Source organism: Styela clava, chromosome 8 (assembly GCF_964204865.1).
Source record: "Styela clava chromosome 8, kaStyClav1.hap1.2, whole genome shotgun sequence".
Lineage (NCBI taxonomy): Eukaryota > Metazoa > Chordata > Ascidiacea > Stolidobranchia > Styelidae > Styela > Styela clava.
Window position 1 is genome coordinate 19,209,780 of NC_135257.1, and position 72,089 is coordinate 19,281,868.

At 36.2% G+C, this 72,089-nt stretch overlaps 3 protein-coding genes across 3 annotated transcripts; 1 reads left to right on the forward strand and 2 right to left on the reverse strand.

Moving 5' to 3' along the window:
- The first annotated feature begins 2,405 nt into the window (after positions 1-2,405).
- On the forward strand, positions 2,406-6,351 carry LOC144425737 (cytochrome c oxidase subunit 6C-like). Its single transcript, XM_078115298.1, has 3 exons — positions 2,406-2,618; positions 3,976-4,123; positions 6,274-6,351. Exons 1-2 carry the CDS (start codon positions 2,457-2,459, stop codon positions 4,102-4,104), a joined length of 291 nt encoding a protein of 96 aa, XP_077971424.1. The 5' UTR covers positions 2,406-2,456; the 3' UTR covers positions 4,105-4,123; positions 6,274-6,351.
- A 1,550-nt stretch (positions 6,352-7,901) lies between these two features.
- LOC120346739 (uncharacterized) lies at positions 7,902-44,896 on the reverse strand. The gene is made up of 17 exons (XM_039416551.2): positions 44,829-44,896; positions 43,994-44,276; positions 43,466-43,585; positions 37,951-38,056; positions 36,616-36,789; positions 25,286-25,462; positions 24,278-24,355; positions 23,394-23,513; positions 21,902-22,150; positions 19,851-19,942; positions 16,204-16,294; positions 14,926-15,089; positions 14,347-14,497; positions 13,239-13,318; positions 12,582-12,650; positions 11,591-11,666; positions 7,902-11,453 (listed from the first exon to the last, which is right to left on the reverse strand). Exons 1-17 carry the CDS (start codon positions 44,894-44,896, stop codon positions 11,395-11,397), a joined length of 2,157 nt encoding a protein of 718 aa, XP_039272485.2. The 3' UTR covers positions 7,902-11,394.
- A 21,521-nt stretch (positions 44,897-66,417) lies between these two features.
- LOC120346176 (uncharacterized) lies at positions 66,418-69,546 on the reverse strand. The gene is made up of 4 exons (XM_078115646.1): positions 69,492-69,546; positions 69,219-69,384; positions 68,626-68,720; positions 66,418-68,276 (listed from the first exon to the last, which is right to left on the reverse strand). The coding sequence occupies exons 1-4, from the start codon at positions 69,544-69,546 to the stop codon at positions 67,483-67,485; spliced, it is 1,110 nt and encodes a 369-aa protein (XP_077971772.1). The 3' UTR covers positions 66,418-67,482.
- Positions 69,547-72,089: the final 2,543 nt, after the last annotated feature.

Sequence of the window (72,089 nt, forward strand, 5' to 3'; positions counted from 1 at the left end):
AAATTTGACTGTAATGACACAAATAAAACTAAACTTTTAAATAACCATAGTAATTTTTAATAGGCTTGTGGCCAACTTGAAAATGTCTCTATGGCCCAGCAGTGGGCCATGGCCCACTGGTTGAGAACCAGTGGATTAGAACCTAATGAACGAGTCATGTTTTTAGAATTAAACAATAAAAAACTACCGAATACCACGAAGTCGAATGGGTCCACAGAGCAGTTTACGGGGTGCCACATACTAAGCGCAAAACCAATTTTACTTCCTCCTATAAGAAAACCTATCATTCTTCCTAGTTTCATTGCTTGATAAGGTTCACATGGGGGCGTTTTCACTTTTTTAACCATGAATTGTTTTTTACACAAACGGATTTGTGATTTATCAATCAAAATCACACTATGATTACCACCGGAATGATGAACAGGCGGCCTATGAGCAATAAAAAAGGCCACGAGAAATTAAAGGTTAGGACCAGTTGTGGGATTCAGCCGGTTAGCGCCGGTTCTATAGAACCGTTTCACGAAATTTTATGAGATCAGCGAACCTGTTAGCATCACTTGTTAGTTGTTACTTACTTACTTACTTTTGTGATGGAACCGGCTGACAAAAAAATTGAATCCCACCACTAGTTAGGACCACTGCCCGTTGGGGCATAGGCTATGTTACGGCGTGATAATTTTTCTTGAGGTGATTCTGTTTTTGCATAAAGCATAAAAGCTTTTGCGTCGTGGTAATCTATTATTTGTAAGTTCTATATATAGGCTACAGCTATTACAAGTTTGCCGCTAACAAATAGAAAAAATGATCATTTGACGATTATCCTGTTAATTCCGGGCAAAGGCATGTCGCCAAATATTACGTGAGTGACTGTTCAATCATGGTCTTCATATAACTAGGCGGCCATGGATCCACTATTTTATTTGGACTGGTAACTGACAAGAGCCCCGTGCAAAAAACGGATAAATATGAATAGCTCTTGATTTCAGTTTATTGTTTTTTAACCCAATTTATTACAACCCCGGTAAGGTCGTGGGCATAGGATACAATTTAACCTGCGTCACACAACGTAAAAAATATTGTTGCGTCCACGTCGTTTCAGCTTAAACTAATGTTTTCCACAGTTTGCTGCAATGCACCAAGACCTACCATTCTAAATTCTGTCCTGATTGGTATTAAAGCTTATCATATAAGACTGGAAGTGATTGACAGAGTCGTCAGATTGGTTGACTATCTTGGAGTGGACCATTTTGCATGCGGGGTAGGCTACTTACAGGTGGAAAGATTGCTGGACTATTTGTATTCTTACGGTGGTTTACGAAATCGCAGGGTCGGTTACGGCATCCCCCATCATTCACCTATAAAACGAGTGACTGTTCAACCATGGCCGCTAAATAATTTAGAGGTCCTGGGCCAACTATTCTAATATGGATAGCTAACCGACATGCGTTTCCAAACGCCAAATGATTCAGCAACGGCCGCATTATCGGATTTTCTCTCTCACTCTCTCTTTCACAAACACACACACACACACAGATAACTATGAATACATATTGCCATGGAACAAAATGTTGGACTGTCTTAGTATTAAATAAAAGAATATTTAGCTAATACTGGACAGGATTTTTCATATTTATCTTAGATGAAAGACAACCCTATTACAGCGCGACAAGTAACGGAATAGGCTGGAACGTAATTGTCATATCCGAACCTGCGAATCCACGCATTGTAATCAAAAGTGCGATGGCAAGCGGATGTCCACCGATTAGCGCGATAGCCTACACCAGCTTTTAAACCAACGACTTTCAGTTGCAATCTCCCCTCCCCGTGGCGAAACGTACAGTATACTCATTTCGCCCGATCCGGGTTTACATGTTGAACTCCGTCAAGCACCTCTGTTTTGCGTTCGTGAAACACTGAAGGTACTCAAATTTCTGTGTAACGTTGACCTTGTCCCGGCGTTTGTCACGTAGTTATAATGGACCTGATGGAAGGTACAGTAACCGATATAGTCCAAGGCAATGCAGTGTTGTGCTAGAACATTAGTGCAGAGTACCATTTTAGGTTGTCGTTTTTGATAAGCTGTCGAAAGATTGTAGACTGATAGTTTTAATTATGGCTTTAGTACGGTACGGTACCGGTATAATATAAATATATTTTGATTTAGTCAGAGATAGGTTACATGGTCAGAGGGTCAAGGAATTTGAGAAGCCATTTTCAACTCTTGTCACTCCACAGGTAGACTAGAACCATCTTGTACTCTCACAGTCTCAAGCCAGCAAGCAGTAAAGCTTCAGACATTACAGCATCTGGGCTTGAGAGGAATCTTGTTTCTGAGGTTTTAAAATCAGGCCTTGTTTCAATAAATTTTCTATATTTTGCAGACCCATCTGCTTGTGGAGTTAATTTTGAATGACTTATTTTTCAGTTTGTGATTTAGATTAACTTATTTGACCAAAATGTCAGGATCGGTAACGCAAACCGCGGGAGCCATACCAAAAGCTCCGATGGCACAGGGACCAATTCCAAAGCCAGAGATGAGAGGCATGTGCATCAAATTTGTTCGCCGTTGGAGTTTCCCAGCCATAGCGATCACCGCTGCTTCCTATGTTGCTGGATATGTAAGTTGTGGTATTAGATATTTGCTGAAAATTGTTGTTTCTAAAATTGAGTAAAATAATGCTTCTTAAAAAAATTTTTTTTATTAAAATAGCTGTACACAATTTTTTTTCCTTTCTGCAAGATTTTCCATATACTAAATGAGCGTTCATTACAGCAGTGTAAAGCAGTGGTTCCCAAACGTTTTGTACCATCGCGCCCCTAAAGTCAGAAAGTAGTTTATACAACTTCATCGCCCCCCAGCACTACAAAAAAATGTGAAGTCAGAAACGAATATATTACAGACCAAATAAGAAGACAAATCATAGTTCATAGTGTTTTTTAATGAGATGGATGAGCTTGGTGTTCTTCAGCGAGTTTTATTTATTATTAGGTGACATTTTCGTCAGAAACAATCTTAAATCACCCCATTTACTGATGAAATAGTTGCACGGCTGAAAACCATTTTTTACCATATAAGAGGTCGGAAATGACAGAATCCAGGGTTCTACCTCCTCAAAAACCGCCGTGTGCCTACCTTATTGCATTTAACTCCCCAAATTCACCCCATTTCACATTAAAATAATGAAAACAAAGGTAATTTTCCTAAACCTTTAATAATGATTTTTGTACGTCTCATTCATCCCTACAGCCTGATGACCTGCACCAAAATACATGATATATAACGATCTTCGGTAAATTTCACCCTCGATTCCTCACCAATCCATAGAATTAATCAGCCATTTGTTTTAGATTCGTGGACTCGGATGTGGAAAAAGCCGTGACCGACTATCGGCTGCGGCCCAGTGATCGGCAAATTTTATGTCGTTCGCAGGACAAAATTAGGGGTTGCTAGTCTTTTGCTGATCGCATATACTTTCTGAAACTTAGAAACGGAACAGCGCGCGAAAACTGCGACAATCCATGAACTCAACGTCGTCGTCGTCCTGTTAAAAATTATTACAATGACATTTGATGTGACACTGCCTTGTTGCTGCATCACGCTTAATAGCTTTACGACGCCAAGGAACAGTTTCTAAATGGGCATCACTAATCCTGGTTCTTTGCTTGTTCTTTGTAATGTTCATTTTCAAAAATAATTGTTCGCACAAATATGTAGTTCCAAACATCGAAATGAATATTTTCGCATGGTTTGTGAAATTTTGATATAGATTTTCCTAAGAAGATACATTCTTACGAAGTGATGTTACCAGTCTAGGTGGGCAAAATTTTTAGCCCCCTTTCCAAAAACCTTGCCCAACCCTTATCTAACCGCTGGTCGATTATGCCTAAACAAAGAACTGAATAAAATCCTATCCCACTTTGAATAATATAAATTCACTGTTAATGCCATAGCTGATATTAAATATTTTTGTTCAGTTCCTCATGTATGAAAAGCACCGTAAACAATACGACACCTACATCAAGAATTTGGATCCAGATAAAATGTTTGAAGAAATCAAAGAATATGGAGGTTTCAAGTCTGTGAAAGCATCATGGCAGGAATAGTTCAGTTAAAGTTCAGATTGTAAGTTGAATATATTGCTAACTTATGTAAAATGTGAAATGGCAAAAGTGATTCATTACAGGCATGGCTTTGGATTTTTAGAATATTCGCTAATGACTCCCGACTTGGGTTGAGAAAAAACTTAGCTTCATTCACAGTTTGTAAAATATTCAGGCAAGACTGACATTGAACTTAAAATTTAAAAACTTAACCAAAACTCTGAAAAATGGGTTATGCGGTCAGCAATAAGTTTAGGACTAGGCAACTTGTTAATGTCAGCAGCCACACCAATCCTTATATAAAGCTGACAATATTGCTTGCTGATAGTTCCAAAATATTGTGGAGGGAAAAACAAAGTTCAAATTGCCGCTAATTGCCACTGCATTCCAATGGATATCAAGAGAATTTGTATCAAAATTAGGTCCAATAATTTTGCCAATACTGGATTAGTATTGGTTTCTAATCTGAATGAGCGTTAATGGTCTTATGAATGGCTAACCCTGACATGGGCGAACTACTCTCGCGGGCCAAATCTGACCCATTGCGTAATTCAATCTGGCCCGCGTGGTGTTGCCACAACCAAACTGACACCAAATTTTGATGTTTTGGTTAAAAAATAGTTTAAGGAATTTGTTGAGATTGTGAATAAATTTAGTTTTGGCACAAGACTTATTGTTTTTTGCTTATGTAACACTGTAACTATTGTTCATAAAAGATAGCTTTTTACGTCACACACATGGCCCGCCAGTCTAATGGGAAAAATTTAGGACCCCTGGTCCGAAAAACTTGCCCATCCTTGCGCTAACCGATTCGCTAACTGATGAATTAGTTGATGTCATGTTAAATCAAAAACTTGTGGGCGAGACTCTCCTTGTTACTTACCGATCTCGATGGGTAAGTATGTTGATAGGTGTTAGTCTGTTAGACACTTTCGTATGTTACGCGATATCTCATGTAAGCAAGGTTGCATGTGCATTCATCATATCATCAGACCAGAAGCCTATTGATTTTTGTTGGATTATATTCGTATAATTAGCGGGTTATTAATTAATTAGTGATGGGACACGCGATGTCGCTAATCGCTATTGAGTCGGAGGATCTAAACTGCAGTTTCTGTTTTGGGGGATCCCTTAACTTAAAACAGGCCTGCCCAACCTTTTTGGTCTCGCGGGCCACTTTTACGTGACAAAATTCGTTGCGTGCCGCAAACGTTTATACCAAACATTAATACCAGCTAATTTCTAATTTCGGTGTAGGTAATTTACATAATACATAAAAGGCAAGTTCATTAACATGAAATCAATCAAGTTAATAATTGCTTTCTGGTTACTGGGTAGGGTTGGCAAATTATTCGAATATCAAGTCGAATATTAGAATAGCAGTTTACTATTCGAATATTTGGTACTGCGGGGCGTGGACGTGACACTCGCGGGCCACCGAATCAAAGAATCAATCATTAGAAACATCGTAAACTCCAATACAAGTATTTAATAGGTACTTATGTTTAGCAATGCCATTAGGTCAATTTCATCAGAATTATTGACGGATACGCAGTTAGGACATTTTCGAAATCTTATTTAAAACAAACATAACATAAACATAAATAATAAAAATAAAATTGAAACTAAAAGGACAACGAGTCCCGGGAACAAAGAACAACCAAAGATATTGTTTTTTTTTTTGACGATCGAAGTCAACACGAAAGAAAGCAATCAGAATGAAATTAATTTGCAAATTTAGGCTCCAAGTTCATTCCTATAATTGCGCTCAGCGTTTGTCCCCAATGATCGCACAATATCCAAAAAGAAATTCCAGAAATAAAATAAAAACTGACGTCGATGTACACCAGGGTGCAAGACTTGACACATACATAATAATAAGAACCGGCAATTGAATGTGGATAGATGGCAGGAATAATCACACCAAAATCACCAAACATACTTTAGCCTATATATTGATATATAACATAGTGAGTATTTAAGTAGTCTTCTTACAAACTTTATAGGGCGGGCTGCAAAAAACAGTTCGGCGGGTCACTTGGGCAGCCTTGACTGAAAATATTGAATATGCGGAAGGTCGATAAGTCTGTGGTCTCCGATCGCTATCTAGTTTTTTATTTTTAATTGTAAATTTTAATTATATGATTTTAAGATTTCCTTTTTATTTTTCAGGTTTTCATCAAAAAGAAAAGATTTGTTTCATTTACAATATTTTAGGAGTTTGTGTGAATAATAAATTAATAGATAAAATTTGCCTGTTTCTTATCTAAGATTGGTTCTGTCAGACAGTGTTACAGTTTCTACGCAGATGCCCAGTAGAGAAGCCTCTGACACTTAACGGAGGTATCAGAAGGCCTATAAAATTAACCCCAAATCTGATATTAGTAAACAAAGCTAAGCAGTTAAGTTGAAGCAAAGTTAAGCAGTTGTGTCTGCAGATTATAAATTGGTTGATCTTATTGCTGTATACATGTAAACGCACTATATCAGTAGAGATACTTTAGTCATTTGTGAAATTGCTGTAGCCTAGTTTTATTAGGATGTTCGTGAACTAAGCAGAACATGTCGCAGATGCCTAGTGAATAAGCACCTACCACCCACTGACGCTTATGAAATTAACCCTAAATCTGGTACCCTCGTGGCAGTTGTGACTGCCGATTTAAAAATGGGTAAATAGGTGCGACCTTATTGCTGTATCCATGTTTGCACATTATATCAGACATACATGCCAAGAGTGGAATGAGAGTTGAATCTAACTTACCAGAGTGCAATTTAGTAAATGATTTGAGGCAGTGTGTAATCAGCTTTGAAATTGTTCCAGCTCGTGTGACATCTAGGAAAAACAATTTGTTATGCAATGACGATTCACTTGTTTAAATATGCAGAGAATTCGGGTCCTTTTATCAAGTAGTTTTAATCAGCCAATTCGCAGGTTTCAAGCTCCAAAGCTGCTTAACTCAGTAACTGAAAACACTAGAAGTGATATGAATTTCTAGCGACTCCTGTCTGAACCCTTGGTTGACTAATTTTTTTTCTCCAGCGTCTTGATCTTGAAAGTTTGATGATGACCCAATGCCACAATAGAACGCTACACAGCCCTAATAGGTTTACACCAGGAATTGCCTTTTGCTGAAACAGATTTATCATGGGACAGACAGAGGCACTCTGTGACTTGGTCTTAGGATACAACATTTTTAGGACTTCCCAGCCACACTCTGTTTCAATTCAGAATTTTTTATTGCTTTGGATACCCCAAATCCAAACTTTGATACAAATTCAGACTGTTCCCAACAACCGCATCTTTAAACTTACACTCCAACATCAGCTAAGATGTCAGACTTTGATATGTTAACAGGATTAAAAAAGATTAGTAATATAAATTCCTCATAAGTGGAAAATAAAGTAAATTATCTTCAGTATGGCTGACCGGCTTTTTTTGTAGGATTCCCAACGACCATTAATAATCTGAAGAGTTAGTATAGATTTTCTGTAAATGCCTGTGCACTTTTACCCACGGACTGATTGATAGATCCCTGAAGGAATAGACTCTGTCATTATCACCGTTTCACACAGTTTCCTAACCACTATAGATGGAATTATCAGTTGGTATTAAGCGAGAGGAAATGCTTTATGCCTTCACCCAAATGGACGCTTATGAGGATGTAGCAAAGACTAAGTAATATAAAAGTCTGTACTTATTTCGTCCACTCTTGAATCAAATGCAGGACAGATAACATTTGAATCTCAAATCATACTCCCACATTTCTACCTGTTCCCAAAGAGCCATTGACAAAAACAACTTTCGTTCCAACCAATTATATTTGTATGAAACTTATTTCAACCAAAGCAATTCGACAATAGCACCAAAGCAAAATATCTTTTCCACACAATTTTGCAAAATTTCTAGAGTTATTTCATCTTTTTTTAGATTTTGGAACACAAGAGATTGTTACAATAACATGTCAAGTTGTTTCATATATAGAGTGTCCATAAAGCCTTAAAATTACAAATGGAATTCATCGATAACCATATATTGTTTTAGCCCTCACAGATGTATTAAACGAATTAAAAATACTTAAACAATTACTGATTAACAACAAACCTGGTTAAGATATATTGAGAACTGATTTCACGACAAAATTGAAATTGTAAAATGACTTTATGAACACCCTGTACTGTATAATCCATTCAACTTGTATTTCCTACCTTCCAAAAATGAAAAATTTTACAAAAATTCATTCAATATTTTGCCCTGGGCTTCTACTTTCTGTGTAAATCGTTTGTAGAAAAATACATTACTCCAGTTTACATAATTATATGAAAAGAAAATTATTTATCAATAGATATTTAAGACTAGATTGTGAAGTGGTCATTCAGGAAGAATTAGAGAGCTTAGCAGTAATCTTCCGATTTTCGGTTGATATTTAAAGGATAGGTTGTCATGTTAGGATGGGATTTACATATTTATTCCGGAGAGAGGAAGAAGACCTAATCTTATGGTGAACCATGGTCTCTCGTCCGGTTACCAGTCTATGTCAGGTGTGGGATTCAGTTGCCAGTTATTTGTTTTCAAAAGCATGGACATGTTTTTTTGGATGTCAAAGTCTTATCTAAGAATTCCCCAGAGTCTAAATTTTACATTCATTGGGATTTCAGATTCTCAGGAACTCAAACTAAGTATGTTGACAGACAAATAAAAAGCATGCAAAGCCACAAAGCATTTTGGTTTTTAGAATTGTTTTTATCTGAGGTAGCGAATATCACAGATACAAAAGCAAGTGCTCCAGATTATGTTGCACACTAAGTACTCTCAAATATCTTGCCTTAAAGATATAATCATCTAATAACAACAACAGCCACAATAAGACCAATTGTGTAGACTCTTTGATTCTTGCTGAATGATCAAATCACAATATTTATAGAGATATATGCCAGAATACCAGAGGTAGCAAGTCATTGAAATGAACCACAATTCCACTAATTGAAAAAAAAATTTTGAGAGGAGAAAAATGTGTGTAATCGATAGTTAATTTTATATCCTATAGATAACAACACCAGGGAGGCTCAAAACATCATCATTAATGACTCCAGTCCAATTTATCCCAACCTTTTATATGTCGTGGCCTCCCTCCGGACGCTTTTAGCACTCATGTCCCCCCTGTTTATTATTCCAGTGGTATTTATAGTGTTATTTTGATTGATTCGATATGACCGTTATTGAGACTTGACTAGATTTGGACTAAAGTCTGACATTATTTATCAGAGACTTGAAGTAGTCCAGTCATCTAAACTGAATGACCTGGAACAACTCGTCATCAACTAATCACAATGACTGGACTCGATGATCGACTTGATTTTAAACTTAATTTGAGACTCAGTTAACTCGCAACACCCTGTTTGGGGATTCGATTAATTGAATTAACTAGAGTTGGACATAAAACATCATTTATCAAAGGGGCTTTGATTGGACATCAACTAATGCCAGTGAGACTTAACTCAGTGATTGCCTTCTCTTCAAACTAAACGGTTTCCAACCTTTGGTCACCATAAGCAGTTCGATGGGGGACACAATGCTAGGTGCTGATTTTACTTTTCCCTTTACGAGAAAACTCCCAGTTCTTCCTAGTTTCATTGCTTGATAAAGTTATCCCACAAGGTGTTTTCACTTTGTTGAGTATAATGGGATTTGAAATCTTCCAATCAAAGTAAATACCACTGGGGACCATGAGTGCTAAACTCCCTTCGGAAGGGGGTCATAATATATAAAAGGTTGAAAACCAATGACTACCTCATACTAATACAGACAAAACTTCAAAAATAATTTGCATCAGTGCAATTTGGTGATGCAGTTTGTCATTATGCAGAATTGTTTTGCTGCAGATTGATACATCGGAACTGTCGTTGTAGGATTTTGGAAACAGAGACATTACAATTTAATTTTTCAAAAATATAAACATACAAAAAATCGAATCTAACTGAATCGTGTAGTACTTCAAGAAAAATGCTACCTCTGGAATTCTGACTGGAAAGGGACATCATCGTGTAAACTTGATACAGGACAGAACATGAGATAGCTACCAAAGAAATTTAGAATTTACATAGAAACTTTAAATATGTGAACACTATTCTAGAAACAGTCAAAGTATGAAAAAGACTGGGATTAGACAAATATAACAACAGTTTACCAATCAGAAAACTAGTAAGAAATAGACTATATTTATTGCTTTTACCTAACATTATTGGAGAAATTTGATCAGAATATACCGATCTATATAAACAGGCATAATCCAATCAAAAACATTCTGAAAAAACAAAGTCAAATATGTATCTCACTTGGCTTTTTCAGAAAATAGTTTCAATCTTCAAAATTCATGCAATAACAAGGTATCCAATAATGACTGGTTGCTTCAGAATTACTTATTATGAGTGCACAATTGGATGAAAGCTAACAATACTGTATTTCACAAACTTATCGTCGATATTCTTCACTTATACGGTCGCTGTCGGTCATTTTCATGGCAAATAATTTAAATAAATGCCCAAATAGTCAGAAATCAAACTATGGGTATTTCACTGATCAAAAGCTATACTATATTAAATATTTTACTAATTAATACCATCGCCGTTACCCGTTAGTTATAAGCAGGGCTGCCATAATGCCCTTATTTCTAAGATTTGTCCTTATTTCGACACATGTCCTTATTTATGTTTTATATTAGGGGTCGAGGTTATACTGGGCAAATGAATTGCCATAATGACAAAACAATAGCTTACCGACAAAAAACTGTTCGTGTAACTTGAATCCAAAAAACAGTAGTTATTGAGAGCTTTGCAGCTGATAAGTAAAATTATTTAAGATCTGATTGATTTGACAAGTGTATAGCAGTAGACTGCTTACTGATTTCGTTTCTAAGAATAGAGAACTGCTAGAAAAAATCCTTTCTAGTGCAAAGTATGATTAGACATTGGTCGCACAGACATTTTGTTTATCACATTTCGTTCTTTGTTATCTTATTGATATGTTTTCCTGATGTCCTTATTTTGGGGTTCATATTAATGGCAGCCCTGGTTATAAGACAAACTCATGGAAAATAAATGACAAATGGTTACAATCAAACAAAGCGGGTTTCCAAAAACTAATATAGTTTGCTTTTTACGGGTTAGGCGTTCTGTTTTGGAAACCACAAATTCATGAACTAAAAATATTTCGAAACGATTGCCTACAATTTTTTTATCGCAAAATTTATTGGGATTCCAAGGTAGCTAATAATCATGTCTTTAGAGCAGGTCTGTCTAGTCGGCTTTTCTTGCTTTGCTTTTTCTTTTCTTTGAAGCTTTTGGCACGGACCAATCTGGAAATATTGAATACAAATAACATACAGAAAATTATACCCCTATCTGTATGTATATATTTCCAATATTAGAAAAATTATTAGCCAGTAATAAGTGTAAACCAAGCCCAAAAGTTGGTGCAAAAAACAACACCCACCTTCTTTTGCTTCTTCCGGAGTCTTTTCCTTGTTATCTTGTACTGTTGTTTTATCTGGGGATTCAGGTTTTGTGTCCTGTCAAAATAATATTGATGTTTATACCGACTGTTGTATATGCGAATCCAACTCTTGGTTGAAATTTAAATAGGTGAATTCTACTGGCCGATTTGCAGATGAATCCTCATGAAAATCAATCGATCCATTATTTCGGTTCTCTTGACATAAACAACACAAAAAGTAAACAGACAAACAACGACACCTGGAGATGCAGAGATACCTGGCGAGCATAACTTAAAACAAAGTTTAAAAGCGTGCCACCCTACCGAAAAAATATATACCCGGTTGTGGAGCTGTGTTACAGTCTAACGAATTTTTAATTAAACTGGGTGTGCGAAAACGTTAAAACTTTTATTGCAATTTTGAAAAAAAACAGCAAAATTTAGGTAGATTACACATGATAAACTTTAATGACCACATGCAACATTCCCTCTAAGAGCTTGCTTAGTTGCCCGAAATAGAAGGCCATGTAAGCTCCAAGAAAAGATCTGCGCAGAAAATTAGAAAAAATAGAAAGGAACACAACATTTTAAACATTTCAATACTTATGCAGTGCGCGGCAGAACGAAAGTATTGCACGGGGATTCTCAGCCAGCTTAGAGGGAACGTTGCCCACATGTTTGTATCCAATTATGGTTTATCGAGTTGAGAAATCACTAGAATTATACGGCCACAGCTCACATAAATACAGTGAGTGAAAATGGTGAGTCACAATCTTTCACACCAGTAAAAGTTCAAAGATGAGGCATTGATGCTCCTCTAATTTATCAAATTTCAGTTTATTAATTTGAATTTTGAAGTGACGTTACGTTTCCAGGATCTACTCAAAAGCGAATTGCTAATTTGAAGTGAACACTGATTTTTTTCCAATACAAGCTCAAAAGAAATTATGGCAGAGAAAAGGAACAAAACAAGCCATGTCAGACATCTCACCAATTCAGATTTCAAATCCTTTTTTTCGGTTGTTTCAATTTTTGGAGTCTCAATTTCAGGGATGGATTGCTGAAAATAAAAATATATTCCTATCATGAAAACGTTATTTTGTATAAAATTAAATAAGAATAAATACATGAAATAGGATCACTTTTTGAATATTTCAATTCACCATTCCATTCACTTGTCATTTCGGCAATGGGTATAAATTTGAGATGGGCATTTTTGAAAACTGGATGATTTCAGATTTAAATCTAATATTTTTGTTGAATGGAATCTCTATTACTTGGTGAGATTGGAAATTGTATGTATGTTTCTTACTGTATTGGGTTCTCACTCCTCAGACACATAAATTACTGAAAACAGAATACATCACTCAGACAAATTGCTGAGCGTTAACACACAATATAAAACACGTTTTCAGCAATAACTCAGAATTCAGAATGTCAGAATTGCATTGAAAAAATAGGGCTTCAATAAAAAAAAATTGAGAAATTCACTTCGACCATTGGCGGAATGAAAAAAAAACAAGATGCGGTGATTCGAAATTTTGCTTTGATCCGATTCGGAGAATTTAGTATTCAATTCGAATATTTCAGTTGAAATGGCAAAACTCTAGTGTAAATGCCAAAATTTTCATCATCATCTCCAAACTACCTGGGTGGGACTGGAGGTCTGTTCTGGTTCATTAGATGTCGTTTTCTTCTTTCTGCGTCTACGAGATTTCTTACTTTGACCTGGAAATAAAATTCAGAATTGAATATTGAATGATCAGGGATAATGGTCTGAGTTTTTTTCCACATTTCTTTATGTGAGATATTTACTTATATTGTCTTAATCAGGGCGCTTCTGTAGTATGTAAACCAAGATGGCGGACACCGGAATATAGTATGTGTACCAGGTTAGGGTTAGGCCATAAGTTTATTCCAATTTTTCTCATTTTAGTTCTATTACAAATTCGGGGACTAGCCAAGTGACTCCCCGTAGTATTTGGACCTGAAATTATGGCCTAACCCTAACCTGGTATACATACTACGTTCCGGTGTCCGCCATCTTAGTTCACATACTTCAGGAGTATCTTAATCAGAGATAAAAACAATTCAATGTTCGACGACTCGTTAGACCAATTATAAGATTCATTCCTCACATACAAAATCAGCGCTCCAGACGTGTGTGTACCAATATGGAGGTAATTGATTTTGTTGGCCTACTTTACATCAAGTTGTGTAAAGGGATTGAAACCTATGAGCAGGAGGTATATTCACTTGGCTAACACAGACAGTCCACAAACTCGTAGTAATAGAACTAAAATAAGGAAAATTGGAATAAAATTATGGCCTAACCCTAACCTAGTACACACACTACAGGAGTACCTCAAACCTACTCGGAGCCGCAACATCAACTCTAATATCAGTGGCTGTTAAAACTCTCCAAAACCGAAATGAGAAAAACTTGGAAAAATGAAAAAAAAATTTGTTTTGACAGATTTGTATCACCTATATGCGATCCATTTTACCACTCTCAACTTATACTTGCTGTGATGTGTACTTAGTGAGAAGTATATGGCTTTATGCCCCAGACTTTAATTGAATCCCCACTGCTTCTAACAAAAAACTGCCGTAGCCACTTTGATTCATGGAAGCCAAAGCCATGAGAACAAAGAGTCACATGCGGCATCGAAGCCACAGGTTGCCGATCGCTGCCCTGGAGAATCACTTCCAAGGGTCCAGTTTCTGGTTAAAGCAAAAATGAATCCTAAATCTACCTTGGCCAGTTGCTTGGTTCATAAACTCCGGTCCTGCGCCGACAATTGCGGCTTGAGGTGACGAAGAACCGGTTACAATATTCGATGAATTTTGTTGTTGGGAAAATGAAATTATTTTCGCTGACGATTTTTCTTCATCGCTTGATTCATACTGACAGAGAGATGAAAGATAAGAGATAAGTCATAAAAAAGATAAAAAATACATAGATAAGATAATTAAATAGTTGTTGAATCGTGTTAACATATCTGGAAGCATGCTTGCATTGCTGATTACACTGCGTCATTCAGTTATCATATGGAGTAATATTATGTGTAAAAGTATTGCCAAAAACGGATTTTATGTTTCACTACGAGAAAACTCCCTTTTTTTCTAGTTTCATTGCTTGATAAGGTAATTACAGGGTGTTTTCACTTGAAGCATGTTTAAAAATAATCAGATTTGGAATTTACCAATCAAAATAACACTATAAATACTACTGTAATGGGGGCCATGAGCGCTAAGACAATCCGGAATGGGGCCACGAGCCATAAAATGTTTAAAACGACTGCCCAAGTCTTTCTAATAAACCACTAACTTACAATATATGATGGAGTAGTTTTAACAGGAACAGGAGCCTTCCATTCTTCATTAGTATTATCCCACGAAGATACGGGAGCTGACCAATCACCGTTTCCCTCATTTTCAATAACTTCCAGGTTCCAGGGGTCATTGGGGTCAAGTTGAGGAGGATTTATCGGAAAACCTAGTAAGAAAATATTGTATTCATTGCGACATGTATATTAAAGTTGAATTGAAGAAAATAGACGATGAAGAGAACATCCAAAACTTTTTAACTGAAGAATCATCAACTTTCTAAAATACAAATCATGGCATATTGAAACATATACATCAAATTGCGCATGTTTACTAATCGCCGTAAGTACTTCTAGTTGGCGTGGCACAAACATTTTGCATATGTTATTCCCAACTCCCACCTGACTACGCCATCCAAAAGTTATAAAGAAATGACATATACGAAAATGGTTACGCCACGCCAACTAGAAGTACTTGACAGCTTTTAGTGAAATAGCCCCAATCAAATTATGACAACAAAAGTCACCTGATAAGATGTTTAAAGTTTCAAAATAGAAATGATTAAATCAAGGCCACACGTGTTCATTCATAAGTAAAGGCGACTGACTCATCTGTGAGTGAAGTTTCAGGCGACCACAGAAAAACCAATAAATATTGAAACAATATATCGAAGTACGGTTATGCGTCACTCATCAATAAATGCAAATGACACAAGACTAAAATTTACATAAGCTTGGAAAAGGAAGACAAAGCTTTCGCAACTAATTTGCATAAGACAATAGCATTAACAATGTCAGTGGATTAGTCTCATTTGAATATTCTCCATAAAATATCAAATTTCAATATCTTTGGAAATGCTATAGTGCTTTGTTATTCACTATTTCTTATGTTTCTTGAGAGAGCATTATTTAATTGTGACTGGAAAATTTCGGCCAAGTTAATTTAATCAATTTATAATAAAATTGTTTGTAACTATGTATTTTTATTGCCTTGGGGAATAATAATGTATAGACGGCTGTGAAGAGGTAATGGTACATAAAATCAGATGGGTTAGATTTTTAATCCAGAAAAAAGGTGTAGGAATGCTGACAAGAGTCTAATCATATGGTGACCACAGCTTCTAGTCCGGTTACCAGTCCACATTGTGTATGGGATTAGTTAGCCAGTTATTTGTTTAGAATACATGGACTTGATGATGGACCAGCGATTATGTGAACCACCCTAAAGCGACGAGGAGTCCAGCAATCATCTCTCTCATAATTACTCTTACTGCTTTCATATACCTTCTGGCTCGAGCGTCCATTCTTCTACCTTTTGCGTTGTCACAGTCGTTTGAGTGCGAATGGGCGAGTCACCACTTGCCCAATCAGCATTCTGAAAAGAGAGAAGAAATATTTGAACAATCGTATGACATCGACATAAGTAGTCAGTGATATGTGAGAAGCTATTTTATCTTGTAAGCTTTGTTCCCTCTAAAGTGTACGCGTGTGCGCGCGCACACCGCTTTCAGAGGCTGCGCACACGCATAGATTTACTGCGCACAGACGTATTTCAATGTAATGTAACAATGTTCTCGGTTGGCAGGTAGAGAAAGTTTGTTGTTGGCCAACTTATTACCTGGTTAGAACGCCAAAATTTCTTCATTGGTTTTTGCACAAATATTATTCATTTCCAAAAAAGTGCGCACACACCAAAATTTCTGCGCACACATACTACAAAAAATTAGAGGGAATATTGCTTGTAAGATATGAAATATTTCTGGTTCAGCATTGTTATTTATCACTCCATGAGTGGAGGTGGTAGGCATGGGAAAAACTCATAGTATGGTTGGAAGGTGGGATTTTCTACAGTAAATATATAAAGCAGCAGTCCCAACCGGGAGCCCTTGGCCCCCCCAAGTGGACACAGCGCAGTTGGAGGGGCCGTAATGCCAGGCGGAAAACTGATTTTACTTTTCACTTGACAAGAAAAGTTCTCGTTCTTCCTAGTTTCATTGCTCAATAAGGTTATTTCACAGGGTGTTTTCACTATGTTGAGCATGAATTGTTTGAACATAATGGGATTTGGGATCTACCAATCATAATCACACTATAAATACCACTTGAATGATAAACAGGGACCATGAGCGCTGAAAGCCTCCGGAAAGGAGCCACAAGCCATTAAAGGTTGGAAACCACTGTTATGGAGATTTTTTGATGAAATGGACATTGAAATATCTATAAGTTATTTTGAGTTGATTCGTTTTTATACAAACTAACTGACATGCTCTTGTATGATGCCAGATTGACACCTGATAATAAAGACATGTCTCACTCTATATTATAACTGACTGCACATATATAACTGAGCTCAAATTTTCAGTGTTCCCTTTTACCTAAACCAGAAGAGAGTGTTCCCATTTGACAACAGGTCCTGAGTTTCAAGTGAGCAGTATTAATTAGAAAGCTTTGCTTGAGGCTCAGTCCTTGAGTCAAAAGAAACAAATCAAAATAAAAGTAATTATACTGATTATACCTAGCTTAAATTAATTCATATTGTACAACTCCATTCAGACATTCCATCTTAGCTAACAATTCAGGATTTACATATTCATCCTGGAAAGAAGAGAGTCGAATATGCGGCCTAATTATATGTCCGACCACGGCCTCTCGTCAGGTTACCACGGTTACATGAACCACCCTACTACGGCGAGGAGTCGAGCAATCCTCTCGCACATGATTAATCTCGCATGAGATTCTATTTAAAATCATTCACTTGTGATTACCGGTAAACACTGGGTTGGTAGTTTTGCCAGGCTAGAAATCTACGACACTTATTTATTTCTGTAATTCGCTCTCTACAAAGACAATGTTCTGGAAGGATTGCATAGAATTTAAACTCAAGATGTGTAACCTGCGATTTCAATGCATTTAAGCCTCAACCATTAACCAACATAACCCGCAAAGATATTGCCACGATGAAGATGCTGAATGTTTCTCCCACAAAGTTCAATTGCACACGACCTACGCCAAATGCTCGAACAATAATAGGACGAAGGCGGTACAGACGAGTGCAATTGTATTTGAGAGAGATAGTTGGTTGTTTTATTTTAACATCTTTTCTTCAAAGAAAAAGCTGAAGTATTGACAATAATTAAGTTTAAACAAACTTAAACTTGACATGGTTCCCAAACTATGGCCCCTGGGCCAACATACCGATTCAATATGGCCCGCCGAACTTATGTGAAATAGTTTAATACTTTTTGTTTTTACCTTTTTGCGTTGTAGATACCGCCAATTGTTACGTCATTATAACAGTTTAAGCATGTGTAAATTCGTAACAATTCAACTATAATGGTGTATCTTAGTTATACGTACATGCACCCTTGCTCCTCTATCCTGGCCCACGAATATTCTCCCGCTTCTAATTTTTGCCCCTGGTCAATCAACTTTGCAAACCACTGGTTAAGACAGTGGTCCCCAAACTTTTTAGAGTTGCGACCCACTATTCATTGCCATAGCATATGGCGACCCATTTAACTTTTTATGACATAATACAGAACACAGCAATGGCTAATCATCGTAAAACTACCGTGTTTTCTCGAAAATAAAACCTAATTTTGATTTTATAAAATGATTTTAATTAAACCATACCCTTAAAATAAATTTAAAATGTGTGGGAGAAGAAAGGTTCAATGACCTGAAGTAAGGTGAAGATCACACCACTATTCAAGATTGTGTGATATCACAATTATGATATTTGTCACTTGATTTTTGTATAGGAAATACAAATAAAAACAACGAATGTCGGTTTTTATATAATGTTTAATAAAAAATCTCGTGATTTTCTACAATATTATTTTATTTTTGATAAATGAACCCAAAAGACCTCTTCCAAGAAAAAAACCATAGTATTATTTTTTAAAAGAAAATAAATCTAAATCCTGTCTAAATTTCGGGGAAACACGGTAAGAAGTGCTGTACAGTGTACAAAACTGCTATGCGTAAAAAAACCATATGGCCATTCTTTGTGTAGCAAATTTTTGTTCCTTTGAGAAGATTGTAAAAAGGAGACTTTGCCAGATTAGAATTTAAATTCAATTTAATTTCTTTTGTTTTTTGAAGATTTACGTATTCGAGTTGCCACCGATCCTAATAACCAGTATAATTAATCAAAGCTTTCTACATCTTCACGACCCACTAAGATTCCTTTTGCGACCCACCAGTGGGTCGCGACCCATAGTTTGGGAACCGCTGGGTTGAGATCATAATTTTTAAGCCAGGCAATTTTTCTGATTTGCGACAAAATTTGGATTCATGACACATTCCACTGTTGAACTATATCTCGGCATATTACTAAATCGGTGCACCTGTAGTGTGTGTACCAGGTTAGGGTTAGGGCATAATTTTTTTACGATTTTCCTTTTTTTATTGGTAGACACATTTCTGGAGTGCCACTAAATCTCGGTGTTGTTTGTAACCTTCAGTCTATTTATGAAGAATCAAGCTTTTCTTTATTTTATTACAGAATAGCTTACATCTTCATATAACAACTACAGGTCAAGAAAGAATGAAACTCATTCAAACGGGAGTGGCATGATTCCAATGCATTTGGGTCAAAATAAAGCTAATAGAAACACTAGTTAGCAAGCAAACTAAGCTATCTTTATCGGGTGAAGTTTTTTTTGCCTAATAGTAGGCATGAATAGGACTTGAATACATATGGGTCTTGATTTGAAATTTCTGAAATATGCATTTTTTTACGCATAAGTGATAAAAGAAAATATGAACCCTAGAACCTTAGAATTTTTAATGAAACACTGTCCATTGAAATATTTGGATTTAAAAATTTTAAATTTACCAATCCAAATCCAATCAATCATTGGTTGTAAAGTATTTGAATGGACCAATCAAAAGCTACAAAAAAATCAAAACCTCTTTGAAATACTCACCGTATCTAAAGTTCTTCCATTCTGTCCATTATTAACATGAACCCAATCTTCAGTGTGGATGTCCCAGGTCATACTGGTTGAAGTAGCAGTTCCTATAAAAAATAAATCGAATATGAGGCTTTATTCAGTTGAAGGATTCTTAGATATGTACAAAACAGGCTTGGACATAATAACTTCTATATATATCTGTGTTAATGCATCTGATGTTCCCACAATATAATAAAAATATATTATTTAGATAGAAAGAAAAATTTCAAAAAAGTACAAAATGGACACTTCAAAATCCGTGTTTCATCGTATAGGGTGATTTCAATCACCATCTGCTTTTTCGCATGTAATCGGACTTTTTCAAGTACATAATTTACGGTGATTTTTTGAGCCAAATACTTCACAAAAAGAATATATATTTCAGTATCTAGATTCGAATATATTCCCCATATTTTTGTTATTATTCCGAGTTTTACTGAATTGCAACTAGAGGACAGTTTGAAGATAAACTGTTTACAATACTGTGCTCCAAACACTACCTATATCTGAGATAAATTACTCAATTTTATTTAAATAAAAAGTTTAGCCCTGGTAGCACATCCACACATTCAGGTAATGGACTCTGAAAGCACTTATTAATAAAGCAAAAAGTGGCCGGTGAAATTTGGTACATTTTTTGATAGCACAGAGCCAATAGTCAAGCACCTAGTCAACTGTTCATCAAGGTTATGCCCTTAGAAAGCCCCTTTCAACTTATCCTCCGAGGTAAAAATGTGTTGAAATCCGTTTACATTATTCTAATTACAGTATATTAAAATAATTTTACTCATACAAGTGCAAATAAATGCCTGACAGGAAAAGAGAGTAATTTCCATCCAACTAATATTCATGGAAAATGCAACATTGCATGAAATAGAATCACAAAGGAAATGAGGGTCATTCAGGCGTTAGAATTTCATAGGACATCCTGTGTTGGAATGCATTCTTCTTTTTAGACTCATATTCAGTTGACATAATGAATTCATGCTAATGTATTTTGCTTCCGCATTCAAAGTGCAACATACGGACACAGTGAGACGAATCACATTCCATGAATACAATTTGGAAGCCATTTTGTTTTAAAGTATTTTATTCAGTTGCTCATCATAACATTTTTTTTGGGGAATCTTTGCTTGCATAAAGCCTTGTCCAGAGAGAAATGTTGTGAGTAGACTCACATACTTCCGTGAATATACTGGGAACTATTTATTTCAGTATTTTTAGCCCATCATGACTCTTAGTTGATAACTCTGCTTGTATAAAACCCTACTTAGAGTAGAGTCGCATTATTTAAATAACAAATCATGTTTCTATTGAATAAACCAGCAGAAAAATCACTAAGTTATGAAAGCAAACACCCAAGATTACACAAAACAAACAACACAAACCAAATAGAGGTAGAAAGATATTAATAGGTCGACATTCGCCGGACGTACAAATACAACAGAGACATACGTTGAAATGAACAGACATGAAGACATTTACTGTACACACTGAAAGCCATTATGAGTAAATTTGTCTTTTGTTTTTTACCATAGTTTAGCAAGTCGATGCATGCATTTCCAGAGTGGGGATGTCCAGAACTGATTAGTTCCAGTTTGATATTTTTAACATGTAATTTTTAAATAACTTCATTGGAACCATGTTCAACACTTATGATATGAAAAGATTGAAGCAAATTTCTCATTAAATTGAATAGTCTTCTTTTGAATTGCATACTTTTGTCCCACTTACATTGGTTTAATTATGTTTAGTGTTTTTGACATTTTGGGTTATTTTGAAGGTCTGCAAAATTAGTTTCGGAATTTTACCGATTCGCAAAATAAAAAAGGCTGATAACACCGGTTTAAATGACCTCCACATAAGGATATTGATATGCCATATAGATAGAAAGTGTGATTTTTACGCCAGCTACACAAGACTTATAGTTGACAAATACAACATACAACGAAAAGAAACAATATATAGAAAATCAGATCCACAAGAAAGCATCAAGCGCAAAAATTTCCACAACTAAAACTAACCAAAAATTCCTTTCGTTGAAAACCCATATTGCTGGAATAAGGACGAGGGTTCACTATGAAATGGGTGAGAATGGGCGAAGTAGGGGGTTCTGTGAACTGTGGGGTGGGGAGTAAAAACATCATCGGAGCACGAGGAGTGGGTAGAGGAAGAGGATTGATCTTGGACCAGGTTGGGGCTCAAGGAAGTGGGTGAAGGGGTGGGGTAAGTTTTTCTCATGTTATTGTATTGCTCCAAGGTATGCATTTCGTCTTGCAAGAAAAATAAAATAATAATAATAAATGAAATAAAACATATAAAAACGTAAAAATAATAAAATGAAACAGGAATCAATAATATTCTAGAAATAAACTATTTGTTATAGCCCATGATTTACTACATGGGGGGGGGGGAACCTGGGGGCCAAATGTGGCCCACAAGGAAAAATTGTGCGGCCCGCGGAGAAGTGTCACATTTGAATGGTGTGTGGCACACGAAACTCTTTCAATTTAGTTTAATCTGGTACGTGCTAGTAATTCCAATCCTTTTGCATTACAAACCCTATACCCAAGTCAATTTATTATCTATGCCTATGACGTTACAATGCTTTTTTGTGCCTGCAACTACCAGAAAGCCTATGTTTTATAAAGGTGAGACCCGTGGTTTCTTACAGTTATTTGTATCTGGCCATTCTGTATTAAAAGTTGCACACCCCTGATTTATTACATGGTGCTGAGCGGTGTTCCCTCTAAAGCAGCGGTTCTCAACCGGGGGCCCTCGGCCCCCTAAGGGGGCCACAGAGGAGTTGGAGGGGGGCCACAAGGATGGGCTGAAATCTGAATTTACTTTTCACTTTAAAAGAAATCTCACAGTTTTTCCTAGTTTGCTGCTCAACAAGGTTATTTCGCAGGGTGTTTTCGCTCTCTTTTGTGCAAATTGTTTTAACATAATGGGATTTGGAATCTATCAATGAAAATAACCCTATTAATACCTCTGGAATATTAAAGTGGGGGCCATGAGTGCTAAAAGCCTCCGAAAGGGGGCCACGAGTCATAAAAGGTTGAGAACCACTGCTCTAAAGTGTGCGCGTTTGCGCGGGCACACAGCTTTCACAGGCTGCGCACACGTATAGATTTACTGCGCAGACATATTTCGATGTAATGTAACAATGTTCTCGGTTGGCAGGTAGAGAAAGTTTGTTGTTGGCCCACTTTTTACCTGGTTAGAATGCCAAAATTTCTTCATTGATTTTTGCACAAATATTTCTGCGCACACATACTACAAAAAATTAAAGGGAACATTGGTGCTGAGGATAAAATCTTGTTATCAAAATAGAAATAATTTATTAAGCAAACTTTAGTGCGAGCGTATGAATCAGAAATTTATGGTCAGACCAGAAATTCACTTTCTTCATTTTCTCAGAGAAACAAGGATCAGAAATATGAAATTATTTCAATTTAGATACAAATAGATCGTATTTGTGAAAAAGCAAAAAAACATTCAAAATCATTATACCTGTTGTTTGCCATGTGCTGCCTCCTTGAGGCCATCCTGGCATGGAACCTTTGCCACCAGATGTCGTCATAGAAAGTAAAGAACTGGTTGTATCACTTGGCGGCCATGAAATTCCAATTACTGAAAAATACATAATAACATTGAATTTTCAAAACTTTGAGTAAAGGGTGCCGGCGCCGCTCGACAACCAGTGTTGGTTTTCGGCGTCTCCTTTCACCCTGGAATGCAATTTTTTATATTTTCTTCAATTTGTGTATGTAGAGTACGTATTTACAGCATGGTGAAAAAATACACTACTGATTACTGAGTAAGGAAAACGTTGCCTGGAACATAATCTCGAGGGGTAATCGGAAGCAAACATGGTACGCAAATAAATACTGATAAGAAAAAGGTAATGAGCCTAAAGGGCAGCCTGAAGATGGATATTTAAGTGGAGAAGAAGTAGGCGAAGATGAGCAATTTTCACCCCAAAATTTGGTGATATACCTTACATACCCTAAATTATTCAAAGATGAGATAATGGTTTACCCTCATAAGAATGGTAATTATTGGATTCCTTGTGCAAGTCCTAATAAGCACAGCATTTTGTCTAAGTGCTGGATCTATAATACATGTTTTCACAAAATTTAATAGCTCTTTGGCATTTCAGTGTTCCCCTCAAGGGTTTCCCAGAGCTCCCATCATTCTGAAATGCATCATTTATTGCAATTTGTATGTGAAGTGTGCTTTTAGTATGGTTGGAAAATAAACTACTGATTACTGACATGTTATTATGTAGCATTTAGGTCAAGATTGTTAGGATAAACTTGAAGTTATCTCCCAAAGATACCAGCAAACTCGAATTCAATTTGCCTAAACTTTACACAAGCATTCAGACTACTCACAATCATTAGTAATGCTAGTTGCTGATTGAGTTGAGTTTGGCCATGTTGTTCCTATATCACCAGGCCAATATGATTTACCTGGAAAACAAGATCAGTTAACAAACTTTTTTAAAATATATCAAAAATACCTATCAGTTAAGGAAACCCCTACAGCAGTGTAATTACAGTAGTATTCATAAAGTATTCTTGTAGAGGAAAAGTGAAATCAGTTTTGCACCTGGCACCTTTGCACCTCCAACTGCTGTGTGCCCCCCTTGGAGTAACATATTGAGCACGGGACTCGTTGTAGGGAACGCTGCTCTATGTTTTTGCGCTGGTGGATCTCCATACGTATAATAAAAGGATGCTGAGACAACAGAGGATGATTATTTTATGTGATTCAAGAGTCTTGCTGCTGTAGATAGTTCATAACACAACCCCACAACACATATTCTATATTTTTAGACCAAACAAAACGGAATATTTAATTCACTGTAGTAGTCCAAACATAAAAGAACATGCCAGATTATCGCCACCATTCCTTTTCTCTGTGTTAAGCTTTAATATGGCTCCATATTCACCAATTCAACGGTATTTCTAGGTACGACGCATCGTGCTAAGCGGTAGGAATACGATAGTCATTGCACCTTTGATAAAAGGTGTGGGTTGCCAGGTTCAAATTTCGTGGAGGATGATAATGTGCGAGAGGATTGAAGGACTCCTCGCTGTAGAGTGGTTCATGTAACCGCTGATCGGTTACGGCTTTCTCCACCATCAAGTCCATGCACCTGAAACAAAATAACTGGCCAACTAATACCATACCCGACATGGACTGGTAACCGGACAAGAGGCCAGGGTTCGCCATATGATTAATTAAGTCATCTTATCGGCTTTCTTCTTCCAGGAATAGATATGTAAATCCTAAGAAAACTTCAATAAATAACAACTTCCTATGTATCAGTGGATTCTTATATAGAGCCTTGCAGGGAGTAAAACACTAAAATAGTGTATTAAAAAACTACATCTTACCCTGACTGCCTGGTGACCATCCTTGATTCACAGTGTTCCCTTTTGAAGATTGTTTACTTGTACCAGGTATAGTAGCTGGAGGCATAGGACGTTTTGATTGCAGAGGAAGCACTGGTTGAACAGCAGGCTTTTCTTGCCATGTTTCACCAGCAGCTCTTGCGAATCTTGGTGCTATTCCTGAATATGAAAAAGAGTATAAGGATAAAAAAAATCTTCAAATGATATCAATTCATGTTATAAGTTACAGTGAATTGCAAAGTATGGTCAGTTCTGGTAGTAGAGGGTGTCCATAAAGTCTTAATATTTTTTGAAATTGCAAAGGGAATTCATCAATGCCATATATTGTTGTGGCCCTCACAGATGTATTAAATGAAGTAAAAATACTCGAACAATTACTGTCTACATGTATTTTTCTGGCAGTACTAAATTGAGTTGTTTCAAGTCTCATGTTAACAGGTTATACTGATACTTCTGTCCCAAAGATAAAGCTATATAAAGCATTTAGTGCTTCTGAGATAGCTTGTAACTGTTTTATTAGTACTGTTTCAAATTTTAATTATTGCCCCAGAACCTTGCTTTAAGAACATTTATTTATTATAAATATTAAAATTCACAGAATCAATCACATCATTGAATTTGACTGATAATTTCAACACAAGAGCAGTACAACCATTTGTGAAACTTGTTATACTCCAAAAATAGCAAAAAGTAAACGCCGACTGCATAACATAATATAAAAAATAAGTGAAGAAAAAAATTGATGCACACATGATCAAGTAATTCCAGTAATATTTCAACACATACATCTGAAAGCCATATTTCAATACCATATATGGATAACACAACAAATATATTAAACTAAGAGTGAAGAATCGAAGACTCACAAAAATATTGAATTAAAGCTTTATAAAAGTTGTCTTCTTTCTAAAACCATTGGTCTACTATTGCATATATTACTGATTACTATAAGAAAATAATAAATAATGATTGCGCATTTGCACCATCAAGTCATTGATCATTTACTCGAAGATTCAAAAGTTACTCCAGTCAAATGGAATGACTCGGCGCTTGTATCAACTAACAGATGTTTTATACATAGTTATCCGGTTAGGGTTCAGGCTAGGAATGCAGATTGTACTGGAAAATCAAATTTTCAAACTGTTCCTAACCCGAACTGAATAATCACTAATATGATATAACTTTAATTAAAACATATCAGGGGTGTTTGTTTTTCTCATATCTCACATTTTTGCATTTTGCTCCATAAATAATGCCCATGATTTTTCAATCAAAGCGCAACCTAATAGCATCAATTATAGTTTGTAAAATGAAATAATTAATTACACTTCATGCCAAAGGCGACGAAACTTATCGCGCCAAATTATTAACAGCAATTGTGGTGTAATAATTAGGGAAGGAAGCCAATGCCGTTTAGTGTAAAATTACAAGAGTTAGAGTGAATTCAAAATTACACGACGTACCAAGCATGAACCGAGGTTAAACGAGTATAAATTGAGGGAATTTCGCAAAGCAACCAACAACATTTCCAAAGCATGTTTATTTAATCATAATAAGCGCAAATGCCGTTCTGCGTGTGTTACTATTAAATTGGAGCGAGTAATAAATTGTCCACAGTAAGAATTCACAGTATAGTTTTGCTAACCTAACGTATCGTATGTATACGCAAATCTTTAATTCATTTTCTTTGCCATGATTGTTTGTATATAAATTTGCATTTGAAATGAGGAAACGAAAGAGATACCAAGTCTTGCATGTGAAATTAAATTAAATTGACACGATCCATTGTACGTTTACAGAACTGGCAAGCAATACATTTTTGCCAACGTATCGTATGTATATGCAAATCTTCAATACCCATTCCTTACCATGCGTAAGTGTATTTGAATATGTATTTGGAACTTCGAAACGAAAAAGGACACCAATTTTTGCGCGTGTATATAAATTAAATTGACACACTCAAAACTTTGATACGTGATTGCTACCGGTGAAACATGCACAACTAAGTGAGGCGCTAGCGAGATAGTGATTTTATAACTTTTCTGTGTAACATGAGTTTTTCAACTGGGGGTAATCAAAGAATTATATTCAAATACTTAACATTCAAATGATTAACAATCATGATCTACTTGAAAACTAAAATAAAATAAAAAAAATTCATATTTCATTCCGGCATTAAAATTTATAAAAAAAAAAAGGAGCGATCGTTGTTGTTTCGTCGGCGTTGCAAATCGTCCTATACAAAAGTCAAAGGTTCATTCATTGCCCTGATGAAGTTTGTGTTCAGACATTCGAATTGCTGGTTAAGACGTACACGTATCTATATGTTTTATTATTTACACGTTCAATGTTATACAAATTGATGAACATTGAGTTTGATGCAATGCAAATAAGGTAAACTAGAAATTCGGCTGCGAAATAGGTTATTAAATGAATTAGAGAATGCCTTATTACACGTTTATCCAAATTCGTAATATATTTCAAAATATATAAAACATTTACATGCTAAGGAAGAAGGCTTCGTTGTTTACACGCGTGAATAAAAAAAAATGGATGACAATAATATCGTCAAATAGCATTTCACACTTATATCAAAATTTTGATTCAATTACTAAATATAAAACAAATGCATGCTAGGGAACTAAGTGTGGAGAAAGGAACCATTATGGTTCGTTTTTAATTCGCCGTAATAGAAGCCAAGTCCAAATCGTTGAGCCGTTTTATTCGGTAAATCCACAATACAAAAACAAAGTAGACATTTTTAAAAAGGATATTGTGAATATATCCTATGTCAATAATATCATCGAATCTACAAATCTCTATTATGCTCTTCGTTTGAGTTTCACTGATCTGAATACTTGTAATTCTTCTACGGTTTAAATTTAACTTTGTCTGAAGAAGCAATTGTCAATTGGTCATAAAGACGCATAAATACAGGGTGTTCATAGAGACCCGATGCAATTCAAACTTTGTATATCCTCCTATATATTAGTGTTAGCCAGTGGTCGGCAAAATTTTTTAAGTAAGGCCCAAATAGTTAAAATGGAAAAGGTTTCAAGGACCAACAATCTCCATGGAAATTTCAAATCTAACCAGGTAATAAACTTGCTAAAGGACATTTACCTTGTTTAGTTGAAATAAACGTAATGTATGATCGTTTGATATGAGAACAAAAACCATTTGGCAAAAAATTTATATGTAATGTTGAATTTATAGAACTTTTTCGTGTATAACTCACTGTCATAACTGAAATTTATTGGAGGCTCACAAAAAAAATGCTAGGCGTCCCACGATTTGCCCGCGGCCCACAGTTTGCCGACCATTGTGTTAGACGAACAAGACATTGATTTACTATATTTATATATATCATTTATCAGTCAATACAGCCGCATCGCGATCGTCTCAGCGTTAATTTACATTCAATATAAATGAAAAATGTACCGTAATTTCATAGTTATTCGCTAAATATAACGATACATTTTCCAGGTCATAGGAATAGGATTTACATATTTATCCCGGGGGAGAGGAAAGCCGATAAGACGGCTTATCCATATGGCGATCATTACGAAAATCAACTAAAATTAATTCAAGCCATCTATTCAATACAAATGAAACGCTTAACGTAATTCCATAGCCATGAACTATACGCGATACATTTTCCTGTCTGTTACATCACAAAAAAAACGAATAAAATTACTGCCACCAATCGATCAAATTTACACGTAAATAACAGTCAAATTTACTGATTCCTTTCACAGGTCTTTCCGGCCTTTCGAGAGCAACATATGCTAAGCGTCTGACGCAGCTCGTTTTTCAATTCTTTAGTAAAATTATTCTGCGACCTGGAAATTAACGCTAATAAAATTTCGCAGGATGTGGCTCTGATACTGAATAAAATCGTGAAAGTGATGAAATACAGGGCGTTTATAAATTTATAAAAAAAAATTGAATTGAAAGGGAGTATAACGATATTATATATTACAGTTTGTTGGCCCATATATAAAATAAAAACTTGAATAAACACTGTCAAAAATAAAACAAACCTGGTTAAGATATATTGAGAACTGACTTCATAACAAAATTGAAATTGTAAAGGGACTTTATATGAACACTCTGAGAGTGTATAAACGGTAAAATGAATGGACTAATAATTTCGCAATATATGACCAACCAACTATGGCTTGAACACACTTTCCTATCCTTCAACATTGTCGTCGATCAAGAGTCTTATTTACATAACCAAATAAATAAGGCCGGGCAGGAAAGATTCTGTTCTCTTCAAAAGTAGAATCTCTTTACATAACATTGGTTGCTTGTATCGAGACTTTTGTAAAATGAAGGTGGAAGGAACGCCAGTGAAACATATTATTGTCACTATTTTTACGCTTTGTTCTGTCATACGAAGCATATTCTAACATGAAGCGAGGTGCTTGGTGGTAAATTGAATTCGACATACTCCGATTTCAGGTTAAGTTGAAATTTTGCAAAACGGGTGATTAAATAAAAATGTCGTTTCCGCAATTGATATCAATCCTTGACCGAGTGATCGCTGAGGCATCTAAATATACATTACGTGTGGTCGTCATAAACCTATTTCAAGCAGACAATAACAGTTCAAATTGCCTGATTAAAGATTTATCTTCTCGCGCTTATTTCAAGCTCTTTTCAACGCCAGTGCTTTCTCTGGTTTGTCCATGAAAAGGCATACCGGTACGTTAGAATCCAATAGGTTTAAAACGAGTGACTAAAATTATACGACAATGTTTATATAAATCGGTGCAATGAATGCTGTAACGAAATCACACGGTGTCATGGATAACTTAGGTAAGTATACAGGCGCATTTGCGACAATAAGAAACAAGCTCTCCTCAAACGACCAGCACCTTTTCTGCTTTGTTCATGGAAAACCAATGCCAGTACGTTAAACCCCAATAGGTTGAATACGACAATCGGTCTAATGAAAGCGTCCCTGTAACGAAGTGCCACAGCGTTGTTTTGTTTCGAAATCGATAAAACAATAAAATGGCGTTTATTACTTACCCCGCCAGTTCGAACGACAGCAACAAGCAAAATGGTAAAGTTTATAGAGGTAGTTAATTAAACTGAATTGAAATAAATAATATTCATATAGATATGTTTATATATTTCAAACATTATTTTAATTTCGATCGTTAATTTCAAGACAGATGTACCTACAAACAGTTTTTGCGAGGATGATTGTATAATAGGCAAGCAATTCAAAATATTTTGAAACAATTGTTGGACGAACCTAATTGTTGAGCAATTTAGATTCTATAACACCTAACCAAGACTAAACAATCATTCCTAAATCCTAGTTTTTACCTCCGAAAGTGTTTTACGAATTATAGACATGCTACAAAGACAAAATCTGGTCAACATAAAACTGAAATCTGAGCAACGATATTTTATGTCGACATAGTCGGAAATATTCTACGAAATAAAACCCAATTCTACCTTCTGACTAAAATAATAGACTAACTCGCTTTTTAATACGTTTCATCGACACCATATTCTATGGAACTGAACTTTTGCGGCCGAAAAATTCCGCGAATAAAACTGATGATGGAGACAGCATATGGTTGTACTGGGCCGTTTACAAAACGCCATCTGGTCGTGAATTCTGGAGAAAATATCTATCCTTGTGCCATGCTTGGATAAAGATAAATGGCGCCTATCAAGGTATGGTCTATGAAAAATCGGCATGGCCTCTCAGTGTTTCAACATCGGTTAAAAAAGGTTTTGGAAAATCCAGTGAATCAAAGTTATAACCTATAGGTCGTGGAGAGGCTTTATGATGACGTGAAGGGCACACATTTCTATATAAAAACTCGCAAAAAAATTATCATCGGGGTATTTTTCGAAGATTTCAAAATTGTAATCAAAACTGTAAACGTCAGAATTGCCCAGTCTTATCACAAAGTGTATTTACGACACATTAATAGCTTGCTCTTCCAGAGGATAAATGGGTAATCGCAATGGAAAGTCGCCACCAAATTAAGTCTTCGACAAAGTTAAATGATGGCAGAGGATGGAAATGGCGACAATGGTCGATTCTATAGCAAAAACAGACATGCGTGGGAGCCAAAATTGTAGCGTTATTTTATTATAAAACTATTAATAGTTTACAAAAATTATCACGCAAGAATTTTCGGTTCCAATAAATGGTTTCAGACATTGTCCCAAATACCAATCATGCGAAAATTCTCAAAGAACCCAATCAACAATTTTTAACACGAAATTTCTCACGATACAATTCCATACGCACACGGACACAAGAATCCAAAACATTTCGAACGTCGCCAGGACAATCTCACAAACAATATCTCGCCATGAACTGACTGCTGAGCCAAAAATGGAGCAAAACTATATTCTTGCCGGTTATTACTTGCGCGGTCATGAGACAACGTTGTCTGAGACCTGGAAGTATTTCACATTGAGTACAAATGTGTCGAATGCCGACAGGTGTTCTATATAAATGGTTATATCCGAATATTCCCGAATATTTTATAATATTAATTACGAATCAAACAACTTGAATATCAATATATTGAACAAGATCTATCTACTTCACAAAATTTCATCTACACCTTCAAACAACCGTTATTAAACCCCGAATTTCATGAAAAAATGCGGTAGTTAGAATTGTGTGAATTTAAAGATTCATCTTTTATCTAATAAACGGAGATTCCATTGTAAAATAACGAGCGCAAAAAGGAATTCCTGAATAAGTTTTACTACAGAATAGCAACAATCGGGACAAAATAGTCGGAATTGAGAGGTCTAGCCAGGAAAGGTGGGTTGTGAAATTTCTAATTGCCAAGTTATACCGTAACAGTTAAGGGGTCCGGCCGATGGCTGGAAACATGGGTTTTCAAGCGTTATGAGGGTCTGATAAGCGTTACAAGATACGAAAAATCGCTATGCATGATACAAAAAAAGCATTTTTACACTTCAACGGCAACAGCAATGTTTTCGTTAATTATTACAGATGCTCGCATTGCCGAATATTCACTGAATCATAGTCAAAAATTCAATATAAACAAAGAGATACGCAAACCTAGCAAACGTAGTCTGTATACGTGAATTCTTATATTAAATCTTTCTATAACTGCCATAAATTTGGCGAAAAAATATCGGTTTAAATTATTTTAAATATAATATTCACCAAATTTTAATAACAAATTTAATACAAACTGTGATTCCAATGTGAAACGGCGAAACAAAAATAATACCTTGCAATATCGTTAATTCTTAAAAAGTCTTCCTGTAATTGTTATGAATTTCTAAACGTATTCAGATTCAGATGAATCAAAATCAAATTTAAAACAACACCAATAGATAGCAGAATAAGTATCCCTTGAAGAAAGATAAATACTTGCCAAAAAAGCGAGATTAAGATCACACCTTATCAAATTGAAGGTGCTCCCGAAGTATGTATACCAGGATGGCGCACAGCCTGAATCCTAACCTGGTACACATACTATGTTCAGGTTGTGCATATTCATTCTGGAGGTCCAATTCAAAATAGTCAAATTTTAAAATTCTAAAACACCAAAATACTACGACAACGACATCCTTAATTTGGAAACAATTCTCGCCAGAACGAAATAAACAAATGAAGCAAATAAAAATCACAAGGATATTATATATCTGATCATCTATACTCACGAAAAAAAGGTCATTTCGTCAACTGGAGAAATTCTTCGATTGCGAGGCCTCTCGGCGGGCCGTTTTTCGAGGATTACGGCACTTTAATCTTACGCACAAGGGACGTTGTCTTCGTACGCACAGCGAGGCATGTTCTTACTCTTCCGCATGCAAAGCCAGGAAACAGTATGGCGGCATTACCAAAAGGCGCGAAAATTTGATCTAACGCTTCTATTATACTCTTTATTATCTTTCGACTTCCTCTCCCTCGCTCGCACTATTTCTTATATCTTTTATTCTCATCGAGTTCTCACTTTTTCTCAGTGAAGTGATTTGAATGGCGTACGCATTTCCTGACGTTTGAGCTAACCAGGCCTGTCATATATGGTTTTCCTGCGGCTCAACTACTAACAAAACTCGTTGATGTAAGTAAAATTTCGAGGTTATTCAATTTATAAAATCATCTATGCTTCAAAATCCATAAAAAGCCACAATTACCATAGTGTGAGTGTTCCAAATCAGCGGCCTTGGGTAATTACTGATAATACTTACCCACTCCATTTTCAGAGAAAATTTCAATCTGAATTTACAATCAAAAAAGTGCATTTTACAGTATTTTTAAAAGCGTACACGAGTACACCATAGCACATAGTCCTAATAGGCTTTCCGTTAGAAATTTACCTCGAATTTATCCGACAATGAAAGTGCGTTCCCGCATGTTTGCAGGCTGTCCACCATTTTGTAGGTTATATCATATTTTTAAATCCAAGTACTATTTAATAGTCGACGTGTCTGTATTTAATTGGTGGCGACGAAAAGGCTATATTTGTTAATCGGGGTAAATTTTGCCGCATGGGAACAAGTTAAATAAAGTGAAGACACTAGTAAGAACTAGAGATGTACCGATACTTTTGTCGCGGATACCAACGAAAAAACGCTGATACCGATACACCGATATTGTCGACATTATATTCTTTAAAACATTCTGGATCAGATTAATATTATCGGAAATATCTGTATATTTTAGTCGATACGGATACAATTACCGATATCCAAACAGCAGAAGGCATCGCAATACCAACAACATTATTACAGTCTGATATGTGCTCAATGGCCATATTTGATCTGTTGATCATGAAATGGAAGGAAACCGATAGCCTAATCATGTGAAAAAGAAATGAGTGGATTTCCAAACCAAGACGATTTTAATTTATCAACAATTAAGAACCTCTGGTGAATCCCCTTGGTTAATGAAACTGTAGAAGCCACATTGAAACCTTGACTTCAGTGATATATCTTACACAATGGAAAACAATTTTAAAAAATTATTATTTTAGCAATTGAAGCCTTCCTAAACACGCCATCATTAAATTTCCGAAAACTAAAAAAAAATAAAAAATTGATCAAATCAGTATTCTCTTAACTTTTCTGCATTTGCATGCGCCAAGGTATTAAGAACTGACTTCATAACAAAATTGAAATTGTAAAGAGACGTTATGGACACCCTGTATATTCGATATCCAAAGTATTTGGAAAGATAGATTATTCGGTTTTGACCGTCCCTAGATGCAGCTAATGTATTGAGCCAGGGGTCCCCAATATGTAACATGAATATAGTCAGTTCAATTGGTGTTTACCAGAGCATCGTTTTCCTTGCTTATTTCCATAACAATGAGCAATCACCAAGAAGTCATTGATGACTTACCAATTGGGATTTTTGAAGCCGCTCAGACACTTCATTCGCTCGGACAGATATTCAAGCATGGTTGTAAACATTGCCTCGTTTTTGCAGTTTTGCCTGTTATTTATCAGTTTTTAGTTTCCAAAAATAAGTTGTAAAAATTAGTTAGTTTTATTTGTCATTTTGTCTTCCAATGAGCTTTAGTTTAGTTGCAATAATCAAAAATTAGTTCCGAAGAAGATGCGATAGACCTGGCTAAAATGAGCCATTAGCATGTGTAAGTGAAACATGGATGTATATTTTAATAAAAATAATGGTTTTGAGCGTGTAACTCAGCTTGTGAGTGCCAACTCTCCAAAAACACTTGCAAAATAAGCATCCAAAATTTTGCAATAGTAAAGTATAGGGAGAATTTATCTGGGGTCAAGGGTCGGGTAAACATCCATAGCTCAGTTACAACCGTAGCAGCATTGATATCATCAGTTTGGTGATATTTTCACTCAGCAAAAAAAATTTAAAGAAATTTTAAAAAACATAACTACAGATTTCACTAGTTATCGATACGTATTGATAAGCAATACCACACAAGAATTAAACATTAAAAATCAATCAATAAATACAAGTAATCAAAGGGTATTGGCACTGGTAATCATAGCAAACTTGGCCATGTCTGGGACAAACTCATGAATGGAAATTATCCAAGGGCCATGCAAAACCCTACTGATTGTACATTTGTTAGTGGACATGTATATTTAAAATACTTAGGGGATTTAAACCACTTCAGTATGTGAGTGATATTGCAGACCACTTGACCTAACAATAATAACAAAGTCTGTGAAGGGCCATGAAAAATCATAACACCTGTCAAAATATGATGAATTAGAATATCAATATACAAATAGATGAATTTTGGAATTATATCTTAAAATTTATTTTTAAATAATTTAAATGGATTCAAAAGAATTTGCTCTCTTGTTTGAGATGTGTTAAGATGTTTATTTACTTGTTAAAAATTTACAAATCGTTGAATTTTGGAATTATTTGTTAAGAGTTAATTTTTAATAGTCTAATTCAGTGGTTCTAAAACTTTTTGGGCCACGCCCCCTTTTTAGAATTTGTGAAGTAACGTGCCCCACCCCAAAAATACATAACTAACAATAAGCTTCGAATAACAGATAGTAAGGCGAAAGTATGTTTTATTCGAACACGCTAAAAATACATAGATGAATGGAAGGTAAATATCCAAAATAAGGCGAGTAAGATCAAATCTAACAATCAATTTTATTTTCAATTACATTCAAGCCCCCTCATTGTCTAACCGTTTGAGAACCACTGCTCTAAATGGATCTAAAAGTCCATGCTCATGTGTGTACAGATATTTGTTTACATGGAGAAGCAACGAGACTTTTCAAACTGATTTGATGTCGAACTGTTAATAAAATCCTATTTCACGCCTCTGTGTGGTTTGTCGTACGAAAAAGTTTGATCTTTCTGCAAGCACTTGCAGTGACAAATGTAAAAACATAGTCTTAATTTTGAGAGTTCCGCAGAGCATTTAGAAGTCAATTCATGTTATTTTCTAGTATAGATCACTTTTACATGACAGTTTTAACTAATTTCACATAAAAGGGTCCAGGACACAAGAAAGGTTGAAATCATCGACCTCAATAAAGCTAGACACAAGCTTTGTGTGAAGAAAAATCAAAATCCACTTTTGCATGACGGTTTTTAACTACAGTAACATTGATCAGTGGGGTTCACAGACCATGTTCATGGCATAGCTTTGAACACTGTCCTAAACAACACCAGACCCAAGCTTTGCATGAAGAAGAATCAAAATTAATAAGAAGCGCAAACCATCAGTTTCCACAAAAATAAAAACTCAAATCATGCCAAGCGTTTTTTAGAAAATAGCTTGCCATCAATAGATAATTTGATCTTTCAAATAATGATAATTTCAAACCTTTAGCAATTGCAGATATATTAGGTGTTGGTTTATAAACAGGCTGAACAAGAGGTACGAGACTAGCTTTGTCTGCGGTTTCCACGGCAACAGCAACATCTTCTTCCAATTTACGTTTTTCTCGCTTCTGTTGCTCTCGCTGTTCCTTCGTACTAACGGTTTTCCATTCACCGGCTGTAGAGTGAGGATAATAAAGTGTATTAAGTGCTAATATTTTTATCAATTATCAATCAATTTTGAATCAATTGCAATCAAGTCCATTCTCCCGAAAACGAATGACTGGCCAACTCATCCCATACGCGATATGGACTGGTAACCGGACGAGAGGCTGTGTTTCGCTATATGATTAGGTTGTCTCATCAGTTTACCTCTTCCCCAGGATTAATATGTAAATCCTATACTATCCAATGAAATGTATTTTGAAAGCAACAATATTAAGGTACCATATTCTGATTATTTCGAGTAAGAGATAAATTTGTGCCAACTAGTTTTACTTCTTTTTTAGTCAATCTACTTCGAAATAGAGAGTACTATCTTAATTAATAAAATGACAGCTGAATAACAAAATTAACTGCAATCATTATCTAAAAAGAATCAAACTATTCAAATATTATTAACATTTTTTCTGTGCAATTACCACTCATCTATCCTGTTTTTTAATTGTCTACAAATTGCTATCTGACTCCAGTCATTGAATATTTCTACTGGTGTCGGCGAAATTTGAAGCTGGTTGTTATAGCAACACTCCCTGTGCCTGGTGCAAAACTATCATTTGCCAGGTTTCTTACGTGTGCACAAATATTACTCTGTTTGTGGTCTTTTTAGTAGTATGTTACCTATTTTTCGACAACACACAATTTTTGCTCCGAAAAAACTTTTAAACGAAAAGACACATACATAAGTAGACTAGATAGCAGATTAGATTAGATTACCTAGGGGTGAGAGCAGGTAAAAATTCTTGCATTAAACACAATGCTAAACAAGATTTTGGTTTTCCAAAAATGGTAGCTTGTCATGAATGTGGCTGCACGTGCTAACCCTAGTTCAGAAAGAAGGCAAGAAGTAATTTGATTTCTTTTGCTTATGAACCTGACATTGAAGATAGACATTGAAGACATTGACATAGACATTGAAGTTCAAACAAATGAAATGTTTTCAAAATTCGAGATAAACCAAGACTAGTCGCCAAACAGAGATGAAATAGTTTCCTAAAATCAATTTCCAATTCTCGGCAACTACGGTAAATTGCAATTCTGTATAAGCTAAATCCTTTCTACAGTCAACTCATTATTTCAGATATTTCTGAAGACTCCTGGATTAGAAATAAAAACTCACAATCAAACATAGCATCCATAGGTTGAGATTCAATTGTTGTATTTTCAATTTTACTCGATTGAGTTTGACTTTTCTTCTTTTTCGATTTACTTTTTGATTTTCCATCCTGTTTGAAGAAAAACAATATTAATTAAATTACGGTAGGTTCCAGACTAAAATATACGAGTCTACATAACGAATCAAATATTCAAAACAGATAGAAATTGATTATATTCGATATGGTAAATTCAAGAATCATTTTCAGTATTAGCGACTGAGTTTCTGCTGTCAAAAGTTGTCATTTTAAGTATTTGACTTCTCAAGGTCAGACATAAAACTAAATTCTTTAAACTTATAGTAAATAAAAAATATAAGTAAATATAGTAAAAAAGAACCTAAATATAGAAATAAAAATACAGTAAAAATGGGCGCTTCAGAAGTATGTGTACCAATATGAAGGTAACCAATTTTGTTCGCCCACTTTACATCAAGTTGTGTAAAGGGACTGAAGCCTATGGACAGGGGGTATGGACTATGGTATATATGGTATATGCACGAAACATTAGCCATGGATCTTTTATAGATTGAACAAACAACGAAAACAGAGTTTTAATGCATGTTGAGGGAGAATGGAGGGGATTTCAAGCACAAAAACGAGCAAAGAGAGGTATCTATCGTAAAAGGAATCAAACAAAAAAGTTATTTCACTGGAAACATGAAAATCCTTTTCCCCATCTACCTGAGCTCAGATTATAACATTTGTTTAGAAATCAATAATTCAGTTTGTATAGATCAAAATATATTTAATATTCTTTTGTGGGGAAAAGCAGTTCATCTCATCTTGAGATGTGTGACAGGTTATGACGAACTGCCTATATTTTGTTCCACTTTTCTTGCACTGTGTGATGCATACATGTTTGCTAGCCAATAAAAACTGTTTACTGCAATTATTCCACTTCAAAATATGAAAACGGAAATTGAAAAAAGCATATAAAGAAAAATATTGTTACCCAAAATTTAAGTCAAATTATCTAATTTTTTTGAAACATTCAATAACTGCCAAAGAATAATCGAAGCAAACATCATTAGATAATTCAATACAATGATAATCTTTTTCCAACAATCACTACATCACTAATCCTATTTAACTAAATAACTCTCAACATAACTACAAGTCCCAAGGGTCATGTTATCTGATATTTATAGTTCTCCCACTTGTCTACTTCGAAATACAGCAGTAAAGTTTGAGTCCACTATCACACCAACAGCTAAATTTGTTTATAAACTAGACTTTAGTCTTAAATCACTCTCCTGATAAACCCAAAAGTGAAAGTTTGTGCCAAAGTTGGGGGTAACATTATTATAAAGAAGTTAAATTCAACTTCCTACCTATATCTGTGTCATTTGTCCAACATTGAAAGATTAGGAATATCAAATCAGAATAAAGTAATACTGATAAAAAGGAGTTTTGAGTGAAAGAGAAGATCTTTGCTCTAAAGAAGCCAAGCAGTTATTTCTATATTTAAAACTTGAATGATTACCTAATAAACTAATTTGTTTCCTTCCTTAGTAAGGGGCAATGTTCCCTCTAATTTTTTGTAGTATGTGTGCGCAGAAACTTTGGTGTGTGCGCACTTTTTTGGAAATGACTAATATTTGTGCAAAAATCAATGAGGAAATTTTGGCGTTCGAACCGGGTAATAGGTAGACCAACAACAAACTTTCTCAACCTGCCCACCGAGAACATTGTTACATTACATCGAAATAGGTCTGTGCGCAGTAAATCTATGCGTGTGCGCAGCCTCTGAAAGCTGTGTGCGCACGCACACCTTAGAGGGAACACTGGTAAGGCGTATGAGCCAAGAACCAATCGGGCCACACATCCAAGCTTTAGTTGTGAAAAATATTTTTATATATATATTTTTTTTTTCATACAATTTCATGCGAAAATAAATTGTGAGTTTCAAATATAAGCAGAAAGAGCACTGAGAACAAAGTTGCAGTAAATCGTGGATGCGCTAAGCGGTGTAAGAGTATGGCCAACCAAATTTCATAAATGGAAAAACTCTAATTTTAGTTTTTTGAATAAATTATTTTAAACCCCCTGAGAAAACAAACTAAAACATAATCATAATTTTATTAACATGGCCAGTGTTCAACAAATTATACAATGAAGTATCAAATCAATATCTGGAAATCAACGTAAAAATCTTGAGACAGCAGGTGCTATAAACTTATGTTTAAATCTCGTGGGACTAAATACAGAGACATACATCATCTTACTGGTATGCGAGTTCGTCTTTGAGAAAAAACAACTGAATGATAGAAATAGATAGAAAGCAAATTTCGTATTTCACTAATAACTGTTATGCTAAATTGATTTGGTGCAAATCTTGCATTAATTATCCTTTGCTAAGGCTTAATTATACATAATGATTTTATAATGCCGAAGAATCTCTTGGCGATTTAGTGGGTTCATTGTTTCAAAGTGAGGACTCAATTTTTCTTAAAAAAAACTGAAATTAGCTGATAAAAGATAAGACCTTGAATCTAACCACGATTCCCATTTTATCAGTTCCAATCAAGTTTACAAATATTCAAATTGACAAAAAAAAAAGAAATTTATTATATCCGACGTGATTCTGTTATTATTTTGAGAATCGAGCCTCAAAGTAAGCCAAAAAAGGCTTCATTTAATTTCTTATTGTCTACAAATTGCTATCTGACTCCAGTCATTGAATATTTCTACTGGTGTCGGCGAAATTTGAAGCTGGTTGTTATAGCAACACTCCCTGTGCCTGATGCAAAACTATCATTTGCCAGGTTTCTTACGTGTGCACAAATATTACTGTTTGTGGTCTTTTTAGGGACCTCCAGAAGTATATGCATCCAGATGGCGCACAACTTGAACATAGCATGTGTACCAGGTTAGGGTTCAGATTGTGCGCCATCTTAGAAATATATTCAGAATAGTTATCCTCGGGAAAGGAGGGTATCTATCACAGAGGCCCAGATTAGAATATTATTTAATGTTCTACATTCAAAGATATGATTATGGATGTATTCAGACTAGTATACCTTGGCTATCTCTGCTTCTCACCTCACAGAGTTGGCAATTTAGAAAGAGAAAAATTTTGATCAGTTAACAAGAGAGCTATGTTCGAATATATGGACACAAAAGTAACAGCCTTCTAGTGAAAAATACAATCTTCAACCACTGAAAATGTCCTAGCAATTGGTCAAGTAGTTGAGGAGAAAGACGATTTTTTCCTAATAATAAGGAGAAAAATACCAACAACAACGACATTGTAACAACAAAACGATTCTTAGGTCCACTTTGTGTCCAATGATAGATTCTCGGTGTGTGATAACTGAATTGGCAATGCTGAACAGCAGTGTTCCCTCTAAGGTGTGCGCGTGTGCGCGCCCACACCGCTTTCAGAGGCTGCGCACACGCATAGATTTACTGCGCACAGACGTACTTTGATGTAATGTAACAATGTTCTTGGTTGGCAGGTTGAGAAAGTTTGTTGTTGGCCGACCCATTACCCGGTTAGAACGCCAAAATTTCTTTCGTTTTTGCACAATTATTAGTCATTTCCAAAAAAGTACTACATACTACAAAAAATTAGAGGGAACATTGCTGAACAGTAAAGCTTTCTGGTCCTACTAAAAATAATAGCTTCTCACACATCAGAGATTGCTTGTCTGTTTAGAATGGAGCACTGGTTCCCACCTTTTTTTAAGCGACCGAAATTATTTTACAAATAAATGTTGTAAAATCTCCCAACCAAGAGACATGCTCAAATACTAACCAACATGTAGTATTTCAGTGACTTTTAGGTTTTTGTCGAAAAAACAAGCGACTCAAAAAAATTCGCCACGGCCACCCATAGGTTGGGAAACACTAGAATAGAGTGAATGTGTGGAAGCATGTATAATAGCATAATAGAAGAAACTTTCACCGATTGAGGACAAATAGACTAGAATCATACAACATACAAATCATACACAAACTTTCATGCGAGTATCACTAAACACGAATTACTCATATTGTTATGAATTGTGTATCAATATGAAAGGTTTATTGTGAATCATCAAAACACAACTTTCAAAAGTCATTGAGGGCGTGTTGTGTACTGAATTCAACTATTTCACCAAAGACACTGTCAAAGGCTTTATAGTCTACTATATAACACTAGGGATATATTAAGGGTCATGATTTGTTTTACTATTGCCTTATACAGGATGCTATTCTCCTCTTCTGCTATTTTAAATAAGCTTGAGAGAACTGAAAATTGGAATGGTTGAAAATGAAAGCTCTACATTCTAATTTTTAAGTATATTTGATAAATGTATGGGATAGATATTCTAGCTATGACACCTCTGTTATACTGAGCATATTTCCAAATTAGAACAAAAATGTTTATAACAGTCTGTTATTACTTATCGATTTTAATCGGTAAGTATGTTGATAGGTATTTGTCTGTCTGTTTGTTTGTCTGTTAGATGCATGCGATATCTCACGAAAGCGAGATTGAATCTGCTCCAGATTTTGCATGTGCATTCATCATATCTCGTACCAGAAGCTTATTGATTTAGGGCGAACTATGTCGTATAATTGGCGAGTTATCAATTAACTAGTGATGGGACACGAGGTGTCACTATGGAGTAAGAGCGCTGTTTTGGGGATCCCCTAACTTTCGATCGATAAGTCTTCGGTCTCTGACTGATATTCTCGTTTTTATTATTATTAGGATTTTTAACAAGTTATGCCACATTCAACCAAAACAAGACTATGTAAAAGTTCTACCTTCAACCAAAAGCAACTATTTGAACACTTCAAAATATAGAACAACCTAAGAAATTTCTGAATGAAGTACAAGGTGATGGGTTTGGGCTGAATAATGGACTCAATAACACACAAACCAGTGGTATGAAAATAACCTGGCCATCAGGCAAACACATCAGTCATCCAGGAGGCAGCATTTTGTCTACTGGCAGGTGAGTAGTTGTGCAATACATGCACCTAAAATTCACAAGCCAATACAATGCAGGCTGGATAAACATTTTTATTTTTTTTTTTTTTTTAGTTCATTATTTTTTATATTGTCATAAAGTTAATAAGGTGTCTATTTTTAACTGATCACCTGATGCCAAATAGTAAAAATCACAAACTTTCAAATTGGAATATGATATCTCACTATACTCCTATTCCTTTACTCAATCAAATATAACCAATTTCAAACACCTTCAAACATTCAATTCATTCTGGATATTCCTGGGTGTCATCAGCTTTATGGCCCATGATACATACAGATCCAACAGGATGAGAAACATATATTAAAGAATAACTACTCCTGCCTAGCAACAAATATCCTGGTAAAATAGGGTGATTTCAGTAGCTCTCAACACTTCAATGATCACCAGTAATATTTCTCAAAAATCTCCTCTTTATTTCTGAGTGAGTGTGTGTGACTTCGCTTTGAAGAAATTTTCTTAAAAAATAGAAAGCTTATAAAATAAAGAAACAAACCTTTTTCTTGTCAGGAATGTTTCCCTCTTCCAAATTTCTTTTATTACCGGTTTCAAATAAACTATCGACTTCGTTTTTGCGCGAAACTTTCTTGGACTTGGGCGAAGAATCCGATGATTGCTGAAATGAATAAAAAAGAAAAGTTTTAACTGAATAATACCAGTACATAATTCTAGTAATACATGGGCGCTCCAGAAGTGTGTGTACCAATATGGAGGTAACTAATTTTGTTTGCCTAACTTACATCAAGTTGTGTAAAGAGACTGAAACCTATGGGCAGGTGGTATATTCACTTGGCTAAAACAGACAGTCCCCGAACTCGTAATAGAACTAAAATAAGAAAAATCGGAATAAAATGATGGCCTAAACCTAACCTGGTACACACACTACGGGAGTACCAAAACATGGGCAACTGTGTATAATTTATGCTTGAGCAACAGATCCCAAATGAGATAACATGCTTTATGATGCAAGAGTTAAGTTGGGATTCTATTGTGACAAAACAACTGAAGGAATAACTGAAGTCACCTTCTTTTCTTGACTTGCTTTCTGCTTCTTTCCTTTCTTACGTTTTCCGGAATTAGACTTGGGATCATCTTCTAACGAACTTCGAGAATCGGTGGCACGAGATCCCATCAGGAATTTAAGGACAAAAAGAATAAAGACGAAACCGACCAACCCTACAGCGGGATAAAACATATGGTGGTTGATAATGAAATCTATTTGTTCTTGTTCAATCATGATGTCTTTATATTGTACAGAAAATTGTACTAATAAGTTATATAAAGTATAGTTGATAAGAGTATCAGATCTGAAAATAAAAGAATAGGAGAGCAATGTTTAAATATACAAACACAAAGGTTGTGTGTCGGTACCAGTAAGGCAAGGACTCCGCTGTACATCTTCAGCACAGAGTTTGTTGAAGAGATCCGCAAACGAGCGTGAAAGGCACCTTTGAAAGAATAAAGTGTCTGCATTCACTCAAATAAAATAGTAAAATCATGGATTCACTCAAATAAAATAGTAAAATCATGCATTCACTCAAATAAAATAGTAAAATCATGGATGAATATCGGGTCCCATAGTACTCAGAAGTAAATGAGAAATAATAAAACCCTAGAAGCTTTAGGCATCTTGAGTGTAACTTATTTAGGCCGTTTATTACAATGAATAGATTTTATCATAACAACAAGAATTTACGGTAGTTTATTTCTAAGTTTACAGGATAAAATTCCTCCTATATCATGATTTTGCCACAGCAACAGCACAGCAGCAGGTAAATAACCACAAGACAATACAAAAAGAGAAACAACTGTACGAAGGGCACAGAACTAACACAATCCAAAAATCTAAATCCACAAACATTTCGGGTCTGATATAGATTAGCACTTCTAGTTGGCTTTGGCAAGCTCCATGGCCTGATTGTGACATTGTGGTCACATAATTTTTGGATGGCATAGCCAGGCCCAGGTGGGGGTTGGGAATAACATATGTGCGAAATTCGTTATGTTACGCCCACTGGAAGTACAAAACTATACTACAGTATTCTCGTTCGAATGGCCTTATTACGTCACTGTGACAACGTAGTGACATAATTTTTAGATGACGCAATCAGGTGAAAATTAGGATAGACATAGGCAAAAATTGTGATTGTGAGCTGTTCGGCGTTCCTGTTGTTGGACATTTTATTGCATTTAAGTTCCTGTTGTTAAAATAAAATTATGGTACAAAATGTCTAGTTTCTCTGGTTAAACTGGTTATTAATTTATGTTTTGCTACATTATAATTCGTAATTTTTTTTTACATCACATCACGCAAATAATTAGTACAGACAGACAGAAGTTACATGTAACAGATATTTGACTCAATGGAAATTAATCCTATATTTTTCTAAAAATAACATTTGTATTGAATTGCTATAAATATTCTTGTAATTCTGCATCTTATGACAGTTCTCTGTCTTAGGACAGTTCAAACATTCGGTCCACATCGTGTTGTAAATATATTACATTTTTGCGAATTAGGTGTGTTCCAGTTGTTACGATTTTTCCAGCTCATCACTGTGCTACACCCACTAGAAGTGCTTCCAAGGTACGAAACTACACTAAACCCACCTGCTCTTTGAAAAATATCATTGTCAAATAGTACATCGTGTTTTACGACCTAGTCTGAATTTTGAAAATGATTTTAACATAGGACCGCCAGAGGATGAATATAATTATGGTCATTTTTGAATACTCTATGTTCAGATGTTTGGCATTTTTTAATAAAAATGTGTTATTTACTGATTTAGAAGTGAATGGATATCGGTGTTTTTTTTCAAATATTTGAAAATCTCTCAAGGTAATTCTTTACTTTGTAATTTTGTTTTTGATGAATGAAAATAAAAAAAATCCCCCAAAAATAAAATTTTTAAAAGATAATTGAAATAAGACCCTGTCATATTTTTGAGGAAACGTGTCGGTCTTGAATCGAGTCCATGCACCAGAAAACTGAATACCTGGCTAACTAGTCCCATACCGTACCATGATACCCGACATGCTGAGATGGACTGTCAACCTTCGTGGTTCGCCACATGATTAGGTTGTTTTATCGGCTTTCGTTTCTATCTGGATAAATATGTAAATCTTATCCTCACAGTGACAGACCATGAGATTAAATGAATCAGCAAATTAACTAATTTTAGTCAATTTTGTATGACCTGACCTCCGATTGACCCCAAAAAGTAAAAAAACCGTATAATACCGCTATCAATTTGACTGACAATTTGACTCCTGGACGATATTCTAATCCTTCACAGTGCACAGGTACAACTTTTATGACTGCAAGCTTAAGATTAGATTGTTTCAACCTATTGCGTCTTAATGATTTAAAATGGAAATAAAGCAAAAATATTACATACAGCGAACTGTGTGATCTACATGGCCAGATTGCAGAGGAGACCAGGGACGGCGTAATCGGCAAAGTTCCAACTTGTTCTGATCTGTAGCCCCGTCGAGTGGTGAAAGTCAAAGTCAGGTTGACGGACCTTTCCCCGAGCATCAACTTCCTTGTTTACTTCGTGACATTAGCCAATCAGCAAGATGCAAAAAGTGAGGTAACAATGCTCCCTTTTGGAACCCGTTCAGCCATTTTTCTCACTCAGACAGATTTCCAAGCGTGGTCGTAAATATTACCTCGTTTTCGGGTTTTTGAACTGTATTTGTTATTTTTCTGTTGTGTTTCGGAAACCTAAATATAAATCAGATTATATCAATGATCACTCTGTCTTCCTGGGAGTTTTAATTTTATTGCAGTAATGAAAAATTAGTGTGGAAATACCTGTGATAGACTAGGCTAAAATTCTTTACCGGTACTTTTAAAATAAGGATTGTTGTATGCGATGAATCATAATGATCGTTTGAAACACATACCCCGTTTTACAGGCGCCAACTCGCAAAAACACTCTTAAAATAGCCCCGAAAATTTTTCAATGGTAAGGTATAGGAAGAATTTTTGGAGGGCGAAGGCTGGGGAAAGGTCCATAGGTAAAATATTGAACACGTAATTTTACTGTAGGGTAGACGCCTTGGGAAATCAAAGCTGGTTACCGGTATCAATCAGCGATACCCATGGTTTTGAATCTAATAAAAATTTATATCGGCTGGGGTTTTAGTTTTTGTACAGTTATTATCGGTTAGAATAGATTTTGCAGTCAGCCAACAACGTCCAAATAACATTATATGTCTATTGTCTAGTACAGTGGTTCTTAAACTGGGGGGCGCGCCCCCCTAGGGGGGCGCGAGATGCTCACAGGGGGGGCGCAAGAGGTCACAAGATGGAATCGGAAATTTACATGTAACGGCTCCTGAAACGGTCTCCGCGTTCATTAAAAATACCGGCTTTTTCGTGGTATAATAATTTTTTCCGTCTCGTAATAACTAAAAAAATTCAAAATGTCTCTCTATTTTAATTCATTTGTGTTCAAGGTAACTTGCGGTTGCGGCGACTCATGTCAAGATAAACTCATTACCGATCTAAAATACCACGCCAATCCGCGGACATATCAAAGTGTGATCAACTGCCCGATTATATTTCGTTTTGATATATATTGCACTGATGCGAATTCGTTGACTTCATTAGAAAAATCTGGTATAATATCCCAGAAAGTATACTTAATTTAGTACAATTAAAATACATATTCATCGACTCGAAATCCCCGCGGTACGAATCCTGAGTCTGTCCTCGACATTACGCCAGTCCTTATAAGAGCCCACCCAACTTTGTCAACGGATATGTAATGGTTTTCGTGTTGAATAAAATATTCATTCAAAATGGTTGCTTTATTCATTTGATTGTGATAAATTAAATCTTGCGATTGCGTCGATAAAATAAAAGCACCACTACTCCAAAATACCACGGTAATCCGCAACCATAAAAATGTGTGGCAAAGTGCCCGATTACATTTTGTTTTGATTTGTATTCTTGCCAATGTCACCATTATGAGGTGTCCCTGCAACTCTTACTCCGCTTTATCGCAATGCTCGATTAATTCCTTAGTCTACGATAAAATCCCACGGAGTAAAATTTATTTCAAGTCGGTAGTTTTAGAACACTACTGGTGTGCCGCAGGCACAAGGAATTCATGAGATTTGCAATGTCTAAGAAAGTGTTTTTAATCTGTCGCGGTCCACCCCAAAACAAAACTCATGGTGTTTTCAGTTTTATTTTTAGTATTTTATAATCTCGCTTCTACAATAAAGAAATATTTGGTTGCAGATTCACTACTTTATTCTATCTTTAGCATCTCGTCGCTGATGATTATATAATAAAAACTAACTCGTTCTCCTCAGAGATGTCATGGTTCTATTCGAAAATAAAAAAAAGTAATTATAATCGTCTTCGCGACACAAGAATATGTCGAGGGAAATTTCTGATTTAGGGAGAAAAATCACCAAAATCAAGATTTTTACGGCATAGCGGGCCACGCTTACGAAAACAATCGAGATTTAAACAAAATGCTATCGCAAACCCCTTAGCGACTTTATTTTTCAGTGGTCAAGGGCCGAGGAAACGTCCACATTCATAATAACTATTAAAAAATGAACTGCTTTTAAATTTACATAAATTCATTTGTACTTCTCCATTTTGTTTGAAACGTTAGGCAAGCCAAGAAGTCTGTAATTGTTGCTTATTTTTAACACACAGTAAATAATTTTGGCATCGCTCAATAGTGATGAAGTAAACAATTGATTGAAATTTTAAGTTCTTATGTAAACGTTTAAGCAGAAAATACATTAAAGCATAGGTTCATTGCGTGTTTAGTTTTACTTAAAAATTAGTTTGTCTTTACCAGGTATTACAAACTGAGGGGAAATACGAGAATGTATGATGACCAACCATTATTTGGCTTTATACATACGACAGTGAATGGCAAAGTTGTACTCCGAAGCGTTTTATGCCTAAACAATCTGAGCAATGACGATATGAGACCAACACTCTTATAGTGCCATCTTATTAAATAGCAACCTGCCCATCACAAAAGCATTTTTTCAAAGCAAAAATAGGGGGGGCGCGAAGTTTGTAAATATTTTCAAAGGGGGGCGCGGCTCAAAAAGTTTAAGAACCACTGGTCTAGTACGAGAGAACGCCGTGACGTCGGGGTTCATGTCGGGAGTGGGATTAGTTAGCTGTTAGCCAGTTATTTGATTCGGATGCATGGACTTTAGTTTTTTTTAGTCATTCACTTCAGATAGTGCACTTGATAGTGACGGAAGTCGTAGCTGATCAGCGATTACGTGAACCGGAGGAGCACGAATTAAATGATTGTGAATTTCTTTTTCTGTTCATGGTATTTCGATAATATTAATAAATTCACAAATTCTGCGACTCTTTTAAAGTTCTGACTTGCAGCATGCGGCTCTTATACTAAAAAATTGTGCTCACCCCTGATATAGAACCTTTCCTATAATGCAGGGGTCCGCAACTACGGGGTCGCGACCCAAATTTGGGTCGCGAAGCCCTCCGCTCTGGGTCGCGAAACAATTTAAATTTTCCATAAATATGAGGATCGCGTCTGTGTAGCGTATTTATGTATAACAACTTTATAAATCTCTGATTATAATTATGAATGTTTTCCCGAGTATACACTTCATTATTTACTGTCGTAACATTGGCCAATCAGCATAAGTGCAAAATTGAAGTAACAATAAACGTTTCAGAAGCGCTCAGATACTTTTGACATTCAGACAGTCTTTCGTGGTTGCGAATATTATCTCGTTTTGGCAGTTTTCGCGTGTTGTTTGTTAGTTTTTAGTTGTGTTTTGGAAGATATAAGTCCTAATCAAATAACTCAATAATCATTTTGCTCTGTCGGAGTTTTATTTTAAATGCAGTAATCAAAAATTAATCTAGAAATAGCTGTGATAGACTAGGCCAAATTTTTCTATAATAGGAACATGTAAATGAAAGGTTGTTGAATGTATTGAAATAAAATGATAGTTTGAAACATATAAACCGGTTTATAGGCGCGAACTCGCAAAACAATTATTGAAATAGGACCCACTATTTTTGCAATGGTAGAGTATAAAACAGAAGAATTTTGCCGGGATCGACAATCGGAGGAAGCATTTATTACGTAGATGTTTGCATTGTTAATTGGTATTATCCTACTACGTAGGTATACAATTGTAATGTTTCGTAGCAATGCGAGGTTAGCAGTAGTCATGTGGAATTGCTTGATAAAGACAGATGATGAGATTTGTCCATTCCAAATCGAATAGTTAGGGTGCTGTTTCATTTGTTATTGTAATACATTCTTGGTTGAATTCAAAATTTAGCGGGGTTAAGAATTTTAAAGATAGTTTTAGTCACAAATAATGTTGACAAACTGGTTACTGAAGAATACTCCAAAAAAGTCGCGAGCGGAAGATACAACGGAGAAATTAAGTGAGAACAGAACACCGCATGCACCTTCAGACATCTTTACGTCTTCAAGCAGTGGGGATCAGCGCCCGACAAAAGACGCATCTCCTCACCCTCATCGGATAGAAATACATCACTCAAGCCATCCTTATAAGCGGAAGTACAGCGAAGAATTTATAAAGCTTGGTTTCACGTGTATTCTTATAAATGATGAGTCACGTCCTCAATGTGTTGTTTGTTCCCGTGTTCTTGCCAACGAGAGCCTGAAAGCAGTGAGATTGAAACGCCATCTTAGAGCAAAGCATCCAGAATTCATTGACAAACCAATACATTTTTCCGCCGATCATAAAAAGAATTGTTGGGCGAAAAGAAAACAATGACAAAGTATCTCACAATCTTAGAAAAATCTCATAAAGCATTGTATGAAGTGGCATATTTAATCGCAAAAGATAAAAAAGCACACACCATTGGAGAAACACTAATCAAAACTATTGCAATTAGTCAAATATGAATGGTGACAAGGTAACTAAGAAAATGGAAGAAATACCACTGTCTGTAGATACCATTCGCCGACGTATCAGCAAAATGGGTCAAGATATTTGGTGCCAACTGATTGATAGAGTCAAAGGAGGAAAATACGCTTTGCAATTGGATGAATCCACGGATACGTCTGGTTTAGCGCAGTTGATTGTGTTCGTTAGGTATATAAGTTACTCATGTGCTTGGCGCTTTCTGGAACATGCACTGGTCAAGACATATTCTCAGCAGTGGCGACGAGACTACAGAATGATGGATTATCATGGGAGCGGTGTATTAGCATTTGTACTGATAGGGCTGGGGCCATGGCGGGAAAACAAAGGTTTTTAGCAAGAGTATTACAAATTGCACCTTATATCAATTTTACGCATTGCATTCTTCATAGAGAAAATCTGGCTAGCAAAATGTCGCGGACTAAAGTGTCCGCGTTTATGTTTTGTGTATATATATATTTTCATGTTTATAGACTGTTATGTTGACATTTATTTACGGCTGTTTTGTCAGATTTGGACTCATTCACTACATGTGAGGCAAAAACTGTCTTTCGATCTCTCTTCTCCGGCTGCCGCGATGGCGGGTGGTCGTGTTTTCGGTTCCTTAGCTATATTTTGTTGTGTTGTCTGTTTATGTTGTTTTAAGTTTGATATTGGAATTGCCGTACAATAAACAACCAATCCGGAATCTTTGAGTCTTCTGATTCATTCTACAACCACGGTAGCAACATCATTGGACACACCAGGGGTCCGCAAATACGGGGTCGCGACCCAAGTTTGGGTCGCGGAGCTTTCCACGCTGGGTCGCAAAACAATTTTAATTTACCATAAATATAAGCATCGCGTCTGTGTACCGAATTTAGCTATAACAACTATATAAAACTCTAATTATAATTATGGATTTTTCCCCAAGTATAGACTTCCTTATTTACTGCCGTAACATTGGCCAATCAGCATAAGTGCAGAATTTGATGTAACAATAAACGTTTTAAATTTAGGTTGATACTAAATTTAAAAATAAAAGTGATGTTATTCAAATAACGTATTTCTTACTTTTAGCCTACTGCGATTTTGTAGTTGTCAATTTTGAAAACCCGATCTCACATAAATGTAAAAATGCCTGTAAAAGCTTTTTTTGCAATGCCGGGGTATTCAGGTAGCAGTATTGCCCAAAAGATTGCCAAAGTAGCTACCCTATCAATCGCAAAGACTCTTTTCAACTCATTATTGTTTGAAATTTCAATCAACTAAAGATGTTATTAGGACATTGTCCGTCTTTTGCGTCACGTTTCTGCGGACCGGTAGTAACCTTTCCGCGGACCGGCGATGGGCCGCGGCCGGTGGTTGCGGAGCACTGATTTAGTCATTCAGACAGATTTTCATGGTTGTGAATATTACCTTGTTTTGTCGGTTTTCGCGTGTTTTCGTTAGATTTTAGTTGTGTTTTGGTAAATATAAGTCCTAAACTCGCAAAACCATTCTTGAAATAAGTACCAATAATTTTGCCGTGGTAGAGTGTAAAGAGGAAGAATTCAAGAGATCAAAAGTCGGGGAAACATTCGTTACTTAGTTGTTCGCATTGTTATATCCTACTACGTAGACTTTAGGTTTTTAATGTGCTCCGTACGGAGCCTCAGGACTCCGTGAATGACACTTAGGGCCTTAGGTTTACTTGAAAACTGTCTTGGACCCACTGCCCTATCTCCCCAACTTCCGCATCCTCGAACCACCGCTCTACCTCCTTCAGCCTTTCTCTTCTTGACCTACTGCCCTATCTCCATCAGCCTACCTATCTTCGACCCACTGCCCCATCTGCCACTACTTACCTATCTTTGACTTACGGTGCTATACTATTCAGTACTTGGGATAACGGCGCTTTATTTACGACCCGATCGCCACACTGAACTTTACTATCTTGCGACCAACTTCCATGGGTTATACTGGTCGTGTATGCCAATGAGATAATTCAATCGTACGTCGACAAAACATGATTGACGGCATTCGTATGATATGTAGGCTGGAATCTCAAATTGTAAACAATAACCATAATTGGCAGTTTAAAAATGTGTTACTAATTGGGCTACTGATGGTTTCTTGTCGGGAATGACAGTTTTCTAAGTTTTATGGCCCCATTAATTGGCCAGGTTGTGAGTCTTTTGAAAATATGATGCTGATCCGAAATAAGCAATAGTGATCTGGTCCGTATAAAGTATTTTTCTTCAGCATTTTATAGTGTAAGCTGCGTCCTTTGCAACTCCATTAAGTTGTAGATAAGATAAGCTCAATTTTTGGACTATACGCTGAATTAAAAGGCAGTTGGCAACGCTAGCTACAAAACATTTCATGGCTTAAAAATAGTTTGGAAAGGATTACACTCACTGAGCGACTTATATTTTTGACTGTTTTTGACTATTCAGCCTTCTCAGTCACGTAAAAGAAATTTGTATATACAACAGGATATGGCAGAAAATTCGTTGAAAAATACCAAGCGTGCAAATATTTGATTATTTCTTCATCGTTTTGTCTTGCACGGAAATACAGGCGACATTGAACGAGTTTCTGAAAAAGAACTCAGATATGTCGATATCGAAATGCCTGTTAAAATTTTAAAAACACTGACTCCAAATTCGATGCCCTTAGTAGCCTAATTAGTAACACATTTTTAAGCCACTAATTATGGTTATTGATTACCAATTGAGATTCCAGCCTACATTTACGAATGCCGTCAATCATGTTTTGTCGACGTACGATTGAATCATCTCATTGGCATACTCGACCAGTATAACACATGAAAGTTGGTCGCAAGATGGTAAGGTTCATTTTGACGATCGAGTCGTGATTGTAGCGCCGTTAGGTTAGGTACTGAGTAGTGTAGCGTCGTGGGTCGAAAATAAGTAAGTTGAAGGAGGTCGGAGAGTGGGTCGAGGGTGGGAAGTTAGAGGCAGATAGTGCAGTGGATCGAGGATAGAACAGTTGAGTGAGATAGGACAGTTAGTCGAGGATAAAGAGGTTGGAGGGGATAGGAAGGTTGGGGGAAATAGGACAGTGGGTCGAGGGTAGGAAGGTTGAGGGAGATTGGGCGGTGGGTCGAGGATAGGAAAGTTGAAGGAGGTGGAGCAGTTAGCCAGGCGAGGGAGACAGGGCGGCAGATCGAGAATAGGAAAGTGGAGGGAGATAGGGCAGTGGGTCGAGGATTTGAGTTGGGATGACTGTATAACTTCACTGGCTCTAAAGTCTAAACTGTTGTCGTTCGCGGACCAATTAACGGTTGAAAGTCATTGGCGGGCCGCACGTATTTTAGAAAGTTAAAAACCAAAGGAATGGCCAATGAATCACATTTTTTCACCCAGAAATTTCAAGTAGTGCGCGAAGACTGATCATTTGAATATTTTCAGCGTCATCAAACCATTTGCGCTCAGCATCAACTTTTTTACGTTCTGTTGCCATCTCTCTAATTATAATCAATTATAGGCTCATTAAACGAGTGATGGCGAATTATATACTTATTTAGGTTAGGTTAGGTTATGGTATAATTTAGTTTCTCAAAACAAATTTTGTCACGTAAAGAATATATTCGTCAATAAAGCTGTTTTGTTAATATAATTCAGTGAAGCGTCGCGGGCGGAATCCGACCCGCGGGCTGTGGTTTGCCGACCCCTGATCTAAACCCTTCAATGAAAGTTTGATCATTTTACTGTGTCAGCCGATAATTGTCCCATCACTGCATCTAGAAATCACGGATACATTTATGCATAGACCAAATTCCATATGAAGGTATCAAATATAAATGGCTTTATAACTGCAATCTCTCCCTTAACAACGAAACATTGCGATAATCCTAAGTGCTGAAAGAGCAACTCAAAAATACGATTTCAATCCATTCATTTCTAGACGGTTTAACAAGTATTTCATGGTTGCCGTAGTAGCTATATTAGTCAACTCAAAGGCGAGCAACGATGAACACAATTGAATTGATATGACAAGACATTTAAAATTCACGGGTCGGCCATGGATTGAGCGATGAGTGTTGCTCGGGAATTTTCTATTCTGAACCCCCTCCCTTTCAGAAAACCATGCTGCTGCGCCTTTGGGTATAGAATTCAGGGATGGCGAACCACTGACCCGCGGGTCACAAAGTGACCCACCGCGTTTTATTTGTGACCCGCCAAGCGAAGGCACGAATAAAATAAAATGCTCATATATCAGTGATAAAGATTGATAAAACCGGCCTTAAATTAATCCAACAATAACTAAACTATTATAATGTACCGTCAATGGGACAGTCAGGGAGGGCTGCGATCGCTCATATTCAAAATGTTGATTTCGGGCCGGTACGGTAATTTTTAAAACCCCCTAATCTTGTACGCATGTATGCACCGCTGTGTACCGTTATTCAGCTATTGGGCCTGACATCTTTTATGACATAACAATGCAATTGATCTGTTCATTTCTCGCAACGCCTGTCTTTTTTGGAAGTGCATCTGCAGACTGTTTTAGGGGTTATACGAGAACTAGATGCTACTTTGCATTTTATTAGTTTATCGTTGTGAAAACAAAATCTTTCAGACTTGAAATGAAAATCTAGAAATCTGATATTACAATGGGGCAGTGTGAAAGTGGCTTAATGTGGTTGGAAGCTGATCGAAAATTATAACACTATCAAAGCGGAATTACCTCCAAACACTAGAACCGTAAAATAATTTAACGCATCATCCTAAACGTTTTTGGTAATTCATATGCGTTTTTTTCGTACTCTAATATCATAAAACCGAGTGCCATAAAAAGTCCCTGATAGAAGTGCTGCATAAGTAAAGCCCAAAACTACACCAGGCTTATAAGATTTGTTTCATAAGTTTCTTATAGATACAAACGTGAATTGAATATCTGTGACCCACTCTCTTTTGTTCCGCGATAAAATTATAATTTTTGACCCATTCATTGAAAAAGGTTCGCCATCCCTGGTATAGATAATGAATGTTATATTTGAATCACTACCACATTTCAACACCACCGTTGTCAAATATTATTAATGACGGTAATACTTCTTCACAGATACAAATAGACTGGAAGTTTTATTTTTACCAAGTCAGTTTTTTAAGTGAACGAATAGCTCGCGTAGCCCTGAGGCTCCGTACGGACTTTAGCCAAGTAAGAACATGTAGCATATAGGAACATGTTGTTGAACGTTGTTGATGTAGTTTAATATTGTAGATATACACGGAGCACAAACGATGAAGACATGACGACACGACACCGCTCCAGACGACTTGACTCCTAATACAAGACCTCTCAATACATGACTTCTTCAATACCTCTCCCTTCCAAATATCCAATTGAAACCTTATATACGTATGCGCGTATGGTGATATCGATTCCATTAGGGTTATCGATTCGGGTTGGAATACTAATTAGCATCTGGTGTCATCGATCCAATTATATTTTTGGTTGGCATCTGTTGTATAATTACAACGGGCCCTTTATCGATCTAATTTATGAATTTGGAGAATTTCGAAATAAGCAATTTTTAGTCTTTTTATAAATTTTACTTGAAATAACGAATTTATCCCTAAATATATCTACGCCCTTTAGATTGGAAATCGGGGTTTTGGGCATATTTGTCACCTAACATACGTAAATTTCAAAAACACATTGAATATGACAAAAAAAACACAATCGAAAAATATACATAATGAAATTCAAAAATATGGGACGAGAAGATTTAATAATGAGAGGGAAGTAGGATGACAGTAAGAGTATAGATTAGAAAAGAAAAGGCGATTTATTGTTTTTTAAATTTGATTTCGACAGATAAAACTGATCTTTCAATCCAATATACTTCGTCACACTGAATTACAGATAGCTCATGTGTTTGAATAAATAGCGCTTTGTAAGTTCGCTTGTTGCGATATGTTGATAATGCCAGCTTCGGGCTTTGAAAAAAAAGAAAAAATAGCGCTTTTTTTGTTAAAAAAATTGTCATATACTCGTGTTTAACGAATATATTGATGAGCTCATTTATGCACCGTTCTTATGACGATGTTATAAACGCTTAAAAAAGTGACTCGTTTGAGTCATCTTTTTTCAAAATAGTTCAGTGTTGATGAAATATATCTAATCGAAATAGTTTACATCCGTCAATTTTCAATTATTATAAATCACAAGAATTTTGAAATTGAATATTCACCTTGCTTGCATAATCAATTGGCCATAAGATTAGTTGCAATTTGAGTAAACACTCAAACTCTGTTTTCAAGCAATTCATAGAAATTGAGATCCTAATTAATATCGCCAAAGAAGTTAAAGAAGGACTATACATTGAGAAAGGAAGTAGTACGATAAATGTCCCAGTTAGGAGAAAAATCTTATGTATATATAACAAAGTAAAACAAATTGATGAATAAAAATTTCATATTTCATTGATTGTCTTGCTCGATCATTTTTTGCTGTGATCTTTATGAATATCTAAAAGAGTGCGCTTCCTTCGTACGTTTATAAAAGATTATCGTTCGTTGTATTATACCATCAGTTTAATTTAGCCTGATAAAATTTTTCACGTTGTATTTTTGAATTTAAACAAAAGTTCATTGTGTGGACTTGGTCTTTATCCTTCATCTTCGTATCCTTCGTCGTCTAATTTTTTCCCGATTCCGTACCTTTGTTCTCTCGTGCGGTGATACCTTTATTTTGTACCATCTTTACTGTTGTTGATATTTTTCTTCTTCTATATGCGCTGTTGTTGTTTTGTTGGGTCACCTTTATCGATTTCGACTCCACATCTGAAGGTTTGCTATTCCTTGTTCGGGGTCGCCATTTTAGTCAATTAAACAATTGTAGCATATAGCAACATGTTGTTGAACGTTGTTGATGTAGTTTAATATTGTAGATATACACGGAGCACAAACGATGAAGACATGACGACACGACACCGCTCCAGACGACTTCACTCCTAATACAAGACCTCTCAATACATGACTTCTTCAATACCTCCTTTCAAATATCCAATTGAAACCTTATATAAGTATGCGCGTATGGTGATATCGATTCCATTAGGGTTATCGATTCGGGTTGGAATACTAATTAGCATCTGGTCTCATCGATCCAACTATATTTTTGGTTGTCATCTGTTGTATAATTACTACGGGCCCTTTATCGATCTAATTTATGAATTTGGAGAATTGCGAAATAAGCAATTTTTAGTCTTTTTATAAATTTTACCTGAAATAAGGAATTTATCCCTAAAAGTCTTTCGTGGTTGTGAATATTATCTCGTTTTGGCAGTTTTCGCGTGTTGTTTGTTAGTTTTTAGTTGTGTTTTGGAAGATATAAGTCCTAATCAAATAACTCAATAATCATTTTGCTCTGTCGGAGTTTTATTTTAAATGCAGTAATCAAAAATTAATCTAGAAATAGCTGTGATAGACTAGGCCAAATTTTTCTATAATAGGCACATGTAAATGAAAGGTTGTTGAATGTATTGAATTAAAATGATAGTTGGAAACATATAAACCGGTTTATAGGCGCGAACTCGCAAAACAATTATTGAAATAAGACCCAATAATTTTGCAATGGTAGAGTATAAAGCAGAAGAATTTTGCCGGGATCGAAAATCGGGGGAAGTACGTAGATGTTTGCATTGTTAATTGGTATTATCCTACTACGTAGGTATACAATTGTATTGTTTCGTAGCAATGAGAGGTTAGCAGTAGTCGTGTGGAATTGCTTGATAAAGACAGATGATGAGATTTGTCCATTCCAAATCGAATAGTTAGGGTGCTGTTACATTTGTTATTGTAATACATTCTTGGTTGAATTCAAAATTTAGCGGGGTTAAGAATTTTAAAGATAGTTTTAGTCACAAATAATGTTGACGAACTGGTTACTGAAGAATACTCCAAAAAAGTAAAAAGTCGCGAGCGGAAGATACAACGGAGAAATTAAGTGAGAACAGAACACCGCATGCACCTTCAGACATCTTTACGTCTTCAAGCAGTGGGGATCAACGCCCGACAAAAGACTCATCTCCTCACCCTCATCGGATAGAAATACATCACTCAAGCCATCCTTATAAGCGGAAGTACAGCGAAGAATTTATAAAGCTTGGTTTCACGTGTATTCTTATAAATGATGAGCCACGTCCTCAATGTGTTGTTTGTTCCGGTGTTCTTGCGAACGAGAGCCTGAAAGCAGTGAGATTGAACGCCATCTTACAGCAAAGCATCCAAAATTCATTGACAAACCAATACATTTCTCCGCCGATCAGAAAAAGAATTGTTGGGCGAAAAGAAAACAATGACAAAGTATCCCACAATCTTAGAAAAATCTCAAAAAGCATTGTATGAAGTGGCATATTTAATCGCAAAAGATAAAAAACCACACACCGTTGGAGAAACACTAATCAAAACTATTGCAATTAGTCAAATTATGAATGGTGACAAGGTAACTAAGAAAATGGAAGAAATAACACTATCTGTAGATACCATTGGCCGACGTATCAGCAAAATGGGTCAAGATATTAGGTGCCAACTGATTGATAGAGTCAAAGGAGGAAAATACGCTTTGCATTTGGATGAATCCACGGATACGTCTATTTAACGCAGTTGATTGTGTTCGTTAGGTATATAAGTTACTCATGTGCTTGGCGCTTTCTGGAACATGCACTGGTCAAGACATATTCTCAGCAGTGGCGACGAGACTACAGAATGATGGATTATCATGGGAGCGGTGTATTAGCATTTGTACTGATAGGGCTGGGCCATGACGGGAAAACAAAGGTTTTTAGCAAGAGTATTACAAATTGCACCTTATATCAATTTTACGCATTGCATTCTTCATAGAGAAAATCTGGCTAGCAAAATGTCGCGGACTAAAGTGTCCGCGTTTATGTTTTGTGTATATATATATTTTCATGTTTATAGACTGTTATGTTGACATTTATTTACGGCTGTTTTGTCAGATTTGGACTCATTCACTACATGTGAGGCAAAAACTGTCTTTCGATCTCTCTTCTCCGGCTGCCGCGATGGCGGGCGGTCGTGTTTTCGGTTCCTTAGTTATATTTTGTTGTGTTGTCTGTTTATGTTGTTTTAAGTTTGATATTGGAATTGTCGTACAATAAACAACCAATCCGGAATCTTTGAGTCTTCTGATTCATTCTACAACCACGGTAGCAACATCATTGGACACACCAGGGGTCCGCAAATACGGGGTCGCGACCCAAGTTTGGGTCGCGGAGCTTTCCACGCTGGGTCGCAAAACAATTTTAATTTACCATAAATATAAGCATCGCGTCTGTGTACCGAATTTAGCTATAACAACTATATAAAACTCTAATTATAATTATGGATTTTTCCCCAAGTATAGACTTCCTTATTTACTGCCGTAACATTGGCCAATCAGCATAAGTGCAGAATTTGATGTAACAATAAACGTTTTAAATTTAGGTTGATACTAAATTTAAAAATAAAAGTGATGTTATTCAAGTAACGTATTTCTTACTTTTGGCCTACTGCGATTTTGTAGTTGTCAATTTTGAAAACCCGATCTCACATAAATGTAAAAATGCCTATAAAAGCTTTTTTTTGCAATGCCGGGTTATTCAGATAGCAGTATTGCCCAAAAGATTGCCAAAGTAGCTACCCTATCAATCGCAAAGACTCTTTTCAACTCATTATTGTTTGAAATTTCAATCAACTAAAGATGTTATTAGGACATTGTCCGTCGTTTGCGTCTCGTTTCTGCGGACCGGTAGTAACCTTTCCGCGGACCGGCGATGGGCCGCGGCCGGTGGTTGCGGAGCACTGATTTAGTCATTCAGACAGATTTTCACGGTTGTGAATATTACCTTGTTTTGTCGGTTTTCGCGTGTTATTTGTTAGATTTTAGTTTTGTTTTGGTAAATATAAGTCCTAATCTCGCAAAACCATTCTTGAAATAAGTACCAATAATTTTGCCCTGGTGGAGTGTAAAGAGGAAGAATTCAAGAGATCAAAAGTCGGGGAAACATTCGTTACTTAGTTGTTCGCGTTGTTATATCTTACTACGTAGACTTTAGGTTCTTAATGTGCTCCGTACGGAGCCTCAGGACTTCGTTAAAGACACTTAGGTACTCCGCAAGCTATTCGTTTACTTCAAAACTGCCCTGGACCCACTGCCCTATCTCCCCAACTTTCGCATCCTCGAACCACCGCTCTACCTCCCTCAACCTTTCTCTTCTTGACCTACTGCCCTATCTCCATCAGCCTACCTATCTTCGACCCACTGCCCTATCTGCCACAACTTACCTATCTTTGTCTTACGGTGCTATACTACTCAGTACTTGACATAACGGCGATTTATTTACGACCCGATCGCCACACTGAACTTTACTACCTTGCGACCACTTCCATGGGTTATACTGGTCGTGTATGCCAATGAGATGATTCAATCGTACGTCGACAAAACATGATTGGCGGCATTTGTATGATATGTAGGCTGGAATCTCAAATTGTAAACAATAACCATAATTGGCAGTTTAAAAATGTGTTACTAATTGGGCTTCTGATGGTTTCTTGTTGGGAATGACAGTTTTCTAATTTCAACAAGCCGTTTTATGCCCTCAATAATTGGCCATGACGTGAGAGAAAATATGATGCTGATCCGAAATAAGCAATAGTGCTCTGGTCCGTATAAAGTACTTTTCTTCAGCATTTTATAGTGAAAGCTGCGTCTTTTGCAACTTCATTAAGTTGCAGATAAGATAAGCTCAATTTTGGGACTATACGCTGAATTAAAAGGCAGTTGGCAACCCTAGCTACGACAAAACATTTCCTGGCTTAAAAATAGTTTGGAAGGGATTACACTCACTGAGCGACTTATATTTTTGACTGTTTTTGACTATTCAGCCTTCTCAGTCACGTAAAAGAAATTTGTATATACAACAGGATATGGCAGAACATTCGTTGAAAAAGACCAAGCGTGCAAATATTTGATTATTGGACACGTAGTGGACATAACGATCGTTTCAATATTATGTTGTTGTTCTTGCTCTTTGACACGTTTTTAAAAAGTCGCTTTTAAAAGAAATTTTCAGTGGTTAAAGATTAATTTTTTCGCTAGAAGGCTATTACTTTTATTTATTTCAAAATTTTGCGTAAATTCTATGAAATTTGATATTTCGTCTAAAATTTTGCTGTATTATTTTTTATCCATGGTAACACGGATTTTAGTCAGTGTCATGACTGGCTGTACGTTTTGATTCTGCAAAATTCTTGCTACTGAAAATTCAGAACTTTTTTGAGGCTACCGGTAGCGTCAAAGGTACCGGTAAGGACTGATTCGCTCTGGTCTGACGTGTCCATATATTTGTGCGTAGCTCTCTTGTTTCCTCATCGTTTTGCCTTGCACGGAAATACAGGCGACATGAGTTTCTGAAAAAGAACTCAGATATGTCGATATCGAAAGGCCTGTTAAAATTTTAAAAACAGTGGCTCCAAATTCGACGCCATCAGTAGCCTAATTAGTAACACATTTTTAAGCCACTAATTATGGTTATTGATTACCAATTGAGATTCCAGCCTACATTTACGAATGCCGTCAATCATGTTTTGTCGACGTACGATTGAATCATCTCATTGGCATACTCGACCAGTATAACACATGGAAGTTGGTCGCAAGATGGTAAGGTTCATTTTGACAATCGAGTCGTGATTGTAGCGCCGTTAGATTAGGTACTGAGTGGTATAGCGTCGTCGGTCGAAGATAAGTAAGTTGAGGGAGTTCAGACAGGGGGTCGAGAGTGAGAAGTTTGAGGCAGATAGTGCGCTGGATCGAGGATAGAAAAGTTGAGGGAGATAGGGCAATTAGTCGAGGTTGAAGGGGATAGGAAGGTTGGGGTAAATAGGACTGTGGGTCGAGGGTAGGAAGGTTGAGGGAGATTGGGCGGTGGGTCGAGGATAGGAAAGTTGAGGGAGGTGGAGCAGTTGGCCAAGGCGAGGGAGACAGGGCGGCAGATCGAGAATAGGAAAGTGGAGCGAGATAGGGCAGTGGGTCGAGGATTTGAGTTGGGAAGACTGTATAACTTCACTGGCTCTAAAGTCTAAACCGATGTCGTTCGCGGGTCAAAATAAAGGTTGAAAGTCATTGGCGGGCCGCACGTATTTTGAAAAGTTAAAAACCGCCAATGAATCACATTTTTTCACCCAGAAATTTCAAGTAGTGCGCGAAGACTTAAATATTTTCAGCGTCATTAAACCATTTGCGCTCAGCATCAACTTTTTTACGTTCTGTTGCCATTTCTCTAATTATAATCAATTATAGACTCATTAAACGAGTGATTGTGAATTATATACTTGTTAGGTTATAGTATAATTTAGTTTATCAAAATAAATTTTGTCACGTATGATTCAATCGTACGTCGACAAAACATGATTGACGGCATTCGTATGATATGTAGGCTGGAATCTCAAATGGTAAACAATAACCATAATTGGCAGTTTAAAAATGTGTTACTAATTGGGCTACTGATGGTTTCTTGTTGGGAATGACAGTTTTCTAAATTTTAACAAGCCGTTTTATGCCCTCAATAATTGGCCATGTCGTGAGTCTTTTGACAATATGATGCTGATCCGAAATAAGCAGTAGTGCTCTGGTCCGTATAAAGTATTTTTCCTCAGTATTTTATAGTGAAATCTGCGTCCTTTGCAACTTCATTAAGTTGCATGCAGATAAGATAGGCTCAATTTTGGGACTATACGCTGAATTAAAAGGCAGTTGGCAACGCTAGCTACGACAAAACATTTCATGGCTCAAAAATAGTTTGGAAGGGATTACACTCACTGAGCGACTTATATTTTTGACTATTCAGCCTTCTCAGTCACGTAAAAGAAATTTGTATATACAACAGGATATGGCAGAACATTTGTTGAAAAAGACCAAGCGTGCAAATATTTGATTATTTCCTCATCGTTTTGCCCTGCACGGAAGTACAGGGGACATGAGTTTCTGAAAAGGAACTCAGATATGTCGATATCGAAAGACCTGTTAAAATTTTAAAAACAGTGACTCCAAATCCTATGCCATCAGTAGCCTAATTAGTAACACATTTTTAAGCCACTAATTATGGTTATTGATTACCAATTGAGATTCCAGCCTACATTTACGAATGCCGTCAATCATGTTATGTCGACGTACGATTGAATCATCTCATTGGCATACTCGACCAGTATAACACATGGAAGTTGGTCGCAAGATGGTAAGGTTCATTTTGACAATCGAGTCGTGATTGTAGCGCCGTTAGATTAGGTACTGAGTGGTGTAGCGTCGTCGGTCGAAGATAAGTAAGTTGAGGGAGTTCAGACAGGGGGTCGAGAGTGAGAAGTTTGAGGCAGATAGTGCGCTGGATCGAGGATAGAAAAGTTGAGGGAGATAGGGCAATTAGTCGAGGATAAAGAGGTTGAAGGGGATAGGAAGGTTGGGGTAAATAGGACTGTGGGTCGAGGGTAGGAAGGTTGAGGGAGATTGGGCGGTGGGTCGAGGATAGGAAAGTTGAGGCAGGTGGAGCAGTTGGCCGAGGCGAGGGAGACAGGGCGGCAGATCGAGAATAGGAAAGTGGAGCGAGATAGGGCAATCAGTCGAGGATAAAGAGGTTAAAGGGGATAGTAAGGTTGGGGGAAATAGGACGGTGGGTCGAGAGTAGGAAGGTTGAGGGAGATTGGGCGGTGGGTCGAGAATAGGAAAGTTGAAGGAGGTGGAGCAGTTGGCCAGGCGAGGGAGACGGGGCGGCAGATCGAGAATAGAAAAGTGGAGAGAGATAGGGCAGTGGGTCGAGGATTTGAGTTGGGATGACTGTATAACTTCACTGGCTCTAAAGTCTAAACTGTTGTCGATCGCGGGCCAAAATAAAGGTTGAGAGTCATTGGCGGGCCGCGCGTATTTTAGAAAGTTAAAAACCAAAGGAATGGCCAATGAATCACATTTTTTCACCCAGAAATTTCAAGTAGTGCGCGAAGACTGATCATTTGAATATTTTCAGCGTCATTAAACCATTTGCGCTCAGCATCAACTTTTTTACGTTCTGTTGCCGTCTCTCTAATTATAATCAATTATAGGCTCATTAAACGAGTGGTGGCGAATTATATACTTGTTAGGTTATGGTATAATTTAGTTTATCAAAACAAATTTTGTCACGTAAAGAATATATTCGTCAATAAAGCTGTTTTGTTAATATGATTCAGTGAAGCGTAGCGGGCGGAATCCGGCCCACGGGCTGTAGTTTGCCGACCCCTGATCTAAACCCTTCAATGAATGAAAGTTTGATCATTTTACTGTGTCGGTCGATAATTGTCCCATCACTGCATCTAGAAATCACCGATACATTTATGCATAGACCGAATTCGATATAGAGGTATCAAATATAAATGCCTTCATAACTGCAATCTCTTCCTTAACAACGAAACATTGCGATAATCCTAAGTGCTGAAAGAGCAACTCAAAAATACGATTTCAATTCATTCATTTCTAGTAGACGGTTTAACAAGTATTTCATGGTTGCCGTAGTAGCTATATTAGTCAACTCAAAGGCGAGCAACGATGAACACAATTGAATTGATATGACAAGACATTTAAAATTCACGGGTCGGCCATGGATTGAGCAATGACTGTTGCTCGGGAATTTTCTATTCTGAACCCCCTCCCTTTTAGAAAACCATGGCTGCTGCGCCCTTAGTTAGAGTAGATAATGTTATTTTTGAATCACTACCACATTTCGACACCACCGTCGTCAAATTTTATCAGTGACGTTAATGCTTCTTCACAGATACAAAATTAACCAAGTCAGTTTTTTAAGTGAACGAATAGCTCGCGGAACCCTGAGGCTCCGTACGGAACACTTATAGCAGTGGGGATCAACGCCCAACCAAAGACTCATCTCCTCACCCTCATCGGATAGAAATACATCACTCAAACCATACATATAAGCGGAATAACAGCGAATAATGTATAAAGATTGGTATCACGTGTATCATACAGCAAAGCATCCAAAATTTATTAAAAAACAATACATTTTTTCCCGCCTATCAACGTTTTCTTACATAAAATACAATTACAGATCAAGGCTAGAGGTGGAAAAATATCTTCAAGTTGCCGTCTCCCAAATCAAACCTCGTTTCGATATATTGTGTATTATACACAAAGCTTATAATTTGCATTAGTCATAACAAACGCTATTATTCACAATTTTATGTGATAAGTTCAATATAATTTTGTGCAAGAAAAATGCTAGTGTCGACAATAGTCTTAAAATCTACAACTAATTACATGTTTACCAAATGCTTGGGTGGCGAGAAGTTGAAAATTTTTTTGGGGGTCGCGCTAAAAAGTAGTTGCAGACCCCTGCTATAATGTACCCTGTCATATCTAGAACACAATTCTCTCCCACGCGATGAGTTTGAAATCTTACCCTAAAAACTTTTACTCCAGAGCGTACAATATTCAGAATCCAATCGCTTGCTTTGAATAATTAGAATATTCAGATATTTGTATTAAAATGTCGATAACATGAGTCAGTACTGCAATTAAATTACAATATAAAGAAGAGAGCAATGCTCAAATGCATATACATGATGGTGAAACGAAAACGCGATACTGTATCAGGAAAATAAGAGTAAAGTTACAAAAGAGTGATACCGAATGCCGCATGAAAGTGTGCATTTACCGTAATGCATATAGAGTGAGAATAATTTTTAGTAAAATATCGTACGGTTTATTATTGATTCGTGATTAATATTTATTTTTGCATTTGCAATATTTGAAATGCATTCAATGCGAAGTGTTTTTTATTGATATATATATATATAATGAAAATATATATCGGACGCTCTAGGACTCGGGGATAAATTGAAAGAAATATATCTTGATCGCTTTCAAGGACTTTTTACATATTTTAAGAACTAAAATTGGTTGGTCCAATACCAGCGGATAAAAGCACACCACATCAACAGTTTAGCAAAAATATCCTTGGATCCTCGTCATTTCCAACTATGAATCAAAACTCTTGAAGATTACGTTTCCCAATCGGCGAGGTATTTCGTCCCCGGGAATTTTGGGTGGTATTTCGGGAAGGACTTTGATTTGTATTTGCTGTAGTAATCTTAATATACTTCAGTTCTTTATTATTACTATAATACTTAATTGTGCACATATTATAAGCTACTTAAACTGTACGAAAGCGGAAGTGCGATTCGTGCATAACACCAGATAAAGAGCTTTGAATATGAACAAATAAAGTAGTTTCATATGCATAGTGACGGGGGTACGGAGTTCTAAAATAGGCGAAGTGAGGAATTCAACGAAGAAGATTGGAAATCACTGCTTTACCCAATCTCAGCACACAGGAAAAATGGAGCTCCAGAAGCATATGTACCAATATGGTGGTAACTAATTTTGTTTGCCTACTTTACATCAAGTTGTGTAAAGGGAATGAAACTTATGGGCAGAGGGTATATATACTTGGCTCACACAGACAGTTATCGAACTCATAATTAGGGTGAGGCATTTCGAATCGAATATTCGAACTACTTTAGGACTTGACATTATATGTCAGTATGGTTCTTAGGCATTTTTCTTTCCAACGAGTTCCTCTGTCATTTCCAAATTATTCCTTGTAATACTTATTTCTTCCTCTTTTACATCAACACTCTCCCAATCGCTAGCTTCTTTGTAACATTCCAAGGCTATTAAATAGAATTTTCTAGCTTCTTCGCTGTTTCCCATGTTATAATAAGAGATTCCAGAATTATTGTGCAAATCTCCAAACACTCTATATTTGTTGGCATCGGATTTAAACTGTTCGCTTAGTATATTCATTCCTTCTTTGTAAAACTCAATCGCTTTTCTATATTCTCCTACATCATCGCAGCTGTATCCAATATTATTCAGACTTAGTGCTTCATAAAGTACTTTGATATATTCATCTATCCCAGTGACACTTCTCAAGTCATACAGAAGTTTTTCAATACACCCAATTCCAAAACTCCTAGCTATTGGTAACATGCTTCCGCCTTGCTGTACTAGTCTTCCAATAATTTGCATAGTTTTGTGATTGCACTCATTGATCCCTCGAATCGCCTTGGTCGGATCAGCATCAATTTTATACAAATTTGAAACACATTGTAGTAAGATTAAAGCTCTAATATAAGATGAGCTATCTACGTAATCGTCACATGTTTTCATGACGTCATCCGTACATGGCCCACTCGGTGACGTCATCATTAATTTAAGAGTGCGTAAGCAAAAGTTTGCTTTGGATTTCCTTCCTACCATCAAGCAACATTCAATTTCCTCAACTAAATTTTGTTGAATCTCCATCGACCATTTCTCTTCAATAGCTTCATCGACAATGGTTTCTAAAAAAAATTGAATCTTTTCACTGTTGCTTTTCTCATTTCTACTTAAAGAACGAAAAAAATGTGAACTAGGCAGATCTTGAAATATTTTTTTCTACAAGTGGGGCAAATAACAGGTATCCTTCACGGTAAACTAATTTCAATTGAAATGCTCACCTAAAAATCAGATTAAATTTGATATAAATAAGTATATTTTTTATTGTAGTCAAATGGTAGAATATAGGAGAACAAATAAAAGTTAAATAAACCGAGAGAAAAATATTTTATACATCAATTGTTTTATCGGATGTTCATGTTATATACTATAATACGTCGCTCTAAAATTCCAAACAAAAAAAACATATTATACTTGAATTCGTGTTATCTTTCACAGTTGTCAGATTGGTATCGGGGTTTTCAATGCTTCTTCCACTCATAGCAAACAGCGTGTCGTAACCAGCAGGACTAAAAAAATAACAAAACGAAAATCAGATTAGAATTATTCATTTAAAAAACAATGCTCAAATATATGGTCACGAATGCCAAAAATAAGTCGTATGAAACATCCCGACCTCGATGGCTATCGGATCGCTCAAATGAGATCACGAACCGCCGCACATTTTTTAATTTACACGTCATCACACAAAACGTTAAAGTGAGAAACGGATCCCACAGAGTCCACAGAAATAAATTTTGAAATGAATAAAATTAATAACCTTCCAGCGACAACAACAATCTATACCCACTGGAAATTTCAAAGCAATTGGTCTAGTAGTTGAAAAAAAAGTGATTTTTTTCACAACAACAAAATGAAGAATACCAACAATAACATTTTAACAAAACGATTCATATTTACACTTCATGTCCGATAATACCACTATAACACATTATCCTCTTTCCATATTTTGCGATAAATGTGATCTTGTTGCATGAATAATAAAGACAATTTTAAAATCATCTTACATGAGTAACAAAGATATCTGCTTTTCAAACGCAACAAATCGATCTGCTAACATCGCAAACTTTTCCTCTAATTTTTCTATATTCTTCTCCAGCGTTGAAAGTCTCTTTTCTGTCGACGTTCGTTGCAATTCATTTTGTGATTTCGTGGTTCCACGTGGTCCCGACACTGGAAAGCAAACGAATAGAAATAAACGACAAAGAAGGTGAAGCATGCAATAAGCAATAGAAACCTTGCAAAAACAGTGGAAACTCGTCAAAAAACACTCTTATTACATTTCAAATGCTTTACTTCAACACTTTCAGTACCATGGACGTATATATACGTCATTTGGCACAGACGGCCTGTTAGGCCCAAGTGCAGTGAGTTTCAACAGTGAGCAATGGTCCATTGGTAGACCATGACGCCATTTAAAACAGTACACAAGTCATGGAATGAATCACAACAAAATCAAAGCTTAGTGCAGAAGTGGGTAAATTACGGCCCGCGGGCCGGATCCGGCCCACAGAAGTGTTTCACCTCGCCCACTAGTGTCTGCTGAAATTATGACTTTAGTTTTACTGGATATAAATTTCCGTTGAAAATATTGATAAAAATAACGAATAGTCAGCTAAAATAAATACCATAATTCCCACGTGTTATCCGCGCATAAATATAATGTGCGGTCCAGTAACAACGTCTTTATCTGTAACCGGCCCATTCAGGAAAATTAGTGCCTACCATGTCTTAGTGTCAGAAGGATAAATAAACAGTAAAGCACTCAATCGAAGAATTATGGACAAAATGCAGCAACAATACACTCATTGAAAGTGTATAAATAACTTCCTGATTGAAATTTTGACGGTTTATTAAAAAGAGAAACGTAGGGGGGTTGAAAATTTAGGGGTGATAAATATTTTGCTATTGGCGATAAAAATGTGTAATGTATTTGACAGGTTGTCCACACTGATGAATATTCCATTTTTTAAATAATCAAATACAATTATTCTTAAGTTGAGTATTAAAGTGTGGTATCACGGCTCAAAATAAGGGAGTGTTAGAAATTTTAGGGGGTGTCAAAGCCCTATATGGGAGGGGGAGGGGAATCACTCATCGAAAACCACCCTGGACCCTTCGTGTGCCTACGGCGCACATTATGTTTGGTCGCCGTTTAGGAACATACCGTCACTAAAATCGAAACACGGTTAATTGTGGGTGGGATTTGCCTTTTATCCATTACTTCAAAATTGTCGAAGAAAATTTTTGTGTTATCATTAAACAAGGTTGAAAACGCAATTTTTTTCCCGGTTTGTGATGATATATAAGATAATTAATCCGAAGTATATCCATCAATTTTCATTGTACTGAAATAAATTTTACTCCATGAGAATTTACAGCAGATTTACGGATTTTTCAGGAGGTTTTATCTTTAAAAATAATCGGAGTGTCAGCATTGCGATTGAACGGAGTCAATGTTACAAGCACATCTCAAATTTGTCGAATTTGCAAAATAGAAAAAATACGGATCAAAACAATATATGATAGGCGACGGGCAGTTACCACAAATTTTTATGCCGGCAACTGGCCGAGGTATTTTAAAATTGTGAATTGTAAAAAACTGTTTTGTTTTGTCGACGCAAACGCTGGTTAAATTGAAGACAATTAAATTAATAAAGCGAGACATTTTAAATATGCCCTTATAGGTCACGAATTGATTACTTTGCACAACAGAAAAATCATGTTTCGTTGTAAACGTAGGCTCTTTTAACAAGTGGCGTAATCACGGCGATGAATATGTATTTTTGACTAAACGATATACTTCATATGCATTTTCATTGTACGAAATAAAATTGTACTTTTTGGGATTTTATATCAGTTATTGAGAATTTTCCAACGGTGATAACGAGTTGTCAAGATTCCAAAAATACGTATTAAAATTAAATACCCCGTTTGTCTCATATTTTTATGTCGACGTGGCATTTCAGAGAACTAATGTTTTGATTTTGACGTAAGAAGAAGCAACCGCGAGTTACGTTGGACACAATTAGACTAATATATATAATGCGAAGACTGTTACAGACCGCAATGGGAATTTTTTATGATTATGACCCCCCCCCTTCGGAAATCCTGGCTGCGCGCCTGGTCGCGCTATTTTGGGCTGATATTTAGTAATTACCGCCCTCGTGGCCGAGCGTGATATCAGTTCATTTTCACATTTTACAAAAATTCATGTTTTTATTAAAATGTCTTTACGCCACCGGGTGACAGAATGTGTTTAATATTTAACTTATGACGTCGCAATCCGAAAACAACCCATATTCAACGCTATCTGAAAGTGTGACGGCAGCATGGTGATTTTGAAGGAGTGCGGTGAAAATTGGCAAGTGGCGATAATAGGGTAACGTACGTTACCGGTACTATTCTGAATACATTTCTAATTACCGGTATATTTTTATTACTGTAACTGTGTCATATTTAACAAGGAACACATGGGTAAGTGTTTTCAATGAGTTTGCTTTTGAAAATTAATAAGATGATGATTTAGAAATTAAGAAGTCTTTTTTATTCAGAAGAAGCCCTTTTCATTATGGTCTGCACAAGCAGCCACATACATGAGAAACTACTATCTTTGGACAAAATTTTTGTTGTACCTTTGGTGAGGAGTTGGGCATAGGGTTCAGCTCAAGAAATTTACATGCATGACAGAATAGTTTAGTCCAGATTCCAGAAGTCTATAACCACCAGGCTAGGGCTACTCAACTAATTTTACCGATGATCCGCATACAAAACTTCAAAATTATTTGGGTCCGGTGTTTCCAGAAATTTTATTTCGGCATCCGTAAACGCGCACTTCCTCGGCCAGCTAATGATTATCAGCAAATCAATACCGGTAT

Coding starts and splice junctions, on each gene's coding strand:
- LOC144425737 (XM_078115298.1), top strand. CDS start 2,457: ATGTCAGGATCGGTAACGCAAACCGCGGGAGCCATACCAAAAGCTCCG. Junction 2,619..3,975: donor CTTCCTATGTTGCTGGATAT/GTAAGTTGTGGT, acceptor ATTTTTGTTCAG/TTCCTCATGTATGAAAAGCA.
- LOC120346176 (XM_078115646.1), bottom strand. CDS start 69,546: ATGACGTATATATACGTCCATGGTACTGAAAGTGTTGAAGTAAAGCAT. Junction 69,385..69,491: donor TGAAGTAAAGCATTTGAAAT/GTAATAAGAGTG, acceptor TTTGCTTTCCAG/TGTCGGGACCACGTGGAACC. Junction 68,277..68,625: donor GAAAGATAACACGAATTCAA/GTATAATATGTT, acceptor AATTTTTTTTAG/AAACCATTGTCGATGAAGCT.
- LOC120346739 (XM_039416551.2), bottom strand. CDS start 44,896: ATGTCACAATCAGGCCATGGAGCTTGCCAAAGCCAACTAGAAGTGCTA. Junction 25,463..36,615: donor TATATCTGCAATTGCTAAAG/GTTTGAAATTAT, acceptor TTTCATATTCAG/GAATAGCACCAAGATTCGCA. Junction 15,090..16,203: donor ATGGACGCTCGAGCCAGAAG/GTATATGAAAGC, acceptor TTTTCTTACTAG/GTTTTCCGATAAATCCTCCT.